This window comes from Garra rufa, chromosome 23 (assembly GCF_049309525.1).
Source record: "Garra rufa chromosome 23, GarRuf1.0, whole genome shotgun sequence".
Lineage (NCBI taxonomy): Eukaryota > Metazoa > Chordata > Actinopteri > Cypriniformes > Cyprinidae > Garra > Garra rufa.
In genome coordinates this window covers 37,569,589-37,641,677 of record NC_133383.1, presented here as the reverse complement: position 1 = coordinate 37,641,677, position 72,089 = coordinate 37,569,589, and the positions used below count along the sequence as shown (strand labels likewise).

Sequence of the window (72,089 nt, the reverse complement as noted above, 5' to 3'; positions counted from 1 at the left end):
CAAATAGACGCTGAAGCTGCAGATGAACAATCACACAATCTCACACAATCTACAGTCCAAAGACACGGTGGTACAGAGCTGGTCATATGCGCGAATCGGCACAGACCACAAAAGGTATCGGATACATTTGAATTCTTCACAGAATGCTATTTTATATATAGATAATGCGATATGGATGAGATTGTGGCTGTCACACTGTCAAATGCAGCTTTACCCAGCTTAACGGCTCTGGCCCAAGCTGTGTTATAAAAAAATGCTATTGGCTATTTAAAAAAGGGGACAGAACTACTGGATATGTCCACCCCGTCTTACTGTTTCGGTTGAACTTATGTCAACACACAGAATAACGCTTTGTGTTTCAAAGCACTTCAGTGGACGTTTAAAACTAATGACTGTTTTAGAAAGCTTGCCAAATATAAACATGTTATCTTTTACTGTCGAGAAAATGGATTAAATATACTGATGACTCATCCTGCACCACACAGATTTTTGTCTAATCAAGTGCTCTGAAATAAGAATGCCCCTCCTCATAAGTGTCACATCCATGTTCCGTGTTTTCCCCCCAGCCTTAGTTCCTGTGTTTCCTTATATGGTCAGTTTCCTGTTCTTGTTATGTTAATTGATTATTCCTCACACCTGTGTTCCTAATTATCCTTTGTATTTATATTCCTGCCTGTTTAGTTCTCTTTTGTCTAGTCTACTATGTGGTACATGTGTTTAAGCCTGCTCCTCATTTGTGTTTTCTTTGTTTTACTTTATTAAAGTCAATCAAGTTTATTCTCCTTATCCACTGCGTCCTGTTACAGAAGACTAGACCTAAAACATGACTGCAGAGGAACGGCTGTGGAGTTTGTGGCAGGACGGTCGAAAGTTGGAGTGGTATGTGGCGGATTTCATTGAGCTGTATAATTTTTTTTTGGGGGGGGGGGGGGGGGGGGGCTGGACGAAGATACTATTTGTTGCGATCTCCCTGTTCACGATTTCCCGTTTGTCGAATTGGTCAATATCATTCTTTATTTAAACGGCTCTAATTTCGAGATAGAACAAATAGAGAATATCAGTCCTATGCATCTCCAGCCCCCTCAGAAGCACGCCACTTCGCGCCAGCTCACCCGAAGCCAAGAACCTCCACATACCGATCCAACAGCTCAGACCACCTTCCACGCCCTGAACACCCCAACATCCTCCAAAGCTCCATAGTCTCCCTCAGCCCAGTACCGCAGATCGCGGCCCAGCACTTAGCACGCAAGAATGCTGCAATGCCAGAGCCTGCACGCAAGAATGCTGCAATGCCAAAGTCTGCACGCAAGATGGCTGCAACGGCCGAGTCTGTATGCAAGGTGGCTGCAATGCCTGAGTCTGCACGCAAGATGACTGCAATGCCCGAGACTGTATGCAAGATGGTCTCCGTTCCTGATTTCCTGGCCAAGATGGCCTCCGTTCCTGAGTTCCCGGCCAAGATGGCTGCTGTTCCTGATTTCCCGGCCAAGATGGCCGCTGTTCCTGATTTCCCGGCCAAGATGGCCTCTGTTCCTGAGTTCCCGGCCAAGATGGCCTCCGTTCCTGAGTTTCCTATCACAATGGCAGTTGCACCTGAATTCACGGCCAAGATGGATGTTATTGACATTATGGACATGGCACTCCCAAAGGAGTTTACGGCCCCAATCCTCTCTCCTGAATCTCCCAAGTCTCCGCTGGTTCTGCCCGGCCGTTCAGAGCCTCCGCTGGTTCCACCCAGCCGCCCAGAGCCTCCGCTGGTTCCGCCCAGCCGTCCAGAGCCTCCGCTGGTTCCGCCCAGCCGTCCAGAGCCTCCGCTGGTCCCGCCCAGTCTTCCTGAACTTCCGCTGGTTCCGCCCAGCCTTCCAGTGTCCGCGCCTCCAGAGCGCCCCCCAGTGTCCGCTTCTCCAGAGCGCCCTCCAGCGCCCGCTCCTCCAGAGCGCCCTCCAGCGTCCGCCCCTCCAGACCCCGTTCCTCCAGAGCTCCCTCCAGAGCCCGTTTCTCCATAGCTCCCTCCAGAGCCTGCTCTCCCAAGATCTTCGCTGGAGATGCCCAGCCCTCCGGAGTCTCCGCTGGGGTCATCCAGCCATCCAGGGCCCGCTCCTCAAGAGCGCCGTCCAGAGCCTGCTCGCCCTGAGCGCCCTTCAGAGCCCGCTCCTCAAGAGCGCCGTCCAGAGCCTGCTCGCCCTGAGCGCCCTTCAGAGCCCGCTCCTCAAGAGCCAGCGCACCCTCCAGAGCCGGCGCCTCCTCCAGCATGCTCTCCCGTGATCCCCTGGGCAGGTTACGCCCTGGATTTCCCCAAGAAAATTTTGGAAGGGGGGTATCCCTCTGATCTGCCATGGCCACCTGGACTGTTTACCCGGCCATGGCCACCGGAACTGTCTCCCCGGCCATGGCTTCCTGGACTCCCTGACCCGCCATGGCCTCCAGAACTGTCTCCCCGGCCATGGCTTCCTGATCTCCCTGACCCACCATGGCCTCATGAACTGCCTACCCGGCCATGCCCTCCTGAACCCCCTGATCCGCCATGGCCTCATGAACTGCCTACCCGGCCATGCTCTCCTGAACCCCCTGACCCGCCATGGCCTCACGAACTGTCTGCCTGGCCATGGCCTCCCGAACTCCCCAATCCGCCATGGCTCTCTGATCCGCCCTGGAGGCTTTCCCAGATCACCACGTCCCTGTCCCGTATCAGCCTCCAGGGCGCCCACCCTCCCTCCCCGGTAGCATTGTCACGGCGCGAGACGCGCCTACCGGGAGGGGGGGCGATCTGTCACATCCATGTTCCGTATTTTCCCCCCAGCCTTAGTTCCTGTGTTTCCTTATATGGTCAGTTTCCTGTTCTTGTTATGTTAATTGATTATTCCTCACACTTGTGTTCCTAATTATCCTTTGTATTTATATTCCTGCCTGTTTAGTTCTCTTTTGTCTAGTCTACTTGTGGTACATGTGTTTAAGCCTGCTCCTCATTTGTGTTTTCTTTGTTTTACTTTATTAAAGTCAATCAAGTTTATTCTCCTTATCCACTGCGTCCTTCCTACACAACGTACTGTTACAATAAGCATCTGAACCAAGCAATGTTCACAATGTTACTTACTCAGCTTACAATGCTAGTAACCTAAAGGTGACATATCATGAAAATAGTGCTATAATCGGGTCCCTGGTGCATCTACCAACCCAGAACAACCCACCTTCACAGAAATAACCGATTGTTTTTGTACACTTGTTTTAAACAAACTTGTGTGTTTTTGACAGTTTAAGCGCAATAAGACATGAAAGAGAACTTAGTTTAGTACTCACATGCTGTGTAGTAGCCACTTTCTGTATGTGTGCTTCGTATGTGTGCGCTAGTGTTGCTTTCGTCAACGAAAATTATGACTAAATATCGTAGTCAACGAACCTTTATAACGTGACGAAAACGAGACAAGACGAAACGAAAATGCTGGTCATGTGACAATGACTATAATTAAATGTTTAATGCAATATCGTTGACGAATAAAAACGAGACTAAATGCGGTTTACAAAATAAAAACTATGCTAAAATGTCTCTTCATTTTTGTTGACGAAAACGAGACGAAGCGAAATGTTATAACGTTAGATTGATGTGCGCATGCCCAGTAGCCAAAGCTGAATCCCTTCTAGCCTAAACCGCAGGTGACGTCACTTTCTCAAGCACCACTCGAGGCATTATCTAGAAGACGACTACAAATGAAGCTAAGTCTGACACAGATAAACGGACCGATGGCCGGCCAGCTGGGGTTCGTCTTTGGGAGAAAAAGAAGAAACGACATTTCTTCGAAGCGTTCCCCTCAACTCTATCGTAAAAAGGTTCATTATTCAAAGCTAATGACATCTTGTGGTCAAAGGTGGAAAAAGTTTCTTTTGCGTCCCAGATGCCCAAGCGATTTTTGGACAGTTGCATAAAATAGATCAATTTGTGCTACGAAAACCATAAGAAATATTTTACTTACACAAGGTATAAATTAATTAATCTGTAAATAAACTTATAAAAATATAAGCATGATTCGTGTTGGCATAGATGATCAAAGTAAATTAAGAATATTGTTAAGCTGACTAATATTATTATTAATTAGAAGTGCTTGTGAAGCGGGGATTACTACAAAATGAACATGCACAAAACTACACATGCACATATTTATTCGTTATGATTTATTCTTAAAAAGTGAATGACACTTGAAACCTGCGCAAGGGGTTCGTGTTATTTGATTTTGTTGTAAATTCAAATTAGAGCATCTTCCATGTCTGGAGCCTATAAGGTAACAATAATATAATAAGATAACCTTGTTTGAAATGGGTTTGGCTAAATGAAAACTTTGGTTTCGTCTATACTACTAGGTACTTATACTATATTGACTGGGTTAAATAAAATCGCATTACTAAAAAGAGACTAAAATGCAATTTTTATTGACTAAAACTAGACTAAATGTAATCAGTTTTCGTCGACTAAAACTAGACTAAAACAGTCATGGGTAATTCTGACTAAAATAAGACTAAAATGCTCAGACTTTTAGTTGACTAAAACTTGACTAGACTAAAAAGAGTATGAACGTGACTAAAACTAATAAAAACTAAAATGACAGCTTCACACAAAGACTAGACTAAAACTAAAATTAAAACCGGCCGCCAAAAACAACACTAGTGTGCGCTATCAGAAGTTTAAACTAATATGGCTTTAAAATGCATGATTTCAGTGCGATACACATGATAATCAAAACCAAACAGATGTTTTTTAAGCAGAGTATCTGAGGCACGAGCTGTAAAGGCACAGCTCTATTTATAGGCATTTTCAAAATGATATAATAAATGACCTTTAATTCTACTAAGTTCCACACATGACATGAATTCAATACTCACAACTTATTCAATTTATTAATTTGTGACCATGTTTTATTTTGTTATTAATTTGTTGACCAAATGATTAGTAAAATACGGCCACAAAAATATGGGCACATCTCATTGTCTTCCGCACACTTCTTTGGTAGAATGCAGTGGCTCGTATGGAAAAGTTATAGATGTGGACAGACATTTGCATGTGTATTTGCATTTCATCATGTTTGTAATTCATACTGCCGCCCACCACTGAGATGCATTCACCAACTCTTCCCTCGCGTCACTGTCAGTGACTGTAAAACACGCATCCGGCGCACACTCTCAGCGGCGGCTCAGTGAGGAGCTGAGGGGCCGAGAGATCACTGACAGGGAGAATGAGGTTCAGCTTGGGGAAAGATAATTCAAGGCATGTTACAAAACATCAATACTCCTCTAGTGGTCCAGCCAGCACAGCTGCATTCTGGGAAATGTTACTGCCTTAAATAATTCAGCACAGGAAGAAACACCTTCTTTTTTACTGGAAATTCAGTTTTAAAATCAGTTTTAACTGATCAAGACACATACACACTGTAATAAATAATGTATGCGTTATGAATTATAATACAATATCTTTAAGAAGTATTTACACCTTTTTTTATTCCAAACATTTGTGTGACTAGAGAAAGTCAACTTACTCATCTACTATTTAAGCTTCTTCTTCTTCTGAGATAAAATTTGGAGTGTATCTAACTGGTTCTAACTGGTTGCTATATTCTTTCTAACTGATTAAACTTATGATTTTTATTTAATGGACGATCAAAACTATGAAAACACCCATAGACTTTCATTAAAGGAACACTCCACTTTTTGTTGGAAATAGGCTCATTCTCCAACTCCCCCCGAGTTAATAAGTTGATTTTTACCGTTTTGAAATCCATTCAGCCGTTCTCCTTTTCTGGCGATATCACTTTTAGCATAGCTTAGCATAGATCATTGAATCCTATGAGACCAATAGCATCACGTTTAAAAATGACCAACGAGTTTCCATATTTGTTGTATTTAAAACTTGACTCTTCTGTAGTTATATCGTGTACTAAGACCAGTGGAAATGCAAAGCTGCGAGTTTCTAGGCTGATAAGATTAGGAACTACACTTCCATTCCGGCGTAATAGTCAAGGAAGTTTGCTGCCGTAACATGGCCGAAGCAGGCGGAGTATTATCAGAAATGAGTTCCCAGCTAGTTTAGCATTTGCACATGTGCTGCGTGATATTACTGCACCTGCTGCGTTCATATTACGGCAGCAAACTTCCTTGACTATTACGCCGGAATGGGAGTGTAGTTCCTAATCTTATCAGCCTAGAAACTCACAGCTTTGCATTCCCACTGGTCTTAGTACACGATATAACTACAGAAGAGTCAAGTTTTAAATAGGACAAATATCGAAACTCGTTGGTCATTTTTGAACGCGATGCTATTGGTCTAATAGGATTCAATGATCTATGCTAAGCTACGCTAAAAGTGATATCGCCAGAACAGGAGAACGACTGAATGAATTTCAAAACGGTTAAACTCAACTTATTAACTCGGGGGGAGTTGGAGAATGAGCCTATTTCCAAAAAAAAGTGGAGTGTTCCTTTAAGGGTGTCAAAACTTTTGTACAGTAAGGCTTACAGAGTGTTTAAGCTGTCTATCACTAGCAAATCTTAATGACTATTATAGGACAATATGCTAATCATACTAGAAACATGCTAGCAACATATTAATCATGTTAAAACATGTTAGCAACATCCTAATCATACTAAAAACATGTCAGCAACATGATAATATTACTATAAACATGCTAACAATATGTTAATAATGTTAAAACATGTTAGCAACATGTTAATAATACTAGAAACATGGTAGCAACATGCTAATATTACTATAAACATGCTAACAATATGTTAATAATGTTAAAACATGTTAGCAACATGCTAATCATACTAGAAACATGGTAGCAACATGCTAATATTACTATAAACATGCTAACAATATGTTAATAATGTTAAAACATGTTAGCAACATGCTAATCATACTAGAAACATGGTAGCAACATGCTAATATTACTATAAACATGCTAACAATATGTTAATAATGTTAAAACATGTTAGCAACATGCTAATCATACTAGAAACATGGTAGCAACATGCTAATATTACTATAAACATGCTAACAATATGCTAATAATGTCAAAGTCCCTTTAAGGCAAGTCATGTCACAGCTTACGATTAAATTTCATATTTGAAATCACCAATGAATTGCCTCTAAATATAGTTCCTTGTGCTCCAATAGCGTTAAAAATGCTTATTTTTCCGGCTAGATGAGCCAGTGCGCATGCGCAGTACTGAGTGCACGTCTTAGAGCGCCAATTGTTTCTATAGCAACGGGACTTCTAACGGTAGCTGCAGTGACGGGCTGACTTTACTAATCAACGATTGGCTCTTTCACTAAGAAGGCGGGGCTTCGCGGCCATAATGAGCGTTGCATTTTTCCCCATTCAAAACTATAGGAGTGACTAATTATGCTAACATGTAAATCATGCTAAAATATGCTAGCAAAATATGAATCATGTTGAAAAATGTTAGCAACATGCTAATCATGCTAGCAGCATGTTAATCATGCTAAAACATGCTAGCAACAATCGAAACGTTAACAAAATGCTATAAAAATGCTAACAGCATGTTAACATGTCAATCATGCTAACAACATGCCTATCTCACTGGAAACTTGCAAGCAACATTGCTAACAAAATGTTAGCAGCAAGGTAAAGCATGTTAATCATGCTAGAAACATGCTAACAAAATATTAATGATGTTAAAACATGCTAGGAACGTGCTTGATATGTTAACAATATGTTAAAACAATGCTAACATACAAGAAAAATGCTAACAACATGCTAACCATGGTAACAACATGTTTATCATGCTAGAATCATTCTTGCAACATACCTATCATGATAGAAACATGCAACATGCTAACAACATTGGTAACCATGCTAAAAACTTGTTAACAGCATATCAATGATGTTAAAAATGTCAGCAACATGTTAATCATGTTAAAAAATGATAGCAACATTTTAATCATGCTAGAAACATGTTAGCAACATGTTAATCATGTTAGAAACATGCTAACAACATGCTAAACATGATAACAGCATGCTAATCATGCTAACAACAGGCTAATCATGTTAAAACATGCTAGAAATGTTCAAGCAACATGATAACAGCATGCTAATCATGCTAACAACCTGCTTATCATGACAGAAATATGCTAGCAGCATGGAAACAACATGCTATTGGTCAGAGATGCACGGATGGGTGTTTTTAGGGAATATTTCAATCTATTAACATGTGATTGAATTAGCTATTCATGTGGTGGACTGTCATGATTTTGGAGAATGCAGGACACTACCGAATGATGCGCAGCAGAGAAGTGGGTACACGCAAAGCCGTCCACTGCATTACCGCGCTCAATAGCATTAGCACAGGCATAACTCCCTTCAAACTTTATAGGGAATGTCACCGTTTCTGTCACCAAAAACTACACACAAATCAAAATTGCCTGCCTGATGAAAACGTACATAAAACACATTCATGTTTTAGAACAGTGGTTGTCAATCCTGGTCTTGGGGGACCCCTGCTCTGCACATTTTGCATGTCTCCCTTATTTAACACACCTGATTGAGATCATCAGCTCATTAGGAGAGAGATCCATGAACTGAACTAACAAGTTGAAGATCTCAATCAGGTGTGTTAAATAAGAGAGACATGCAAAATGTGCAGAGCAGGGGTCCTCCAGAACAAGGATTGAGAACCACTGTTTTAGAAAATGTAGTTAATATTAGCATCATTATTGATTTATCTCATCCACCCGCGACCCACCCGCAAATAATCAGAATGCATTTTTTTATTACCCGACCCACCCGACCCGCGGATTATCCGCAGCACCCGCGGATATAACCGCCATCCGCGCATCACTACTATTGATGCTAGAAACATGTTAACAATATGATAATAATGCTTGAAAAATGCTAACAGCATATTAACAAAATGCTACAACATGTTAGTCTTACTACTAACATTCTAGTCATGTTAAAAACATGATAGCAACATGCTAATTATGTTAACAATGTATTAAATCATGCTAGCAGCATGGCAACAACATGCTAATAATGCTAGAAACATGCTAACAACATGCTAATCATGCTAGAAACATGCTAATCATGCTAGAAACATGCTAACGACATGTTAACGACATGTTAATCATGTTATCAACACTAATCATGTTAGAAACATGTTAACAACATGCTAATAATGCTAGAAACATGATAACATGCTAATCATGCTAGAAACATGTTAACAGCATGTTAATAATGCTAGAAACATGCTAACAACATGCTAATCATGCTAGAAACATGCTATCAACATGCTAATAATGCTAGAAACATGCTAACAGCATGTTAACGACATGTTAATCATGTTGTCAACACACTAATCATGCCAGAAACATGTTAACATGCTAATAATGCTAGAAACAGGCTAACAACATGCTAATCATACTAGAAACATGGTAACAACATGCTAATCATGCTAGAAACATGTTAACAGCATGTTAACGGCATGTTAATCATGTTGTCAAAACACTAATCATGCCAGAAACATATTAACATGCTAATAATGCTAGAAACATGCTAACAACATGCTAATCATGCTAGAAACATGCTAACAACATGCTAATCATACTAGAAACATGGTAACAACATGCTAATCATGCTAGAAACATGTTAACAGCATGTTAACGGCATGTTAATCATGTTGTCAAAACACTAATCATGCCAGAAACATATTAACATGCTAATAATGCTAGAAACATGCTAACAACATGCTAATCATGCTAGAAACATGGTAACAACATGCTAATCATGCTAGAAACATGTTAACAGCATGTTAACGGCATGTTAATCATGTTGTCAAAACACTAATCATGCCAGAAACATATTAACATGCTAATAATGCTAGAAACATGCTAACAACATGCTAATCATGCTAGAAACATGCTAACAACATGCTAATCATACTAGAAACATGGTAACAACATGCTAATCATGCTAGAAACATGTTAACAGCATGTTAACGGCATGTTAATCATGTTGTCAAAACACTAATCATGCCAGAAACATATTAACATGCTAATAATGCTAGAAACATGCTAACAACATGCTAATCATGCTAGAAACATGGTAACAACATGCTAATCATGCTAGAAACATGTTAACAGCATGTTAACGGCATGTTAATCAGGTTGTCAAAACACTAATCATGCCAGAAACATGTTAACATGCTAATAATGCTAGAAACATGCTAACAACATGCGAATCATGCTAGAAATATGGTAACAACATGCTAATCATGCTAGAAAACATGGTAACAACATGCTAATCATGCTAGAAACATGTTAACAGCATGTTAACGGCATGTTAATCATGCTGTCAACACACTAATCATGCCAGAAACATGTTAACATGCTAATAATGCTAGAAACATGTTAACATGCTAATAATGCTAGAAACATGCTAACAACATGCTAATCATGCCAGAAACATGTTAACATGCTAATAATGCTAGAAACATGCTAACAACATGCGAATCATGCTAGAAACATGGTAACATGCTAATAATGCTGGAAACATGTTAACAACATGCTAATAATGCTAGAAACATGCTAATTATGTTAGCAATGTGTTAAATCATGCTAGCATCATTTTAACATCTTTATAATCTACCTAAACTTTAAGCTTTTACAACTGCTTCAAACTTTGAGGCTAGCCAACTATTAATATAATATAATATAACACATATATTTATAAAAATGTATATTTATTTTATTAGTATTTATAAATATTAAACATTATATTATCTTTGCCATGTCATGAAGAATCTGAATACCAACACAAAAATGAATTTTATAATCATATAAATATTGCAATAATTATATTTATTTTAGTGTTAGTATTCAGACTCTTCACTGTGACACAGCAAAGTTTAGCTCCTCTGTACATCTCCATTATCACTCAGTTGTCTCTAGAATGTGATTGGAGTGCCAAATTTGCTTGATTAGACATGATTTAGAAACACATACATCTGTCTAAACTCCGTCCTGCAAGACAGATACTGCTGCAGTGACTTTGGCATATGAAAGCCTTTGAGTGCTCCAGCCAGCTCTGAACCACAGTGAACCCAGAAGACAGCGGATTGATGTTATCAGATACTTCCAATCCAATCTGACAGAGTGCTCATCCAAAACACGCTCAACCACAATTTCTACCCCGGACTGCTACGCCGCAAAATAAAAACAAGCATGCATCATAAATAACTGTTGCATGGATATTAAGCAATAAAATAAAATGAAGCTAAAAGCTTTCATAAGTGTCTGACACAGAGGTAGTTGATTGTTTTTTGTCATTTTATTGTCATATGTTAAGAGATCAATTTCTTCTGTAATATCTTACATTTCAGGTATTTTGTTTTTATTATGAATGCAAAACAAGATGTTAACTGATTGACTGGAGTGGTGTGGATTACTTGTCGATTATTATGATTTTTTGCTTTTTGAACTCTCATTCTAACGGCACCCATTCACTGCAGAGGATCCATTGGTGAGTAAGTGATGTAATGCTACATTCATGTTCTTGGACAGGTTGTCTTCAGCAAACTGTTTGTGGGCTTTCTTGTGAGCCAGCTTCAGATGTGGGGGGTGTATTTACTTTTGTGGGATACTTTATTTGATTATAATGTGATGAAAAGCATCTTCTGGTCCTCAGAGAAGGATTTGCTGCACTTGTAAACTGTCCCTATCAAATAAACTAAATCAGTTGTGTAATATCACATTAAAATACCAGTTTATACTTCAGAGATTTAACTTAAGTTCAGTGCCTTATGGTGGGGTAAATAAAGTGTTGGCTCAACGTACCCCACAGCATTTGACTCACTTTGCCCCATAGCTGGTATTTAAAAAAAATAAGCTAGCTTACCAATTCATACTAATATTTAGCTAAATTAGATTTGCATGGTTTTATATGTTGCTAAATTACCTATATGCATCATAAATATTTTTAGACCTGGATAAAGTAAATGGGTTCCTTCCACTCCTCCCATGTGTTTCTCCTTTTCTGGTAGAAATGACGTGTGATTCCAAAATACATGGTCACATGACAGTAAAAGTGTACAGTAGCCAAGATACAGGGGGTGGGTACACTTACCCATTGGCTCAACTTGTTACGGAAGCAGACCAAACAAGAGAGGTAAGTGATCAATATAACAATGTTTATTATCAGCAGAGCGTTGTGGATAAGATGACGTGCAGAACCGGGTAAGTATAACAGTCCAAGTATGATATTCGTTGACTAGAGATGAATACTGAATACAGATCCTTTTCCTTTCCAGGAACGACGGGAGGAGGACTCCGACCCACACACACTCACACACACCGTTGGTGATCGACGAACAGGCTTATGGCTGACCACAGCTGACTGGAACAGAGAACAGACTTCGTACTGGAATAGACGAGACAAGAGGTAAGTTTCAACAGGTAAATAGCGAGGTAAGTATGTCTTTGAGGTTTGTGAACTCGACAGAGAAACACAATGAGTCCGCTTCGTGCAAACGAGCCCGGACACTGAGTGAGGTGTGTGGTGTGCTTATATGTGGTGCTGGTGATTGGATTCAGGTGCGTATGATTAGTAATCAGGTGACTGTGATCGTTGAGTGAGTGAGGGAGTAGAACCTGGCCAATCCGTGACATTACCCCCCTCCCCAGGGCCCGCTCCTGAGGGCCGAGGCCTCCGACGTCGTGGTGGTCTACCTCGTCCTCGAGGGGCTGGACATTCAGGATGGTTACGATGGAATTCCTCCATGAGGGCTGGATCTAGAATGTCAACTCTGGGTACCCATGACCTCTCCTCTGGCCCGTAGCCTTCCCAGTCGACGAGATATTCCAGATTACCACCACGACGTCGGGACAGAAGGATTTCTCGGACCGAGTAGATGGATCCCTCTTCCAGGACCAAGGGGGGAGGGGGTTCCTCTTCCTGACCAGGTTCTGTGGAGGGAATCACAGGTGGGTGAAAGGGTTTGAGTAATGAGACGTGAAATGTGGGGTGGATACGGTACTGTGGTGGTAATTGGAGTCTGTAGGTGACGGGGTTGACCTGTTCCACGATGGTGAAGGGGCCAACAAACCTGGGACTCAATTTCTTCGAGGGCAGGCGCAGACGGATGTCTCTTGTGGAGAGCCAGACTTTTTGCCCAGGAGTGTATGTGGGACCAGGAATCCTCTTCTTATCGGCAGTGGACTTGGTTCTGCGCACTGCCCTTTGAAGATGATGGTGAGCCTCGTCCCAGACTCTCTCGCTCTCCCGGAACCAGTAATCCACTGCGGGCACCTGTGATGGTTCGCCATTCCAGGGGAAGAGAGGTGGTTGGAAGCCGAGCACACACTGGAATGGCGTGAGTCCTGTGGTGGGTTGCCGCAGTGAATTTTGGGCGTATTCTGCCCAACCCAGGAACTGGTTCCAGGAGTCCTGGTGACCATGACAGAATGTCCGGAGGAACCGCCCCACCTCCTGGATTTTCCTCTCCGTCTGCCCGTTGGTCTCAGGGTGGTATCCAGAGGAGAGGCTAACGGTCACACCTAGGAGTTTGAGAAAAGACTTCCACACCCGTGAAATAAACTGTGGACCCCTGTCTGAGACGATGTCTTCCGGAATGCCATAGTACCTAAAGACTTTGTTGAAGAGCAGTTCGGCAGACTCTAAGGCTGTGGGAAGACCTTTCAGAGGTATCAGTCGGCAGAATTTTGAAAATCGATCAACTATAACAAAGATGCAGGTGTTACCGTCAGATGAGGGGAGATCTGTCATGAAGTCAACTCCTAGGTGTGACCAGGGGCGGTTCGGCACAGGCAAGGGATGGAGTTTCCCAGCAGGCAGATGACGTGGACTCTTGGACATTGCGCACTCCTTACATCCTTGGACATACCTCCTCACATCCCTTGCCATGTGCGGCCACCAGAAGCGGTCCGTCAGCAGCGAGAGAGTGTTGTTGGCCCCTGGATGCCCAGTGCCCAGAGAGGTATGTGTTGAATGGATTAGATCTACCCGCTGGGTCCTAGGGATGAATCTGCGACCAGGTGGACAGCCCGGCGGAGATCTGGGTTCCGGAGTGGCGACAGCTGGCGGGTTGGTCCATTCAATGGGTTGAACGATGATGTTTTCGGGGATTATGGTCGTGGGTGTGTCAGGCAAGTCGTGAGAATCATGGATGCGAGACAGAGCATCAGCTCGGGTATTCTTGGATCCTGGCCGGTAGGTTATGGTGAAGTTGAATCGTGAAAAGAACAGGGACCATCTTGCCTGACGGGGACAGAGCCGTTTGGCGTCTCGGAGGTACTGTAAGTTCTTGTGATCTGTTATCACCTGGAACGTGTGGTTGGATCCCTCTAACCAATGTCGCCACTCCTCCAGAGCGAGCTTGATGGCAAGAAGCTCGCGGTTGCCGATGTCATAGTTCCTCTCCGCAGGGCTGAGCTTCCGGGAATAGTAGGCACAGGGATGAAGCAATGGAGGAGTACCGTGATACTGTGACAGAATCCCTCCCACGCCGGTAGTAGAAGCGTCTACCTCTACCACGAAAGGGAGATCAGGGTCAGGATGGGTTAGAAGAGGTGCCTGTGTAAATGCTTCCTTGAGGTTATGGAAGGCTGCGGCCGAGTCAGGGTTCCAGAGTAGGGTTCGTGGTTTTCCTTTGAGTAGACTGGTAAGCGGAGCGGTGATGATGCTGTAGTTCTTGATAAACCGGCGGTAGAAATTGGCGAAACCTAAGAATCGTTGAAGCTCTTTGATAGTGGTGGGTTCTGGCCAGGACACAACTGCAGATACCTTCCTCTCGTCCATACGGACCCCCTTCTGGTCGATGACGTATCCAAGGAAGTGCACTGCTGGTAGGTGAAATGAACATTTCTCCGCCTTGAGATATAGGTGATGATCCCGTAATCTTTGAAGGACCTCCGCAACGTGGAGGCGATGTTCGGCCTCACTCCGGGAGTAAATCAGGATATCGTCTATGTAGACAACGACAAAGTGGTGCAGAAACTCCCGGAGTACCTCGTGAATGAAGTTCTGAAATACGGAGGGGGCGTTGACCAAACCATAGGGCATGACCAAATACTCGTAGTGGCCAGTAGGGGTCACGAAGGCAGTCTTCCACTCGTCCCCCTCACGTATCCTCACGAGGTTGTACGCGCTGCGGAGGTCCAACTTCGTAAACACCCTGGCAGTGCGTAGTTGTTCGAGGGCCGCAGGGACGAGAGGAAGGGGATACCGGAACTTGATGGTGCCTTGATTGAGTATACGGTAATCGATGCATGGCCGCAGCCCTCCATCCTTCTTTGCCACGAAGAAAAAACTGGATGCTGCGGGTGATGTTGATGGTCGGATGTAACCCTGATCGAGAGCCTCCTGTATGTACTCCTCCATTGCCTTGGTCTCCGGAAGCGACAGCGGGTAGATCTTACCTCTGGGCATTGGAGCATCCGGAACTAGGTCAATGGCACAGTCCCATGGCCGATGTGGAGGTAGCTGGGAAGCTCTCTTGGGGCAGAAGACGTCTTGAAACGACGAGTAAATGGCAGGAATCTGGACTGACTGCTTCTCAACAGGACTTTCGACGGAGGTGACGTTGACAGGTAGTATCTTGTGTCTAGGACGTGGAAGATCTGGAAAACATTGGTTGGTACATTCTTTTCCCCATTTTATCACCTCTCCTGTGCCCCAAGAGAGGATGGGATCATGCTTCACCAGCCACGGGCGCCCCAAGATGATGTCCATAGTAGCTCCCTCCAGAACCAGAAACTGAATCTCCTCACGGTGCAAAACTCCAATCTGTAGGATGATGGGTTCACTTTTCCGGTGAATACGGGTCCGTGAGTTTATCCGGTTAGTTATCGGTTGAATCTGGTAGATGGTGGTTGATGCTTGGGTGCGTAGCTGGAGCTGGCGACAGAGGGTGTTGGAGATGAAGTTTCCCGCTGACCCGGAGTCGATGAGGGCTGCGACTGTAACACAGGAAGTGTGGGTGGTTAACTGAACATTGGTAGTCAGAGGATGCATGTTATCCAATTCAGAACGTATTACACTCACCAAAGATCGTATAGGACGCATAGGACAGTTGAGTCGTACGTGTCCCGCAGCCCCACAGTACATGCAAAGACCCCGGGTCAGTCTTCTCTGTCGCTCAGCTGCAGAGATTTTCCCTGATTCCAGGATCATTGGTTCTGGTTCTGGAGGGCTGGCGGATGTAACTGGTCGGAGGAGTGCAGTAGTGACGGACTGGTCTTGGTAGGATCTTAGACGATCTGAACAACGAAGTGACTGCTGAATGAACTTCTCCAATCCCATGGAGTCGTCCAAAGCAGCTAACTGCATCCGGAGATTGGGTTCTAGGCCGAGCCGGTACGTGGTCAGTAACGATCGTTCATTCCATCCGCTGGCAGCGGCCAAAGTTCGGAAACGCAGGGAGTAATCTTGTGTCGTCATACTTCCCTGCTTAAGATGATACAATTGCTCTCCTGCGGATACTTCTGCATCAGAACGTCCGAAAACCTCTTTAAAATGAGCGACGAAAGCCTGGATCGAATGGGTTGCCGGCCCGGCCTGCTGATAAAACGTGTCCGCCCATTTGAGAGCTGGTCCGGTAAGCAGAGACGTGATGAAGGCTATTTTCGAAGAATCTGTGGGATAGAGAGCAGGTTGCATTGTGAATATCAATGAACATTGTAACAGGAATCCGCTGCACTCCTCCGCCCCGCCAGAGTAGGGCGCTGGTCGGGCCATGGGACTGGAAGGGACGTTTACGGGAGCCGAAGAAGTGCTGGGTGCCGGTGGTGCGGTGGGATGAGCTGAAGTTGGTGTGGTGGCATGACTAGCCAACAAAACCTTCCTGAGCGAGTCCACCAGCTCTTGAAACGGGTCCCGATTGCTCATGCTGATACTGTGTTGGTCCGGGCTAACTGTTACGGAAGCAGACCAAACAAGAGAGGTAAGTGATCAATATAACAATGTTTATTATCAGCAGAGCGTTGTGGATAAGATGACGTGCAGAACCGGGTAAGTATAACAGTCCAAGTATGATATTCGTTGACTAGAGATGAATACTGAATACAGATCCTTTTCCTTTCCAGGAACGACGGGAGGAGGACTCCGACCCACACACACTCACACACACCGTTGGTGATCGACGAACAGGCTTATGGCTGACCACAGCTGACTGGAACAGAGAACAGACTTCGTACTGGAATAGACGAGACAAGAGGTAAGTTTCAACAGGTAAATAGCGAGGTAAGTATGTCTTTGAGGTTTGTGAACTCGACAGAGAAACACAATGAGTCCGCTTCGTGCAAACGAGCCCGGACACTGAGTGAGGTGTGTGGTGTGCTTATATGTGGTGCTGGTGATTGGATTCAGGTGCGTATGATTAGTAATCAGGTGACTGTGATCGTTGAGTGAGTGAGGGAGTAGAACCTGGCCAATCCGTGACACAACTTACCCCATTCTCCCCTTATGTAGGTTATATGAATGTCAATTTGTATTCAGCTTCAACACATGCCAAAAAGTTTTCAACCAATTTATTATCCACACTGTATTCTTAATTGTATTATCAATTACAGGACCATTTCGGCATCACTTTAGAACATGAAACAATATTATTTATCTATGGCTGAAACAAAAATACTGTGATAAAGCAGTGATGCAAAAACAATTCAGAAATAATTAATAATAATTAATAATAATAATAATAATACAGTTGGTATTAACAGGCACTGAAACGTGTATGTGCGTACATGACAGCGTGAAATTTAAACAGGCCCTGATGAGTGAAAAGAAGAGCTAGGAGAGAAATCTGAAATTACAACACAACCACATGGTGATCACAGAAAAGTCAAAGTCACCTGCAGGACTGTAGTGTGTGGCTACACACCCAGCGAGAGAAGAATATCACTGTCAAACAGGCTAGAAACAGAACAAATATTCTTGATAATCACTGTCATTAATAAAAAAGAATAAAGTTGGTGCAATGCCCCACTTGTTTTCACATCAACAACGCAGGAAGTAGGCTAACTGACGCCTCTGTAAGCATGAACAGCAAAGAGAGAGAGAGAGAGAGAGAGAGCAAGATAAAAAAACCTTCTGGCAGAAGATGTTCTGTTCATAGTCCAACAAGCAGCGTTTAGAAAGAGCAAATGTAGCCCTTGAAATCAAGAATTCACGGCCTTCGTATTCATCTCACATCCAGGTAAAATATAATCAATGGAAATCTTTGACGTTAATGCCGGAGAAACAAAAAACTGTACCCTTTTAGATAGGAGAAATGTGAATAAAGAAGAACAAATTATTTAAACATCCAAAACAGAACAAATAGTTCGCAAATTGTGAAAACATCTATTAATATTTAGAATTGCACATAGTAACTCAATACCTTTTTTAGTAAAAAATAATGCCTCTCATCCCATATGTTACCTCATATTCAAACGCTTACATCATGTTGTTGTCACATTTTGACCCAACAGCTTTATTGCAGCCCACTAGGGCTTTTCATAAGTTGTACTATATATGTTAGTTTGCTAAAACAAAGTCGGTGGCTATATCAGCTAAAATGTCTCGAGCTACATGAACAATAGAAAAGATTCCATTCAGACCGTATATTGAAAATTTCAAGAAGTCAGCATTTTCATGTATTGGTGTGTCTTTTGAGAAAAATGTTAGGAAAGCATAAAAATGCCAGCTTTATTTGCTGAATCCTCTTTCCAATTACTGAAAACACAAAACAAGGGATTCAGGAGTGAAGCAGATGCGCTGAGGAAAGGAGAGGATCTCCGAAAGTTTGCTCTCACCCCATTTTTGCCTTTATAGTTCCCAGTTACGAACAAACACACTGGGCTGTCTTCCTCAAAGCTCGGCACTCTGTGAGTTTCCAGAGGACATTGTTGATATTGTTTTCACGCAGGCAAGCGCTAAAGCTTGATAACCATGAAATGCTGACTTATGTCTTTCAATGAGTACTAAGTCTGTTGCCTGTGCTGACGCAGTATAAATCTGGGTGGCTACACGTCAGTGCTAATGCTGCAGCTTCGTGTGAACATCTCCCTCATGGTGACCGAGCGGCTGAGGTTTAGTTTGTGGTAGTTGGGTAACGGCGTCGGCAGCTGGGAGGGCAGCGGAGTGGGCAGTGGGGTGGGCAGCGGGGCAGGCAGTGCAGTGGGCAGCCCCAAATCCTGCTGATGCACACTGCGGTAGCTGATGCGCTCGCCACCATTTCGCAGGCCGTCTGGCTGCTGCAGGTAAAATGGTAGGTCGTAATGCGTACAGGATGGACAGTATGTCTGTGAGCGCGTCAGTTTTCGTGTCGGCGGGGGCGTGAAGAGAGCAGGCCCATTGGGGGTGGTTGCCGTTGGGACGGTGGCCGCCAGGATGTTGTGGTTTAAATGCACCGGCGGCATACGAGACGTGACTGCGAAGTCAGGCTCCTCCTCCTCTGACTCCGACTCCTCCTTCTTACAGCAATAGTACTAGAGGGGTGTAAAGAGAGAGTGTGTCAGCTTAGAATTTTAAACATACATAGTAACTGGTCACGCTTTAGTTTGAGAAGCAGTTCTAACTATTAACTATGAATTTTCTCTCAACAAACTCTAATTTTCTGCTTTTTAATAGCTGGTAAGGTACTTGTAAGACGTTTGTTCATTTTCGGAACACAAATTAAGATTAATTATTTCTTGTAGCTTCATAACATTACAGTTAAACTACGGATGTCACATAGACTATTTTAACGATGTTACTACCTTTCTGGGACTTGAATGTTTCCTTTGTTTTGCTGTCTATGGAGGATCAGAAAGCTCTCGGATTTAATGACAAAAATATCTTAATTTGTGTTCCGAAGATGAACAAATATCTTAGGGGTTTGGAATGACATGAGAGTGACTAATTAATGACAAAATTTTGGGGTTAACTATCTCAAAAAATTATCCCAATAAATATTAATATTTGCTATATACAGTGAGGGAAAAAAGTTATTTGATCCCCTGCTGATTTTGTACGTTTGCCCACTGACAAAGAAATGATCAGTCTATAATTTTAATGGTAGGTTTATTTGAACGGTGAGAGACAGAATAACAACAACAACAACAACAACAAAAAATGCATTTAAAAAATGTTATAAATTGGTTTGCATTTTCATGAGTGAAATAAGTATTTGACAAAACATGACTTAGTACTTGGTGGCATTCACAGAGGTCAGACGGTTTTTGTAGTTGGCCACCAGGTTTGCACACATCTTAGGAAAGATTTTGTCCCACCGCTCTCTGCAGATCCTCTCCAAGTCATTAAGTTTTCAAGGCTGACATTTGGCAACTCAAACCTTCAGCTCCCTCCACAGATTTTCTATTTTCTACGGATTAAGGTCTGGAGACTGGCTAGGACACTCCAGGACCTTAATGTGCTTCTTCTTGAGCCACTCCTTTGTTGCCTTGGCCATGTGTTTTGATTCATTGTCATGTTGGAATACCCATCTACGACCCATTTTCAATGCCCTGGCTGAGGAAAGGTGGTTCTTAACCAAGGTTCTCACCCCGTCCATCGTCCCTTAGATGCGGTGCAGTTGTCCTGTCCCTTTAGCAGAACAACACCTTCAAAGCATAATGTTTCCACCTCCATGTTTGACGGTGGGGATGGTGTTCTTGGGGTCATAGGCAGCATTCCTCCTCTTCCAAACACAGCGAGTTAAGTTAATGCCAAAGAGCTCGATTTTTGTTTCATCTGACCACAACACTTTCAACCAGTTGTCCTCTGAATCATTCAGATGTTCATTGTCAAACTTCAGACGGGGCTGTACATGTGCTTTCTTGAGCAGGGGAACCTTGCAGGCGCTGCAGGATTTCAGTCCTTCACGACGTAGTGTGTTACCAATTGTTTTCTTGGTGACTTTATTGACAAGATCCTCCCGCGTAGTTCTGGGCTGATTCCTCACCCATCTCATGATCATTGCGAGCTTGGAGCCCCAGGCTAGGGGAGATTAGCAGTTATTTTGTGTTTCTTCCATTTGCAAATAATCGCACCAACTGTTGTCACCTTCTCACCAAGCTGCTTGGCAATGGTCTTGTAGCCCATTCCAGCTTTGTGTAGGTCTACAATCCTCTCCCTTTATTTAATACTTATTTCACTCATTAAAATGCAAATCAATTTATAACTTTTTAGAAATGGGGTTTACTGGATTTTTTGTTATTGTTTTTCAATCTTTCACTGTTCAAATAAACCTACCATTAAAATTATAGACTGATAATTTCTTTCTCAATGGGCAAACGCACAAGATCAGGAGGGGATTAAAACATTTTCCCCCTCACTGTAAATACAAATAAACAGCCAATATGCTACAAGTATACATGCTAATAAGCACAGGGCTTGACAATAAGGACTGCCCGATGGCCTGGGGCCAGCGTGCAAGACGCTCGGGACAGTAGACAGGATCGTCACTGGCCCGATCGGGCCAGTGCTGCCTTGTCACTAAAGTTTAATTTGCCTGCGACTGTTTGTCAAATTTGTGCAAATACAGTCTTAGAATCGAGAAACAGCTTGTGTTTTTAAGCCTTTAAATGCTAAGTTCTCTGTGATGTCGTGAACACCATATTGCTTTTCGGTTCCTCTTATCTGATTGGATGTTGTAAGCACTGTTTTTTTTCCGTAACCTGGTAACAACCAGTACAGCGAAGAGACAGCAACATGGCGGCAACATCAAATTAAAAAGAAAACGTCTGTTTCTAACTCGCATTTGCGACTAAAAATTACTACGTGCGACTGTGAAAAAAAATATTTAGGAGCACCATGTGCGACTGACCCCATCAGCATATTTGTGTTTGCACTCAGGGGAGCTTCAAAGGTTTCTACACGTTTTTGCAACGTTGAGTAATGTATCACAGACATTTCTCACGAATCTATTCATAAACAAAGTGTAGAGAGAGTGTAAATAAGAGACTGATTGTGCAGTAAGTTATAGAGAGCGCCGTTGATTATAATAGGCTTTGTAATATCGCAAACTAAGATGAGTGACAACTTTTAATAAATGTTGTGGGAGTTTGTAAATGAGGTATTGATTTAATACAACAGTTAAACAAACAAGAAGTTATTATTAAGTTACTTACATTGTCTGACTATAACACTATGCCTGATTTTGCTCTGTTTCGTCAAAAGTAGTCTGAAACAAGGCACACCTGAGCCGCTGCGCATCTCCACTCAAACACAGCGGTGTTTCATTTATGAATGAACGTGCGTTTTTAAACGAATCTAGTGAAATGATTCAATTTCCCATTCATTAAGAGTCACTTGCTTTATTCCCGAATGAACCATCCGTTCAAACGAATCAAATGAATATGATTCAGTAATTAAATCAGTCTCTTGCCGCCACCTGCTGGCAGATCTCTGTATTCAAAATTTTACAACATGAATTTATGAATTTGATTGCACTCATGGCACCTCTGAGCCTAATTAAACATATGAAAAGGTAAAAACAAAGGTAAAAAAAAAATCATGGACAACCACCGTAAAAACAAAACTTTTAACATAAATTCTGCTTAATAACACTCTGTTTACTAATATTGTTTAATTTTCTTCTTTGCAACAGCATTCCTTTAATAAGAGTCCTCCATTTATGTATAGTTAACTGGTGATCTGGGACCATCAACCTGGACATACTGTTGTGCATAAATTTAGTTACATCACATTTATAATTTTTTAAAATTGTCAATTGTATTTAAGGAAATATACAGTTATATTTGGCTTTTGACACATTATTTAAAATGTGGCAAAGAAATAACTATTAACTTTTTATTTTTTTGGTTGGGCCAGTGAAAAGTTTGGCAGGGCAAGCAAAAATCTGAACCACTGGCCCAATTGGGCCAGTAGAAAAAATCCTTAGCGTTGAACCCTGAAGCAACTTGTTAATATTGTAAATTTGGTCACAATAAAGTGTTACCAAATAACTTAGTATATTTGTAAAACTAAAAAGGCATTATAGGGACAAAAATCTATTCCATCAAAGCTGTTTTAGACGCCATTGACTTCCATTTTATGGCCAAAATCAGTTTCTTCAAATTTCATATCTTCTTTTATGTTTGAGTAAATGATATACAAAATACATTTTCATATAATTGTAAACTCCTTTTCTTGATATCACTTCATTACTTTTCATGTTTTTTCTCTATTTCTCATGTTTGGACAGCCCATAGAATCACTTGCGGGAAAGTTATGAAATTCGGCACACAGATAGAGGAAGTCTCTAACTCAAACTCTCTAGCACCACCAAGAGGCCATATTTGTACTCGTTTCTGATAGTAACATTTTTCTGCTAGTAACTAAAACCAAAATTCTTGAGTCTCATTCAGACTCAAATTCATACCAAAATGTACATTTCTATGGTGAATATATATATATGTATTACAATTCTGAATTTTGCGGGGGAAAAAAAACTCATCCTAGAAGGTTTGTCCAATTTTCACCAAAACTGGCTCAGATCATCTTTAGAGCATTCTGGCAAAAAGTTATCAAAATATTCTTTTTTGATGAAATTCTTGCAAAAATGGACATGAGGCAATATCTTCGCTACACTTTAGCGGATTCAGACCAAACTTGGTATGTGTTATAACAAGCATGACCTGAGGGCACATGAGTAGTTTCTGCACAGTGCCACATACTGGTCAAAAGATATAAAACAATTACATTTTTGCTTATAATTTCTGACCAGTTTGGCTAAAAATCATAAGATTGTTCTCGTTAGATTTGTAACGGCAACAAACGATACCTAATGTTCCTATGTCGGCCTTTTTGGGCATTGGCCATTTTGAGTTTTCTAGTAAAATTCTGTATCAATAAATGTCATTAACAGGGGTCTCCAACCCTGCCCCTGAAGAGCTATTCAATGTTTAATGTCATCACATTTACTCACTTTATTTGATCAAAGATACAGTATAAACAGTAACCTGTGTTGCTAAGCTGAATTTTCAGCATCATTACTCCAGTCTTCAGTCTCAAATGACCCTTCAGAAATCATTCTAATATGCTGATTTGCTCCTCAAGAAACATTTCTTAATATTTCTTATCAATGCTGAAAACAGTTGAGTATTTGAATGAGTAGAATAGAAAGTTCAAAGGAACTGGATTTATTTGAAACCAAATACCATTCTTTCACTTTTGATCAGTTTAATATGTCCTTGCTGAATAAAACTACTATAAGATTATGTCTGAATATGCAACTTGGTCATCCGCCATAACTGTCAATTTTAGTGTCCACCAGTTGTTTCAGTATTAGATCAAACGTGCAAAATCTGACAAACCATCTGAAAAACATGATACACCCTGACTTTTCAATTCTGATGTGAGCTGTGTTTGTGACAAGCAGTCACTTCCTTTACAGAAAACATGAGATCTAACAGCAACTACAGAAAAAGAAGAGCATGTCACTACTTCCTAAGGGAAAAGGTACCAAAACACAGCAAGAGAGAAAAAACACAAACACACAAAAAAAGAGCTCACCTGCAGCCTACAGTAACACAGTACAGCGATAATGCACAGTAAGATTACTGTAGCTAGAATTCCACCTGTGATTACCACTGTCCCGGCTGTCATTCGAAAGGCTCTCCATCAACACCCTACGAAACAGAAACAAAGGCAGAAAGGCATTAGGTTAACAAGAAACGTCTATATTAAATTGTTTATGATCAAAGGTAACCCTCTATATGACCGCTGTGTGTGCGACTGAACTCCATTAGCTTCAATCAAATGTGCCGGAGGAATTTTATAGACATTTCAGCATGATAAATGTTTCCCTGCACCTACGATTTGAATGCCAAAATCATCACCGCACAGGGATGAATGCGAATAGGCAGAACAAATGCGAGGTAAAGAGAGACAAAACACACCCTAGGAGGAATAATGAAGGTCAGAAGAAGACAAAATGATGGAGAGATAACCTTGGACCAAGGTGACTGATAAAAAACGACAACAGTCAATATGGAAGGTCAATAAACAAAGATGTGGATGATAAAGAAGAACACTGGTCTTGACTTAATGCCATCACATTTACTTAATCTGACATTACGTTTTCGTTCTATTCAGTGTGATTTCTACAGAAAAATCAGGCTAACAGCAAATACACAAATCAGTTTGCACATTCTACTGTAGGGTGGAAAAATCCTTCAGGAGAAACTCTCGTTTAACATCTTGTTCAAAGAAGTAGTGATGCAAGAGCAGGATTGTGATCGCAATGGCACTCCTGCTACTTCAGATTCAATCTGTAACATCTGTTTTAGCAGCCTAGATCCCTAAATATTACTCTACCACCAACCAGGAGAGACAGATCTGAGCACAAAGACGCTGACATCCTCACTCAGAGCCAGCATGAGCACCATTCAGGATGAAAATGACAATTTCTTTTAAAACACCCACCAGGATCCACATGAGCCGTACTCCAGCAGGCATTTGCCTATAAAGCCTCAGACCAGCAGGGGGCTCTGAACACTTTACAAAAGGTTCCATTAGTTAATATTAAACTGGCTTTACATTTATATTTGGAGCTCCTTGGGATCATAAAGATGACCCCATGACTTGTCATTTTGGAGATGCTCTGACCCATCACTCTCGCCAAAGTTTCTCAGAGCCACTTTTTCTACTTCCAACACATGAAATTCAAGAACTGACTGTTGACTTGCTGCATAATATATCCAATCCCTTGAAAGCTGCCATTGTCACAATACAATCAATGCTATTCACTTCACCTGTTTGTGGTTCTAATGTTGTGGCTAATCAGTGTATGGGAAACTAGCTCTGTTTGACCTCAGGTCAACTGCCTAGTTTGTAAGACATGAAAGAGAATGAAAGGAAACCTTTAGGAGAGATTGCTCAATGAATGGCTGGAAACCGGTGAGGTTAGATGAGTATTAATAGGTGATGCCCTTTCTGTGGTGCTGGGCAAGGTCAATTGACCCAAAGGCCTTAGTCAAATGTCACTGTGCATTGAGAAATGAACATTTAGCCTTACTGAAGCGTGCAAAACAACACGTATGAATTCACATTTTAAGAGAGCAGTGGAAATGGCTTACTGCCTATAACGAAGTGCAGTTGTAATTGTTGCATTAACTGAAACTGCATGGGTTGTTTTTTAAGCTGTAGGAATGTATTGTAAGGGTTTATTTATTATTTTTGAGTTAAGCCAAAGTAGAAAGTATTTTCACTCAAAAATTGTAAATAAATTTCACAAGCAATTACAAATGGCACATGTAACACATTGAGTTAAACACAAAATAATATTTTAAAAAGGTATCAACACTATTACAATACTATAATTAAATACTAAAATAACATTTCTACACTCAAAAAAATGATTTGTTGGATTTACTCAAAAAAGGACTGTCAAGTAGTTCCACACAACTATATTGAGTAATCAGTACAAGTAACAATTAAGTTGTATGAACAAAAGAATTCAAATAAAGCTAACAATGTTATTTTTTTGTAGAAACCACTCAGTAATATTAAGTCCATGACGTTACATACGTTTTTTTAAGTAATGTGAACAAGGGTGTATAGAGTGAAACTAACAAATGTGAAAGTTCATTTTTTGGAGTATATATGAGTAAAATCAAAAGTATATAAGTGATTTTACTTAAAGGGATAGTTCACCCAAAAATGAAAATTACCCCATGATTTATTAATGCTCAAGCCATCCTAGGTGTATATGACTTTCTTCTTTCAGACAAATGCAGTCAGAGTTATATTAAAAATGCCCTGGGTCTTCCCAGGTTTATAATAGCAGTGAATGACTTTTGAGATTTTGAAGCCCAAAAAAGTGAAATCATCCATTATATAAAGTGCTCCACATGGCTACGGGGGGATAATAAAGGCCTTCTGAAGTGAATCGATGCATTTGTGTGAAATACTATCCGTATTTATAACTTTATAATACATAATCTCTAGCTTCCGTCGTTCCATCTTCTGTCATATGTTGGAAGTAGGCATAATGTAATCTCCGGTGAAAATATGCTAGTCTTGCAAGAACCAAGTTTTGTTTAGAGCAAATGAAAACCAGTCTCCTTTTGGATTATATCGAAATCCTACAACATTTATCTTTACAAAACCTTCTTTATGTACTTCTAATTCGTGACCGGCTTTTTTGGTTTGCTCTTTCCGCTGCGCTTCTGGAGTACTTTTTATGATGGATGGACACACTTTATTGGACTTCAAAATCTCAACACCCATTCACTGCCATTATAAAGCTTGGAAGAGCCAGTACATTTTTAAATATAACTCTGATTGTATTCGTCAGTTGGGTGAACTATCCCTTTAATTCTATGTGTGAATTTCACTTGAATAATTTGAGTGTAAATAACGGCAAAAGCAAAAAAAATTTTCTATGCATTGATTCAAACTGAAGGTTTGAAAAATGATGCCTAAGAAAACTCCTCTAACATTTGTAAAGTGTAACAGTTAAATAAGACTAGCTGTAATGGCGTGTAATTCAGGTGTGAAGCGACAAAAGCAAAGTAATCTTGTGTAATGGCAATAAACTGTAATGAGCTTCATCTATCTTCTTTCCTCCACTGGGTGCTCGTTAGACATGGACCTCCATCAAGCTCCTAGTTTAATTTAGCTCCAAGACTATTAAGAAAAGAACAGAACGGAAACATTACGTCCTGAATAATACTGAGGGGAGGAAACAAAATGTTAGTTCCTGTACTCTTCTCTAATAATAGGGTCCTGTCGGGATGAGAAAACACGCACTCACACACATCGTCTCATTTCCTCTTCAACTACCTTGATTTAAAGAATATGTGACTGATTCTAGTCGTTTTGTGTTTTATTTTGACAGGCATCTGTCTCAGCCAATCAGCTGAGCTGTCCTCGAGTAGTTCGTACCTGCTCTCAAAAATCAAATTAGGCCTTTGTAATCTGATTCGTCTAGCGGCCGAATGCAATCAATCGATCTGGGTTGGAAATGAAACAGGGCTGTTGGTTTTCATTTGATTGCGAAAAAGGCAGCTAGAAGAGAACATCAATAATGCGTCAGAGCTCATTGTTGATATTAGGCTGAGGAGAAGCTAGAAATCAGTCGGCTAACCCCTGGGTCAATGACATGATGCTTGTTTATTCTTTTTTTTTTTGGCCTGTATACAGACTCAGTACAATAAAATTGGAGTTTTTACATTGAATGACTGGAATTTACCTTAATATGATTAAAATGTTCCTCATTTTTTTATTAAAATTCATTTTGATATTTTTTGGGGCATAAAGTAAACATTTCAGAGTATGTGCAACTGTCAAGATATCATAATAAACAAAGCACACATTATCTCACAAAAGTGAGTACACCCCTCACATTTTAGCAACAATTTTAGTATATCTTCTCAAGGGACAATACTATAGAAATTAAACTTGGACACATTTTAGAGTAGTCAATGTGCAGTTTGTACTGTATAGCAGTATAGATTTACTGTCCTCTGAAAATAACTCAACATACAGCCATTATTGTCAAAATAGCTGGCAACAAAAGTGAGTACACCCTAAGTGATAACAGCAGTATGTTGTTTATACTTTATGTTGTATGTCCTTTTCATCATGTTCATGGTTTTATCTGCTTGACAGGACCATACAAAGTTGTGTATCTTGTTTTAGAGCAGTTCAAATTAGGTGCTTTAAGTACAATTCTCTCATACTGGCCACTGGATGTTCAACATGGCATCTCATGGCAAAGAACTCTCTGAGGATTTGAGAATTAGAATTGTTGCTCTCCACAAAGATGGCCAAGGCTGTTAGAGGTTCAGTAACACCCTGAAACCAAGTTACACTACAGTGGTCAGAGTCATACAGAGGTTTTCCAAGATGGGTTCCATTCGGAACAGGCCTTGCAAGGGTCGATCAACGAAGTTGAGCACTCGTTCTGTGCATCAGGTGCAGAACCTGGCTTCAAAAAACAGATGCATTAGTGCTGCCAGCATTGCTTTAAAGGTTGCAGAAGTAGAAGGTCAGCTTGTCAGTGCTTAGACCATATGCCGCACACTGCAACAAGTCAGTTTGCATAGGCGCCGTCCCAGAAGGAAGCCTCATCTGAAGCTGGCTCACAAGAAAGCCCACAAACAGTTTGCTGAAGACAACCTGTCCAAGAGCATGAATTACTGGAACCATGTCCTGTGGTCTGATGAGACTAAGATAAACTTGTTTGGCTCAGATGGTGTCCAGCATGTGTGGTGATGCCCTGGTGAGGAGTACCAAGAAAATTGTGTCTTGCCTACAGTCAAGCATGGTGGTGGTAGCATCATGGTCTGGGTCTGCATGAGTGCTGCTGGTACTGGGGAGCTGTAGTTCATTGAGGGAAACATGGATTACATTATGTACTGTACATTCTGAAGCAGAACATGATGCCTTCCCTCCAGAAACTAGGCCGAACAGCAGTTTTCCAACATGATAACAATCTTAAACACACCACCAAGATGACAACTGCCTGGCTAAGGAAGCTGAAGGTGATGGGGAGGCCAAGTATGTCTTCAGACCTGAACCCTATTAAGCACCTGTGGGGCATCCTCAAGCATAAGGTGGAGAAGCACCATGTGTCTAACGACCAGCAGCTCCGTTATACTAGTATACAAGCTGCACATTGACTACTCTAAAACATATCCAAGTTTCATTTCTATAGTATTGTTCCTTGAGATATACTTTTCTTGGTACTCCTCACCAGGGCATCGCTACACATGCTGGACACCATCTGAGCCAAACAAGTTAATCTTATAGTCTCATCAGACCACAGGACATGCTTCCAGTAATTCATGCTCTTGGACAGGTTGTCTTCAGCAAACTGTTTGCAGGCTTTCTTGTGAGCCAGCTTCAGATGAGGCTTCCTTCTGGGACGACGCTTATGCAAACTGACATGTTGCAGTGCGCGGCGTATGGTCTGAGCACTGACAAGCTGACCTTCTACTTCTGCAACCTTTAAAGCAATGCTGGCAGCATTCATGCGTCTGTTTTTTGAAGCCAGTTTCTGCACCTGACGCACAGAACAAGTGCTCAACTTTGTTGATCAACCCTTGCAAGGCCTGTTCCGAATGGAACCCATCTTGGAATACCTTGGAATACAAAAAAATGAACATGAGGACATGTGGCTTTGATGGTTAAACAACATACAGCTGTTATCTCTTAAGGCCTGTGCACACTGGGACGAATATCACGCACGGTTATCACCGACATTTAACGCCTCGTGACTAAACAAAGGGCGCCAATGTGAGTGTACACACCGACCCACAAAAATGGCAGGCGTAAAAGCGCAATTTTTTTAAGAACGCCTCGGGCTCGTTTTTTTGGTTTGACACGCCGCGTTAAAAACTGGTCGACCAACGAGATTGGTGCTTTTGTTCATGTGCCCGGAGCTGCTGAAGTTACAGTAAAACACGACTTGGTGGCGCTCAAGCACAAAACTGTGTTGCAGAGGAAGAGGAAAGTAGACGAATGTAGAGTTGCTGGTGTCATTGGTGTCTGAACACAAAGCTTTTTGACAAACGCGACAGAACAATAATTTCTTCATCGCTGGAGGAGGAAAATCCATGTTCTGTTTACCAGTTAACAAAAACATGTAAATGGTTTTGATAAGCGCGTAAATACTGGCTCTCTTCTTCTTCTGTGTGACAAGCAAGTGTCAGAAGCGTAAAGTTGCGCAGCGCCACCTTATGTACTGAGGTATTTCTGTTTTTCATTAAGCGGCATGCGAGTGAATTTGCCAGTGAAAATCGTTTGGGTATCCTGGCGAAAAACGTCTTGAAAAATGCTGGCAATAAGCATGCACGATATTCATCCCGGTGTGCACAGGCCTTTAGGGTGTACTCACTTTTGTTGCCAGCTATTTTGACAATAATAGCTGTATGTTGAGTAATTTTCAGAGGACAGTAAATCTATACTGCTATACAAGCTGCACATTGACTACTCTAAAATATATCCAAGTTTCATTTCTATAGTATTGTCCCTTGAGAAGATATACTAAAATGGTTGCTGAAATGTGAGGGGTGTACTCACTTTTGTGACTAGGGCTGGGCGATTCTTTCGATTTTTTCAATTAATTCGAATTTACATTTTAAGACAATTTAATTTTTTATTAAATCGAGGTATCGTGATTTTTTAATAAAAATATTAGATACATTGTAATTGCACCAATGGCAGAATAATTAAGAGGCAATATTGTCCGACCACATGATGGCGCGCCTAATTAACCACTGCATTCAGAACGGAAAACAAATAACGGGTTCTGGTAAAATAACGCGAGTCACTAAGGGGACATGATTAGCTGCTTGTTAGCAAGTTAGCCTGTTACATTACAGTACATACAATTTCACTTACCACATAAACAGAGTAGAGAGATGATTGAAGACAATGGCAAATTATTTGCATATCAGGGCTCTAGAGTGCGACCTAATTTCTCAATGGTGCGACTGGTGCGACCAGCCGTTCAAGGGCAAAAAGAAACTACTACGTGCGACTATGAAAAAATATTTAGGAGCACCATGTGTGACTGACCCGACCAGCATATGTATTTGCGCTGAGTGGAGTTTCAAAGGTTTCTGTGTGTTTTGCACGTTGACTAATGTATCTCAAGTGTAGAGAGAGTGTAAATAAGGGACTGAATGGGCAGTAGCTTCGTTTATTATAATAGAGCTTTGTGAGATTGCGAACTAAGATGAGTGACAGCTTTTAATCATTTTTAAGGGAGTTTGTAAACGAGATATTGATTTATTACAACAGTTAATTAAACAAGAAGTTATTATTAAGTGACTTACATTGTCTGACTATAACACTATTGCCTTATTTTGCTCTATTTCGTCGTCAAAAATAGTCTGAAACAAGTCACAGCTGAGCCGCTGCGCATCTCCATTCAAACACAGCGGTGTTTCGTTTATGAATGAACGTGTGTTTTTAAACGAATCTAGTGAAATGATTCAGTTTCCAATTCATAAAGAGTCACTTGCTTTATTCCTGAATGAACCATCCGTTCGAACGAATCAAATGGATGAAATGATTCAGTAATTAAATCAGTCTCTTACCACCACCTGCTGGCAGATCGTTGCAGTTTTTTAAATCATGTAATATTTCTGTGATCAAAATTGTATATTTTTGTATATGATGTAAGTGCAAGAGAAAAGCATGGAAATATATATTTTCCTCCCATCTCATATTTATTTGTCTTACAAACATTTACTGTGTCTGGTATGGTAAGAATGGGGCCTGGTGGAAAGCGATCACTGATGCAGTTGCAATGTATATTGCAAAATATATGGTGCCCATATACATTGTGGAAAAGCTGGGGTTTCTTTACATGCTAAAAGTAGTAGGGGGGAAAAAAACGATTTAAATCGTAAATCGGATTTTTGTGAAAAAATCAGGGATTTTATTTTTAGGCCATATCGCCCAGCCCTATTTGTGATATACAAAAAAAACAAAAATAAAAACACAGTATTTGATTATTTTCAACAAAAAAAAAAGTGTATCCTGCTATTGACTGCCATGTTTATGACCTTTGACCTATAAATATCAGTAATACTTGGTCCCAGTGATTAAAAAGACCAAGTAAACGGTTAATTTTTTACATGCACAAAGACTGAAGCGTGTAACCTATGCAAAACCCTGCATTTACGCACCACGCTCATGTGCACACGTAGCTGTAATTCAATGAAGTCAAACATCCATTAGTGTGCTGCAGTCTACCTCACAAACCTCCCATGGGGATCGCTAAATTAGATCACGGTATGAAGAATATGTTGCCATATCACAACATATTCATCACGTGTGGCTTTAATTACAGGATGTGTGCAAACACACACTCAGAACACAGATACACACAGCCCACCACAGACAAATCACTTTTCCGATCCTCGTAACGAAACAGGCAAAGTTCAAGCAATTTGAACTCAAAATGCAATTTTGAGATTTTAACGTATTAGAATCCCATGCATCAGAATCACACAGGTTTAATCTTATTTAATGTTCTGTAAACACATCCGCTCTGATATAATGAGATGAGATGCATCAATCTTGTTAAAGAAAAAAATTAAATGTCATTGCAAAATCAATGACACCAGTCAGTGGGTGACAAATCATATGCCTAAAAATATACTGCACATTTGTGAGTGGTACAAATATGTTTTTGGCTGATAATTACAGAACTTTCCTTGGGACACCTTACACCTGTATGTTATAATATTTTGTAACATTTTCACATTACCTTTTTAATTTATATTATTTGGAGGCAGAAGCAGGCCTCCATGATATTCTAAAGAAGTGTAAATTATTTTGGGGGGTTTGGCTCATTGGATGTAAAACATTCAGTTTCTGCCAATAATTTTCACTTTAATGCATTATTTACTAGTTTTGGCACCACGCCACGAGTGCCTGGTTTAAGCATGCTGTATCTGCAGGTTTTTATTATTGAATTCAATTATGTGCATATTGTCACAGGTGTGCACATGTGAATATATCTGCATTTTAACAACGCCTTCAATCATGTCCAGTCGTCGTTATAATGTATCACTCTTTTATGTATTACAGAATCCTTCATTTTAACTCTAGTGTTACATAACATGAAGATGGTTTTGTACAGATGCCAGACTAATCATTCCCTTGTTATGAATAATCATATCTCTTGGTTCTCATCCAAAGCATTAAGTTCCCTCCAAAAAATCTGAGGAAATGAATTCTCCTTTTTGAATCAATAGATTATGAAAAATAGACATTTTTACAGGATTATGTTGTATATAAAATGTTTGGAGGTAGATTTAGGTAACAAAAATAGCTATATCATCATGTATATCAGCATATTATGACATTCAATAATCTTTTATTTTGTCATCTTGATGAATAATAGCCGTCACAAAGGTTTTTTTTTTGTTTGTTTTAAAGGTCATTTTACTATGGAAGCCTGTTTCGACCACTGAATAAAAAATAAAAAAGGTTATTGCGACTTATTATCTTACAATTCTGACTCTTTTTCTTAAAACTGTGAGTTATAAACTCACTTGTGAGTTATAAAATCAGAATTGTGAGATATAAACTCGCAATTGCGCGTTATAAAGTCAGAATTGCAAGTTTATATCTTACAATTTCCGGTTTCTGACTTTATTTCTCGCAATTGTGAGGTTATATCCCGCAATTCCGACTTTATAACTCACAAGTGAGTTTATATCTCACAGTTTTAAGAAAAAAAGTCAGAATTGCAAGATATAAACCCACAATTGCAATAAATAGTCAGAAACTCACAATTCTGACTTTTTTTCTAAGAATTTTGAGATATAAACTTATTAAAAGCAAATTAAGAGTTATAAAGTTTGAATTGCACGATATAAACTGTCAATTCTGAGAAATAAAGTCAGAAATGGATGATATAAACTTGCAATTGCGAGAAAAAAGAATAGTGAAATAAAGATTCCCAACTGCAAGTTATAAAGTCAGAATTCTGAGATATAAACTCGCTATTGTGAGTTAAGTCAGAATTGTGAAATATTGTGAGATATAAACAAGTAAGTCTTTTTTGCTCCTCAGAAATGGACTTTATATCTCTTAATTGTGAGTTTATATCTAAATTCTGAGAAAAAAAATAGAATTGCGAGAAAAAAGTCTAAATTGTGAGTTTTTGACTTCATTTCTTGCAATTGTGAGTTTTAGCCCGCAATTTTTACTTTATATCTAGCAATTCTGACTTTATAACTAGAAAAATAAGAAAAAAAGTCAGAATTGAGATGTAAACTCGCAATTCTGTTGCAAGTTTACAGAATTGCGAGTTTCTGACTTTATTTCCAGCAATTGTGAGTTTTATCCCATAATTTTTACTTTATATCCCGCAATTTTTACTTTATATCTAGCAATTCTGACTCTATAACTCACAACTGTGATTTATATCTTACAGTTGTAAGAAAAAAAAGTCAGAATTGCGAGATGTAAACTCGCAATTGCGAGAAAAAAAGTCTGAATTGCAAGTTTCTGACTTTATTTCTCACAATTGTGAGTTTATATCCTGCAATTTTTACTTTATATCTAGCAATTCAATTTTATATCTCACAGTTCTAAGAAAAAAGTCCCAACTGCGAGTTATAAAGTTAGAATTGTATGATATATACTCGCAACTGCAAGTTATAAAGTCAGAATTGTGAGACATAAACTCGCAATTCTGTGACCATAATCTTTTTTTCTCCTCAGAAATGGACCTTATAACTCTTAATTGTGAGTTTATATCTCACAATTCTAAGAAAAAAAGTCAGAATTGCGAGAAAAAAAGTCCAAATGATGAGTTTCTGACTTTATTTCTTGCAATTGTGAGTTTATATCCAGCAATTTTTACTTTATATCTAGCAATTCTGACGTTATAACTCACAACTGTGAGTTTATATCTCACAGTTCTAAGAAAAAAGTCATAATTGCAAGTTTCTGACTTTATTTCTCGCAATTGTGAGTTTATATCCAGCAATTTTTACTTTATATCTACCAATTCTGACTTTATAACTCACAATTGTGAGTTTATATCTCACAGTTATAAGAAAAAAGTCAGAATTGCGAGATGTAAACTTGCAATTGCAAAGAAAAAAAGTAAAAATTGTGAGTTTCTGAGTTTATTTCTTACGATTGTGATTTTATATCCCACAATTTTTACTTTATATCTACCAATTCTGACTTTATAACTCACAATTGTGAGTTTATATCTCACAGTTATAAGAAAAAAGTCAGAACTGCGAGATGTAAACTTGCAGTTGCCAGAAAAAAAGTCAGAATTGCAAGTTTCTGACTTTATTTCTCACAATTGTGAGTTTATATCCAGCAATTTTTACTTTATATCTACCAATTCTGACTTTATAACTCACAATTGTGAGTTTATATCTCACAGTTATAAGAAAAAAGTCAGAATTGCGAGATGTAAACTTGCAATTGCAAAGAAAAAAAGTAAAAATTGTGAGTTTCTGAGTTTATTTCTTACGATTGTGATTTTATATCCCACAATTTTTACTTTATATCTACCAATTCTGACTTTATAACTCACAATTGTGAGTTTATATCTCACAGTTATAAGAAAAAAGTCAGAATTGCGAGATGTAAACTTGCAATTGCAAAGAAAAAAAGTAAAAATTGTGAGTTTCTGACTTTATTTCTCACAATTGTGAGTTTATATCTTGCAATTTTTACTTTATATCTAGCAATTCTGACTCTATAACTCACAACTGTGATTTATATCTTACAGTTGTAAGAAAAAAAAGTCCGAATTGCGAGATGTAAACTCGCAATTGCGAGAAAAAAAGTCCGAATTGCAAGTTTCTGACTTTATTTCTCGCAATTGTGAGTTTATATCCAGCAATTTTTACTTTATATCTAGCCATTCTGACTCTATAACTCACAACTGTGATTTATATCTCACAGTTCTAAGAAAAAAAGTCAGAATTGCGAAATGTAAACTTGCAATTGCAAAGAAAAAAAGTAAAAATTGTGAGTTTCTGAGTTTATTTCTTACAATTGTGATTTTATATCCCACAATTTTTACTTTATATCTACCAATTCTGACTTTATAACTCACAATTATGAGTTTATATCTCACAGTTATAAGAAAAAAGTCAGAACTGCAAGATGTAAACTTGCAGTTGCGAGAAAAAAAGTCAGAATTGCAAGTTTCTGACTTTATTTTTCGCAATTGTGAGTTTATATCTTGCAATTTTTACTTCATATCTAGCAATTCTGACTTTATAACTCACAATTGTGAGTTTATATCTCACAGGTGTAAGAAAAAAAGTCAGACTTGCAAGTTTCTGACTTTATTTCTCACAATTGACAGTTTATATTCCGCAATCTGGTTTTAGAGGGGTTTTGGCCACTTTTAGCTGGTCAGGCTAGGAAACCACCAGCTAAAACCAGCTACTTCCAGCTTAAACCAGCTAAGACTGGCCAACCAGCCTAGGCTGGTTTTCAGCAGGGATATATCCCATCCCACAATTTTTACTCTATATCTAGAAAATCTGACTTTATAACTCACAACTGTTAGTTTCTGTCTCACAGTTCTAAGAAAATTTTGAAACAGGCTTTCATATTTTACCTCTTTCATTCTCTTCTAAAAACTAAGTACTCATCAGTATACTTTTAAAAAGAGCACTTTGTGCTTTGAACATGTTTAACCCCTTAGTGTTCCAACGTTCCACCGGCGGAACGTTTTGCATTGAGTTAAGTTTGACAGGAACACTAAGGGGTTAAGTCACTTAACTGCATGTTAATTACAATTATTAATTATAACAATAATTTACTTATTGTAAAGTATTACAGATTTTTTTTAAAATATACAAGATTTAAAGTTCACATTCAATCAACTAAACAATTAACGAATTAACTTCAATTAAGTTTTTCACAAGGGTGTGCTTTTACTATTTTCCTTGTTTGCAACTTTATGAAATCACTTTCCTGTAACACTGTCTGCAGTATTTTAATGCAGAGTTCAAAGGTGCACTGAAGCCTTGCTGTGAATCATTTGAAAGGGACTTAACAACTCCTGACACAGAAGTTTGCATATTTCTCTGGTGTGCCATAGGAAGTAATGAGAAAGCATTTTCCTCTGAAGCATGGCAGGGCGCACAGGCGAGTCTATTCATGTGACAGCATAATAATACAACCTGACAGGGGACATGAATGTGGAAACATAAACCTGCAACAAAAGTTGTTCATTTCTGCACACGCAATAAGATTGTGACTCCATCCATTGTGACTCGATGCTGCATCAAGAACACTTCCAGGTGAATACATCTGGACTGCATGCACAAAGAGCTTTGAATATGGATGTGCCACCCTGCTGACAAGACCACCTTAGACCTGCATACATTTTCATGCTGGCTCAGGCTGGTTTATGCTAGTTAGTGCCTGTCTGGTGCTGAAACTTCTCATGCTGTGAAACAGTGAAAGCGTAGCTGGTGAAGCTAGTCAAGCAGAATGGTCGGTCTGGTGAAGCTGGGCATCCAAAATAAAAAATAAAAAGTCATGTAGGCCACATTATACTGTATAATACAACTACAAAACAATAAGGCAGATGATCACATAATTCTACTTCAGATGTGCATATTGTTCAAATGAGAAATTGCTGCTTATCAGTGAACCACCATAACTTTGAAATGGCTTTGATATGACCTTGTTTCAGAGGTTTTCTAAAAACCTTATTGTTGTATGTGACCTACATCTACATTATGGCCTCGTTTACACTGCAGGTCTTGATACCCAATTCTGATTTGTTGCCTGTATCCAATTTTTTTGGCTGTTTCACAGCTGTAATCACAGTAAACGGCACCATGAAAAAGAATCAATACATCAAAATTCTCAGCAACAACATCAGGCAGTCTGCAGAGAAACTTGGCCTTGGGCACCAGTGGACATTTCAGCACGACAACGACCCAAAACACACAGCAAAAGTGGTGAAGAAATGGTTAGCTGACAAAAACATTAACATTTTGCAGTGGCCCAGCCAGAGTCCTGACTTAAATCCAATTGAGAATCTGTGGAGGGAGCTAAAGATCAGGGTGATGGTAAGGAGACCCTCCAACCTGAAAGAGTTGAAGCTCATCACTAAAGATGAATGGGCAAAAATACCAGCGGAGACATGCAAAAAGCTGGTCAGCAATTACATGAAGCGTTTGATTGCTGTAATAGCCAATAAAGGCTTTTGTATTGATTATTGAGAAGGGTATGAATAATTTTAGACATGCCACTTTTTGTACAAATGGAAATAAAAGATGAGTAATATTTTTTTTTTTTTCACAATGATGCCTCTTGTACATCCTCTTATTATCTTCTGGGAGACGTCTGTGTCATTTCTAATAAAAAAAATTGCTGGTTGAATAAAAGTAATTTTAAGTCAGAATTTGCCAGGGGTATGAATAATTTCAGACTTGACTGTATGTGTATTTTTTGGGTTTGCGCGCCATCGGAAGCACGTTATGCGCACACTTTGGATGACAGTCAGCGCGAGAAGCGGGCAGAGAAAAGATAATCCTAAAGGTAAAACTACAAATGTTACTCTGTGATAGAACAGTTTCGATCTGTGTCACATATGAGGAAAAAATCGGAATTGGGACGCATTTAACTGACAGTGTAAACGGGGCCTATGTGGCTGTATGTTATTAGAAATGAATTTGTCTGTTGCTTTTTTCGCTATGTCTGTACTATACCTGTATATTGCATTATGTACTATGTTAACATATATTTTTGTATGTTATTATTGAAAGCATGTTGTTAGCATTATGTTAGCATGTTATGTTATGACAGTATGTGTATGTTAGAATCATACAGTCAAGCCCAATATTATTCATACCCCTGGCAAATTCTGGTCCTCAGTGAGCTCCTTTGTCTTATGGTGCGTTCACACCGCCCCAAACGTCAGCGTCAGTTGCGGCAAGATTACATGTAAAGTCTATGGTTGAGTCCGTCAGAGGTCCGTCAGAGGCTCTGCGGTGCGTTGTGTGCGTTGGATCCGTCAACTTTTCAAGCATTACCTGCGTTTCAAGCGTCAACGCAGCAAACGCAAGCAACGCAGAAGTTCAGCTAGCTGAACTTTTGACGGACTTGACGCACTTGACGCAGTGCGTCAACCAATCAGAGCGTCTCACTGTAGTGACGTCACCACACGTATCTTGAAAGAAGCGGGAGCAGAAAAAAAATAATTTTCAACAATGGAAAACAAAAGCTCATTGTAGCCGTCTGCAATCGCAGATAATTGTATGATCCATCCTCGTTGTTGTATAAAGTTAGGAATGAAAAGGAACTTGGATGAAGATCGCTGAAGAGATCGGGATGTAGGGTAAGTCATCAAATCTTTTCTCAACGTAATTATTTTGCATTTCGTTAGCTAGCGAAACATGGTCATGAGAACATTCCAAAATGTCCAGTCCCTACTAGTTTGGCATGGTTTATTCAGGGGAAGAGAGCAAAAATCGGTGGAGGAGTCTGAGGGACAGAGCGTTGCCTGACGTGTGCGGTGTGAACGCACCAAAAAGCAAGCGTTGCAAGCTTCAACGTACATGCGTCAAACTAGATGCGTTGGGAGCGTTGCCTGACGCAGACAAAGTGTGCGGTGTGAACGCACCATTAGCCATGACTGTCCACAAACCAACAGCAGAGAGCTTCTGTTTTTCACCTGTTGAGTTGATTAAAACAGCTGGTTCCAATGAATCAGGGTAATTAGGATGCTTTAGAACAGCTTGGACTATTTGGAATGGTATAGAACTTTGGATTTTCCCATAGACTGTGACAGTTTGCAAAGGGTATGAATAATTTTGGACATGCCACTTTTTGTTCAAATGTAAATAAAAGCTGAGAAATATTTTTTCCACAATGATGCCTCTTGTACATTGTCTTATTATCTTTTGGGAGAAGCCTGTGTCATTTCCGGTCAAAAAATTTGACTGTATATGTTAGCATGTTGTCACTGTATGCTTAGATTAGAAATATGTTAGCATGTTGTTACAGTAGGTTAGCAGTAGGTTTACGTTTTCCTGGAATATAATTATTCATTAAACTCTCTGTAACTTTACCAAACAATATATTCAACAGAACACATCAACAACACCAACAAAGGGTTTGCTAACAGATTAAACTCAATGATTAATTGGATTTTTTTATAGGTCACGTCAGCCTTAACAGGAAGACAAACTATTTTACTCTGACCAAGCCAATGTGTAAATAACTAATGGGCACAAGCTGCTTTAAAATGTGCTGTAAGTGCAATAACACTCTCTAAGTGTGAATACAATGTAACCTAGCTAAAAGTTTTGCACACCCTGCAGTCAAAACTAAATTTCTTTAACTTCAAAGAGATAAAAGGATGAAGTAACCATATAAGGTGATTAAATCCATGTTCAGACAAGCACAACACACTAGGCCTGAAGAGTAAAAAATATATAGAGCCTGGGCCAAAATAATTAAATAGCCTATAATGACTTAAAGTAATAAGTCGTCTCATGTTACAGTGCTAATAGAGTCTTGAAACCGTCATACATCAACAAACAAGCCGGAAAAAAAAAGCAGAATGCTGACAGTAAACAAACGCACTATAAAGGTTACAAGGCGTATCAATATCACTTCCCTTCGAGGGACGTTTGGTTTAAGACTAAATGTGGCAGATCATTAGTTCATACCGCATTAATTCCATGACTAAATCTTCATATGCCAAATATGATAAAATAAAAAGCCTATTCTTATTCTCAAGTCACATCAAACTTAGTAAAAGCACTTCAAGATGAATAACAAGAAACATGGCAGTGCCATATGCACCCTGCATAATCTTTCTATTTGTGGTTCGTGACAAATAAAGCGTTACCCTTGGCAACCCCACGGCTACTGCACAGGCTTATTTGAGTGATCCATAGTGTGTGTGTGTGTGTGTGTTGAGGGATGAAGCATGCAGGTATGCCATTAGATAATTCATTCCCACACTAATGACTTCCTCATAAGTCTATAGAGGACTGATGTTAAACCCGCACTGATCCAAATATACGATGGCAGGGAAATGTATTCCCTTACCAAAGAACACAAACACTGCTTTTTTTCTAATGTGCAGAATATCTCTGATTTCACAAACACATGCATACAGGAAGTAAACTGATTGCAGTGGACAGCTTGGATTTGAATTGCATTGAATATGCAGAAATGCATACCTCAGATAAACAAACCCAAAGCCGGTGCACTTGAATGCCAATGTGGACTGATTTAATGTTTCATATGCTCGAGCAGTCTGGATGATCTTTCATGACAAAGTTTGTAGTCGGGAAAGGAAGAGTGTAAACAGGAAGTGCCAGAAGACAAACTTGTCAACAAATAAGACATTTATTATGTAATGCGTTACTGAAATTTTCACAGAAGTTTGTGAACAAGAAACATGGATGCAACTGTTTAACCCAATAATTATTTTTAATCAAAACAATATTAACAACTAATGTTGCATTATTACTGCAGTATAATAAAGTGCTGTGTGGACCAGTTTAGATGTGTAATCTGCATAGGGATGTCACTGACGATTATTTTTGGTATTTGAATTATCAGACAATTTCTCTGGCGATTAATCGAGTAATTGGATAATTATAATGAATTTGAGTTAATAAAAATAGACATAAGCAAACAACAGCCTTTAAAATGTCTTAAAATACATATATGCAATGAAGCAATAATAATTAGTTCAAATAAAGTATCAAAAGCAAGTAATCATATAGTTTTATTAAACAATCTGTTAAAATAATAACGCATTATAAACAATAGAGCTAATGGACATCATGCAATATAACAAATGACTGCGGAGGGTGCCAACGGCCTGACGATTGTTTTTACACTTTATTGAGCGATCTGATCCTTGTTTAATATTGACTAAACAACATTTAAATCAAATGTCCATTTAATCTTGAATATTTGGCCACTTCTTTAAGTCAGAAATACTACTGTTATGGAGTGACAGAGGCATGAGGGGGCGGAACCATATGCATAGCTTTATTCAAAGACATGGTCAAACACAGGCAAGGGTCGACACCAGCAAACAGGTATATTGAGAACCAAAAGTAGTCCAATAAATGCCTCGGGTTTCGTATGAAACCCTAGTTCCTCGAAGGAACGAGACGCTGCGTCGGAAATGCTTGGGAACGCCCACTGTGTTTCCTATGCTCTGAATACATGTGAAATCAGTCCAAAGAGAAACGCGTGTGACGTCACGGGCGGGTGACGTCAGGAACCAGGAAGCTATAAAGCACGTGCGGTGAATGCAGCCGGCAGCTTCTGCCACCAGGCGCACTGCAGGGATGCCGGAATTGTGGAAGGCGACGCAGTGTCTCGTTCCCTCGAGGAACTAGGGTTTCATACAAAACCCGAGGCGTTCCCCTTCGGGAACGTCGAGCTGCGTCGGAAACGCTTTGGGAACGAAATACCCACGCCACCAGAATTCCAAAGCCCTGCTATGTGTGAAGCAGGTAGAGAAAAAGGGTGAAAGTAGCCCGAGTGAAACGAGCAGCCTCAGCTCACTCGTAAAAAGGGCGAAAGTGGCCCAGAGTAATTGCAGCCTCAGCCGACTTATAGAAAGGGTGAAAGTAGCCCAGGAGTAAAAACTGCTTATTAAGCAGGATAGAGAGGCCTCAGCCCACTTATAGGAAGGGCAAAATTAGCCCGGAGTAATTGCGGCATCAGCCGACTTATAGAAAGGGCAAAAGTAGCCAGAGTAAAGCGAGCGGCCTCAGCCCACTCGTAGATAGGGCGAAAGTAGCCCAGGAGTAGTGACTGCTGGTTAGGCAGGATAGAGAAGGGGCCGCAGCCCACTGGTAAAAAGGGCGTGGATCATTCCCAGCATTTGAAGTAACCTGCAGAGGTGTCTCTGTCAGGAAAGCTTAGAGCCTTGGGTTCCATCATCGAGGGAATACCAGAGAACTCAAAGAAAGCAAAAATGGCATCCAAAATCACAGCTTAGGCTTACCTAGAAGCTGGAAGACTTCTGTAAGGGGACCAAGCTTAGAAGAAACTGGTCCGTCTTCCTCCACAGGGCAGATCTGTGGTCGTATGCATCCAGTGCTCACACTGGACACATACACATAAACTTCTAGTGTTCCGGTTCCTGGAGAGAGGACAGAAGGCCTGGCGCACTACGGGCTGTGGTGCTGTAAAGGGCACCTAGGGTGTGTACCCTAATTATAGGTGCAAACGGCTTGATCAATCAAGGCAAAGAAAGGAAGGCCACAGAAGGGCCTGTAAGTATCCAACTCTCCTTAGAGAGGAACACCACAGCCAGGTAGGTGCATCGAAGACCCCAGCCTTAGCGCACTACAGAGGAAGCATAACACCAGGGGAAGTCTCCCGAGGGCTCAGCCCCTGTCTCGACAGGACGACTGCTCCTATATGAAATGTCCAGGATATGAACTGCTCTCTTTCCAGAGGAGTGTGACCTGGAACCACACAAGGGTCTGGTGTGCCGCTCGTACGAGGGGCACGACCGCAGAGCTCCTTGAGGGTAGGAAACCGCTCACTGTGATGTGGTGCGCAACAACACATGGCAGTCTATGGGGTCTGGGAGAGAGTGTTTCCAAAGCAGAAACACGGCCTAGAACTCCAGGTGACAGAAATACCAAGTAAGATAGTATGTGCTCCATAGACCCAGGGCCGCACAGTCACTCATGACCGGGCCCCAAACAGGGGGCGGGAACAGCGCCTTGAGACCCTGATCATGTGGAGCGGGTTCGCCCCTCGGGGAGAACCACTTAGTCCTGTTGTCTTCCTTTCGGGGGAAGGATGACACTGGGGGAAGTCTCCTGAGGGAGGTAGTACCGAAGGGAGCATGGAAAGCAGCGAAGGCCGCCACGTAGCCCTTCGGCATAAAGTGTGCCTTACCGGCCGTGAGGCGGGCTTGCAAAAACTCCATCACTGAACCTACTGGGCAGTGAACTGGGTGCAGTCTGCATTTAAAGAACAAACATGTTTCGCTTCCCGGTGTACGCTTTTCCTCGTAGAGGACCACTACTGCTGTACAGCAGGCCAAAAATATTTTGTTGGACGCAGCTGACAACAGACCCAATAGTGTTTCACCGTAAGTGGGCTTATCGGGTCTAGGGAAATGTTTCACAAGCAGAAACATGGCCTGGTGTCCAGGCAATAAAAATGCCAATAAGATGGCATGTGTCCCATAGACCCGGGGCCAAACAGTCACTCATGACCAGGCCCAGAACAGGAACCAAGGTTTTTCTCCACAAGTCTAGGGGGCGGAGCAGCGCCTTGAGACCCTGACCGTGTGAAGTGGGTTTGCCCCTCGGGGAGAACCCCTTGGTCCTGAGCCGACGGTGTTTTACTGCTAGCCTATTTGACTCTCGACTGAGGTGAGGAATGACTGAACCAAGCAGGAGACAGATGTGCCTGCATTGTAGTCAGATCCCCCCTAGGCTGGCATAAGGTACGCTTTTGTCCCAAAAGCGAACACTAGAAAAGGCGAACTCTCTGACAAACGGACGGATGTAATCAGAGAGGCTCGCGAGAGACTGCTGCGCTCCGAAGCACCGCGGTGGTGGGGTTAGTAGGTCAGTCTCTCGAGGGCACCGGGGTGATATTGAATTGCCCCGGGGGGCCTGCCCTCAGAGGCCCTAAACCTTGTCAGGTCCTCTTCGTCGAGGACTTCTCTGCCAGCGGAACGACCCTCAGGCCGACCTTAGGCTTGGAAGCCCCCGATTTCTTAAAGTTCCTGGATCACAGGTGCCAGGATACTAGTCGAAGTGGCCACTCATGACCACCCCTTATGCTGTGATGGAGGCACTCGTCGTTAGCTTATGCGACGACAAAGAGTCCTCAGCACAGCGTCTTGGACAGGAACCATCGTTTCTTCCACATGTCTAAGGTCCGAAAGGCTCGCCGCGTGACCTTGAGCATGTGAAATAGGTTGCCCCTCGGGGAAAAAACCATTGGTCCTGAGTCACCACTGGCAGAGTCTCATATACAGCAGGCCAAAGGGTATACGTTGGACGGAGCTGCCATCAGATCCAACAGTTTAATTAGAAACTGTATAACTGTGATTGACTGGCCTTATCTCACTCTCTCGACTACCATGGGGACCAATTCAAATCGAGCAGGAGACAAATGTGCCTGCATCGTGGTCAAATCCCACACTACACCTAGATAAGTGGTCCTCTTTTTTTCATTCTGTATTGGAGGAAGCACACTTTCCTAGGCATTTTTAGTCTTAACCCCAACTTTCCATGTGGGCAAAAACAACATCTCGATGCTGAATTGCCAAATGCTCAGAAAGAGCATAATAACATTATTATAATTAAGTATATGGATGCCCTGGAATCACAAAGGAGCCAGACAAGCATCCACAAACTTATAGGAAAGTGCAGGGTGAGAGTGCAATAAATGGCCAAAAGCAGAGGCTGCTCCACCCAGCAGCCTAAAATAGTTTTAATTCCTCAGAATTAAAACTATGGGAGCAGAGCTAAACATTCAACTTCACACATTTAGGTGAAAATAGTAAGTGACATATGAATGAACGTATTTATGAATGAACACAGCCACCCCCTCAAGAACGGCTGTGAGTGCTCAGCTCCCGAGCAAACTACACATCAATCACGTGAATCCCCGCCCCCTATTTTTAGAGGCGAGAGCAGGGAGAAACAAACGATCAATACATAGTCTGCTCATATGCATACAGCGTCAATCTCCTCGGAGAAAGACAGCTGCAGCAGCGCAAATTCTCGCTAGAGAGAGAGAGAGCGCGCTTGGGAGCGAAGCTGCACTTCTGCGGGCTTCGGAACCTCGAAAGAGAACGCGCTATACTGTATTTGGGGAGAAGGCAGAGAAAGTTAATCTCTAACCACATCCCAAATATACGTGTAACCCACACAAACACAGCGCCCGTCCTGCCTCGGCCAAAACAGGACCGAGCTGTGGGGAAAACACTACAGGCAGTCAGCTCCCTCGAGAACTGACTCCTGTGCTTCGCTCCCAGACAGACAAAACAGAGATCGTGTGAATCCCTGCTCGTAAAGAGACGAGAAAATGGGGAACACACGTTCTAAACTGCCTGCTTATTTAGATTTGGACATATTCCCTCAAAAGAAAGCCGTGCAAACTGGCACGAAAAACAGGGAATACAAGACACACACACAGAGCGCGACTGAAAGACAGAAGCTGCCGGCTGCATTCACCTCACGTGCTCTATAGCTTCCTGGTTCCTGACGTCACCCGCCCGTGGCGTCACGCGCGTTTCTCTTTGGACTGATTTCACATGTATTCAGAGCATAGGAAACACATTGAGCGTTCCCAAAGCGTTTCCGACGCAGCTCGACGTTCCCGAAGGGGAACAGGCGAGTGTCGAGCAATGGTGAATGTAATTCAAAGGGGCAAGGCAAATGTGTAAACCAAACAGGCAGGCGAAAGTCCAACCGAGGGGCGAACAGAGTCTGAAACGGCTAGACACAGGGATAATCTAAGACAGGTGGTAATTCCAGGGCAGGCAGAGAAACAGGCAAAATGAGGAAACCAGGCTAGGATCAAGAAAAGAATAACCAGACTAGAAACAAGACTTAACTAAATGGCTTCATAATGTAGCTAACACTAGGAGAGTGTTAATTGCTAGATCAGTGGTTCCCAAATACGTTCCCCTAACACTGCATCTTTTCCATGTCTCCTTAATCAAACACACCTGATACAGATCATCAGCTCATTAGTAGAGACTCCAAGACCTGAAATGGGTGTGTCAGACAAAAGAGAGATGTAAAATGTGCAGTGTTGAGGGGCTTCCAAGAACGTGGTTGGGAACCATTGCGCTAAACAATACTCTGCCCTGAATAATGGTTGGGGCCTCGTATTTATACTGTGTGTGATTGACTACAGCTGTGTGTGTAATCAGTGAAGTGGAGCATGGCAAATGTAGTCCAGGGTGACATGTAATAGTCAGTGTAGTGTGAGAGTTAATGTGATAGGAAGGCGACCTCTGGTGGCGATAGCCTTTGTGACAGCTACAGTCACTGTAATTTCCTGAATATCAATCAAACGTGTAAACTCAAAGTGAGGGTTTCAGAAATCATGATAAACAGTTAGCATATTGAGAAAGATGTTGATATATTATACTGTTTGCACAGGTTTATAAATGATTTTCCTTACAAATCCGATTAAATGGCATTCCCAGAAGAATGTTATAATAAACCCAAATTCACAGCAATATGCAGAGATGGAGTTTGTGGTTGCCTTTACATTAGTGTGTTTTCGCTTTAAAATGCATAACTTTTGCTACGGTCACGCCTGTTGTTTACAGAGACTTTTGAAAAAGCTGCAGATCCCATTTTAGTTTGAAAACCCTGGGCTTGTATTTCAGTGTAAGTGGACCAAAACGGAGACTTTTAAAAAACGGTGGTGTGGCTGCCCACATTTGCTCTGCGTATCCTTGACAACTGTGTAAACAATAACACCATGCTCATTTGCTGCGTCTCATTTCGGAGGCTCATTTAAAAAAAGTAACTGTTAAATCACAAAGTGAAAAAAGAAATTACATTTTTTTTGCACTCCAAGAAAGAACAGTCAATTTTATTATGGTTACTTCTCTTAAAAAAGACATAATTGATGATCATGGCCTGAATGGTCATGTGACATGCATTTTCGGTTGTGTAGTCTAGATGGAGATCATTTCTGAAACGCAGTGAAGTATAGACGAGGATCGTTTTCATTTTAAAACAATGTTTTAAAACGAAAATGCCATAGTGTAAACAGGGCCTCAGGCTCCACACAAAAAGTACTAGTGCTGTAGTAGTGTAAACGACAGGCATAACCATAGCAAAAGTTTTCATTTTAAAATGCACTAATGTAAATGTAGCCTCAGAAACAATCTCCATCCGCACTAGACAACAGAAAACACGTCACATGACCATTTATAATGAGAATGATGTTATTGATTGGTCATTAAAGGGATAGTTCACCCAAAAATGAAAATTTGATGTTTCTCTGCTTACCCCCAGGGCATCCGAGATGTAGATTGCTCTGTTTCTTCAGTAGAACACAAACAAAGATTTTTAACTGAAACCGTTGCAGTCTGTCAGTCATACAATGGCAGTCAATGGTTACCAAATCTTTGAGAGTAAAAAAAACATACATAGACAAAACCAAATTAAACCCTGTGGCTTGGGACGATACATTGAGGTCTTAAGACACAAAACGATCGGTCTGTGCAAAAAACTGATCAGTATTTATATCATTATTTACCTCTGATCCATTGCAATTCTACTCTCCTGAGCGCGTCGACAACAGCCTGCGAATGATGCGTCAACGTGATCTGCCATAGTAGACGCATGCACTGAAGCGTTCTGTCGTGCGTATACTTCACTCATTGTTTACATAGTGCATACTGGCCTCTCAAAATGGTAATTACTTGTGCTTATCATATTTCTGGCAACTGATTACAAACTAAAAGATTATGTTTACTTGTGCGAACTTATCTGGGAGTGTTGACTTTTCACCGACTACATTGCCAGAGCATGTTGACGAGTCACGCACTGGCTGTTGTGAACACGCTCCATTCAGCTGAATGTTCCGGTGGAGATAAATAATGACATAAATACTGTTGAGTTTCTTGCACAGACCGATTGTTATGTGTCTCAAGACCTCAATGTATCGTCACGAGCCGCAGGGTTTAATTTGGTTTTGTCTGTGCATGTTTTTTTTTTACTGTTAAAGATTTGGTAACCATTGACTGCCATTATATGACTGATAGACTGCAGCAGTCTGAGTTAAAAATATTAGTTTGTGTCCCTTTAAAAACGCCGGAGAAGTGTAAAAGTTATGCATTTTAAAACTTCATGAGTTCGCACTAACATATAATAAACAGTGTAAAAGTTATGTGTATTTGCCGTGCTGTCTGAGGGAAGAGCTCAGAGCTTGGGATTTCGAATGCTCGCTCGAATGCAGGCTTTCTTGTGGCCCTGAAAACGGGCGCCCACAGGATCCTGCAGGCGGTTGCCAAACACTCTTTTAGATGTTGCTCTTTTAGATAGGCAGCACGAGAGAGTATTAACTCGCAGGAACGCATGTAATATGAGGCTCGAGCAGAGAGGCTCCGAAGTGAAAATCTGAATGAGTGGTTGCGTGCCGCCATCTTATCTACCCGTATGTACGGGGGAGTGGCTTGGCATGCAAATACCACTCGCCAATGTTCATTGGCCTTTTGAATAAGGCTCAGAGATGATTGGTCTCTCAGGCGAGTTCCCATATGTAACGTCGTAGTGAAGCGACTGAAGGGGAACAGAAAATACATGTCACTTGACCACTTATAATGAGAATAATATCATTATTTACACGGTCATCAAGAATATGCAGAGCAAATGTCTCCATTTTGGTCTGTTTACACTGAAACGTTTTCAAACTAAAACAGGGTCTGCGGCATTTTTGAAAGTCTACGTTTTCGAGGTGTAGTGTAAACAACAGAAATAACAAACAAAAATTAAAACAAAAATGCACTAGTGTAAACGTAGCCTGAGATGCACGTACGCAACCTACATGCATGTAAATAATTAGAGCACATATATTAAAACTGCATCCCATATATTTAACTGAATCATACCATTTGTGAATTCACAATAGAATTATTATTTATTGTGATTTTAAAGGTGCCATAGAATGCATTGATACAACATTTTACATTTTTCTCTGATATCTACATAGAAGGTATATGGTATAGGAAAGGGCAAACATTCTCCAGAAACTGTTTTACAGGTCCATTTACAACCCTAGGGTTTGTCCCTAGAAAGAAATAGTCTGTTATTACCTTATTTGGAAGGTCCGTGAATATTAATGATGAGCTCTTCTCTGATTGGCTGTTTTACAGAGCGGCTCATTTCAGTAGCTCGCACATGGAGAAAAATATATGTTTAATTACGGAGCTCAAGCCACTGTCAATATGCTGTTTATTGAAATTGCCGTTTTGAATGCACAAGCATTTTACTTTCACTTTTGTGATCGCATTAGCTCTATGTAACGTTAAACTGCAGTGGCAGTACTTACCACATAAGTTTAGATGCTTGCTAGTGATGCTCAGGATCTGTAAATCATTAGCCATGGTCCGCGCAGTCATCTCTCCATTTATGTGGTAAGTGAAATCTTATGTACTACAACAGGCTACTGCTAGCAGTAAGCTAACCGTGTCCCTTCAGTGGCTCGCCTTATTTTATTAGATCGCCTTATTTGTTTTCCTTGCTTTTGTGAGTAAGCTACAGACACCAACCATCCCTGCACTTAACATCTCCTGCACAACCTGGAACATAACATTTATTCCCATGATCTGCCATTTTCTCTATTGTCCTCGCTTTGTTTTTTCACAGTAGCATACCTGCAGAACTTCTGATGATTGGGCTATGCAAATGTTGTACGAGTACTTGAATTAAATCAAGGAATCATGACAGCCCTAAATCTGCATAAAGAATCTGCATTAATAATCACAATTACAATATCAAGGGAATTAATCAGAAATTATGTTTTTTGTTATAATCATGGTAGGCCTATATAGCATCACTTCGGCACAAATAACAGCTACGCTAGTCAGTCCATCCAGGTTATGATGCCCTATACCATCTACAGACACGAAATCCTTCAAGGGCACTCAGAGTGGCATCTTGTCACCATGGAAATGGCAAACAGGTATTCTGCTTGAGCATGTCTCACCCACACAATACAGTGATTCATTCTCATACAAATTAATAGTTAAACTGGCTTCTGCTGTAAATTGCAGTTGTTCTGCATTGGGGTTCATCCATTTGTGACCTGCGTTCTTCAGGCATAATTGTTGTCTATACCAACTCAAGCTTAAAGTTACATTAATTAGATCCTGCAAAGTATAAATTCCCTGCATGGCATGAAAATAAATGTTTGCATTAGGTTTAATGTCAGAATGTCACTTCTATCATGCAGACACTGAGTTACACACTGATTTACATACATAACTTTTTATGGATTCTCTCTCTCTCTCTCAATCAAGTCTCTTACGATTTAAAGATCTTAGATTAAAAGTTTTATTTTCAAATTTTTTAATTTGCACTTTAATCAAACTGATATTATATTATGATACACACAAATATTTTATGCTACTTTCTTTAGAATTTCTTACCATGGCTGTGATTGTGTTATCAACCATAATGTTACCTAACAACAAAATAATTTGTGGATGCTTACTTTACAAATGAGAGATATAAACTAGGCATTATGAGATACAAGCAATATATACATGCAATTGTGAGAAAAATGTCAAAAGTGTGAAATAAAAAGTTAAAATGATCTTTTTTCACTTTGTATGAAACAAAATGGAATTGTGAGACGTAAACTCAGTATTCAGGGATGAAAAGTCAATAATGTGAATGTAAACTCAATTTATGGTAGTTTTTTTCTGTTGCATTTTAACTGAAGCAAAGATCAAATGAAAAGACCACAATATTATTTTAGACATGGCGCTATGTTTTCATGGGTAATGAGCACTCCCTGAAGAAAATATCAAAATCCAGTTCATTTCAAACCATCAAATTCTATTTCGTAAGAGCTAAATGTGAAACAAACGATTTATTCGCTGACACTGCACCTCAGGGTGCCTGAGTCATCTTCTATCTGAGGAGTAGTTAGCACCCCAATATTCTCATCAAATCTCTATTTATAACTATATTACTTGATAGTCTAGGCATTTGACAGAAATGGTGCGTATTTAGGGTACATCAATAATGAATCATGAATCCAAATGAATTCTTGCACATGCTAATTTTTTTAATTGTTGGTTTATATAAAAATGCAGATGAATGTCTTTGTCAGCCTCTCATGCCATGTGTGCTTTCTGATAATTTACTTATCCTCATATAATCCAACATTTTCGTGTCTTTCTTTCTTCAGTCGAATGAAAATGAAGGTATTTGAGGAAAACATTCCAGAATTTTTCATATAGTGGACTTCAATGGGGATCAGTTGGTTGAGGTTCCAAATTGCAGTTTCAACACAGCTTCAAAGGGCTCTACACGAACCCAGCCAAGGAATAAGAGTTGTATCTAGCGAAATGATTGGTCATTTTCTAAAAAAAACTTTTATCTTGCACTAGCTCTGCGATGGGCGTCGATGAATTCACGCATTACATAATTCAATTGGAAAGGTCACACATGTTTGTTCTTCATCTGTGTACTCTGGTTCAAAAAGTTAGGGTAGGGTGAAAAAGTCCATCTCATTTTCTCCTCTAACTTCAAAATCGTCCAACATCGTTGTTTTGCCTTTTTTTTTACAGATACTTTACTCACACCTTGTCATCCAAGATGTTCATGTCTTTCTTCAGCCGTAAAGAAATTAGGTTTTTTAAGGAGAACATTTCAGGATATCTCTCCATATAATGGACTTCTATGGTGATCTGAGTTTGAACTTCCACAATGCAGTTTAAATGCAGTTTGAAAGGGCTTTAAACAATCCCAGCCAAGGAAGAAGGGTCTTATCTAGCAAACCGATCGGACATTTTCTTAAAAAAATAATATTTATACACTTTTTAACCACAAATGCTCGTCTTGTCTAGCTCTGCGATGCACATGCATACTGTGTGTGCACTCCAGTTCAATAAAGTTAGGGTATGTTGAAAAACTCCCATCACTTCAAAATCGTCCAACATCGTTGTTTTGCCTTTTTTTGTAAAGGGTGTGACTTTTTTGCACGTTTGCTTTTAAACACTGGGTCTGTACTTCGACTTACATCACTCATGACCTTTACAACATGATTACATAATGTGTAAAGTCGTGGATGCAGAGCTAGTACAAGACGAGCATTTAAATATATAAATGTTTACTGTTTTTTTAGAAAATAGAAAATGACAGATCGTCTTGCTAGATAAGACCCTTATCATGTAGAGATCTTTGTAGCTGCATTGAAACTGCAATTTGGTCTTTCAACCTATTGGCTCCTATTTAAGTCCACTAGAGAAAATCCTGGAATGTTTTTCTCAAAAACCTTAATTTCTTTTTGACTAAAGAAAGAAAGACATGAACATTTTGGATGACATGATGGAAGTAAGTAAAGTATCAGTAAATTTTAATTCTGGAATCGACTAACTTCTGTGGGGCATGAAGGAAAAGTAATATAACTAGTTACTGTTGCCTAACATTACTAAATGAAATGTCAAGCCAGGAAGTGGTGTAGGACTGCAAAGCTTTGGGGTGTTGATGTAAGCAATCGATTCCATCTGTGTTTGGTCATTAATCTGAATCCAGTCCAAACATTCCTTTTTAATGAAACATACCCACACACCCAAAAAGAATGCATTATGTTTTTTCCCTTTAAAAGTAGAGGCTCTTTCTTTTGACGTGCATGTTCAGATATTCATGCAACAAAATATCCTGGGGGCCATACAAATTTTGTGAAGAGAATCACAAATGTTGGCAGTGGCTGGAAACTGTTTTTTTAAAACACTGGTGGGGAAAGGATTATTATTAATCATATTATTATTATTAAAGGATTAGTTCACTTCCAGAACCAAAATTTACAGATACTTTACTCACACCTTGTCATCCAAGATGTTCATGTCTTTCTTCAGCCGTAAAGAAATTAGTTTTTTTAAGGAGAACATTTCAGGATATCTCTCCATATAATGGACTTCTATGGTGCTCTGAGTCTGAACTTCCACAATGCAGTTTAAATGCAGTTTGAAAGGGCTTTAAACAATCCCAGCCAAGGAAGAAGGGTCTTATCTAGCAAACCGATCGGACATTTTCTTAAAAAAATTAATATTTATACACTTTTTAACCACAAATACTCGTCTTGTCTGGCTCTGCGATGCACATGCATACTGTGTGTGCACTCCAGTTCAAGAAAGTTAGGGTATGTTGAAAAACTCCCAATCTCTTCAAAATCTTCTTTACGCATTCACTTTGTAAAAACTGGGTCAGTACTTCTGCAGCAATGTAGGATGATTTTAAAGTTGGAGGAGAAAATGAGATTTTTTTCGACAAACCCTAACTGTCTTGAACTGGACGCATGCACATCGCAAAACTAGACAAGATGAGCATTTGTGCTTAAAAAGTATATAAATATTAATTTATTTAAGAAAGTAACCAATCGGTTCACTAGATATTTTTCATTTTGGAAATTCAAAACTCATGGGCACCATAGAAGTCCACTATATGGAGAACATTCCTGAAATGTTTTCCTCAAGAAACATAATTTCTTTACGACTGAAGAAAGAAAGACATGAACATCTTGGATGACAAGGGGGTGAGTGCATTATCTGCAAATGTTGGTTCTGGAAGTGAACTAATCCTTTAAATAAAGTAATTTATTTAGTTAAAATAACGTATGAAACATAAAGACAGACTTGTCCTCAGTTAACCCTCCTGTTATCCTTGGGGTCAATTTGACCCCATTCAATGTTTAACGTATGTACATATATAATTGACTTTTTTTTTTTTTTGCTTCAGATTGAATGACTTTTCCTAATTTAATGGGGAAAACTTGGTAAACATAAAACTAACATGATATTATTTGTTCAATGCCCTGTACACATTTTTGTTACATCGGTGTTCTTTGGGGTCAATTTGACCCCAGGTTCTTTTAGCTGTATAAAACATAAGAAATATAAAAAATTAACACACATTTGTTTTGGGTGATATTGAGGTCACTATAACATGCTATGATTTTATAATATGCACTATAATTTTATATGTTAAGTATAATAAAAATAAAAAATAAAACTAACACAACCATACCTGTAGTATTGCGAGAACCACTGTCAGTTGAATTGCTCTCTCAATCGAAAATGGCCTCTACGCAAAGGTTTTCTGTCAGTGAGATTTTGTCACAGGTTTTTGACAGTGAAAGTTGGGGGGTGTTTCAGAGTGTTGTTAAGTAGTCAACAAAGACATCAATTACCTGACACTAACCTTTTAGCAAAAAAATATCATATTCTAGAGGTTTTAAATTTGGGGTCAAATTGACCCCTGTGGGAAAAAGGTGTTAGCGGATTTTAGGGTAACAGGAGGGTTAAACCAGAACAACAGGCGGTTCAACCATCTCTATCCTCAGGGGCGACGACTGTGTATGCATTAGAGGGCCGGAGTGAGCATATGACTCATTTTTTGTAGCCGCTCTGCACACAACCTCCAGCCTTCTTCCATCACCACGAAGAGGATAAAAGTGTTTACAGGACTTACATAAAAACACTCTTTTGTGAGATAACATAGTGTGTGTGTTTGGAGTTATTCCTGTAGGGCGGCTGAGTACAGCTACAGCCTCTATTCCACTTTGCTTCCTGCCCTAATCTTTTTATATCTCTGCCTGTCCAGTTGGCAAGAGGCCACTCCGTATCCAGAACCATTCCACCATTCTGTGCTTCAAAACTTATTCTGCTGCTGTGTCTCACATCGAACATTCCTATATGTTCAAGGTCCCTCCTTGGAGAAGATCCTCCTGAGAAACCACCTCCACATCAAGAGATGTGAGAAATAATCCATTTTGTTATTGCTTTGGGACTTTTCCAATTCAGCTTAAGCAGGTTTGGGGGATGTGAGAGCAGCAGCTTCCATTTTATATTAAAAACAATCTTTGTAGCATCTAACATATTTGTATTCTGCAAGGTATCGGTTTGGCGTGTACTCCCTTGGGGCGGCAGGAGTGTTGTAAGCCAATGTTGGTGTCTGCGGTCGCGGGAAGTGACATGGCCTTGTGGCAGGAGACATAGCAACGGTGTGGGGGAGGGGATGGGGGAGGAGAGCAGGAACAGTGAAGGACATAAATGAAAGAGTAGCAAGGAGATGTGGTGTGAAAGGCAGCCTGGAGGTTCTGGCAGAAAAGAGTTACAAGAATGATGCTCCAAATATCCAAATCATTAAACGCCTCTGCACACAAAAACCTGGGCTGCGTTCTCCGAAACCACCTTAACGCTACGTCTTAAGAAGTACCTTATCGTTAATACGTGTTTTCCGAAACCTTCTTAGTTAAGTATTCCTTCTGTAAGTCATACGTTCGTAAGGTTGGTCTGGAGCGCTCTTAGCTATACCTTATCGCTGCTGACGGTTCATACCGCTAGTGGCCACCACTACGCAAAAAGCTTTTTTCCATCGCAGTTTAATTACACATAGAAAATTTCAGATGAACATTTAATATAAAATCTGATTCAGTATTAATATTACATTTTTACTTTACTTTAAAATTTTACACATAAAATACTTAATGGCCTACATCCAGTGGAAGTGTTTTCATTAATAAAGTTTCCAGACACTAATGGTTGTTAGCTTTTTTAATTACTATCTCAAGGCACATCAGCTGGCGAACCATTTGACAGAAAAGGCTTAGGAGTCTATATAAAGAAAGATTAGTTTACACAAACTTTATAGCTATGGCAGCGAGACAGCGAGTACTTGTTTTAAATCTTTAAAAAAGACGGCGCCGTCCGCGGAGCGCAATAGCGTGTAATGCATACGCTAAATAAGTCCAATTTTGAATTTTTCAGGTTTCTTTGATGACTAGAAGGTTCAGAAGTACAGCATTTATCTGAAATAGAAATCTTTTGCAACATTATAAATGTCTTTATGATCACTTTTGATCAATATAAACCACCCTTGCTAAATAAAAGTATTCATTTATTTTGTATTAAAGTATTAAAACTTTTATATAAGTGTAAATAATAAGTGTATAATGTTACAAAATCTTTTTATTTCAGATAAATGCTGATCTTTGGATCTTTCTATTCATCAGATAACCCTGAAAACTGTTTTAAATATTACTATCAATAATATTGATAATAATAAATGTTTCTTGAACAGCAAATCAACATTAGAATGATTTTTGAAGTATCATGTGACACTGAAGACTAGAGTAATGATGCTGAAAATTCAGCTTTGATCACAGGAATAAATTACATTTTAAAATAAATAATAATAATAATAATAAGCAGTTATTTTAAATATAGTAAAATATTTTGCAATATTTCTGCTTTTGTTTTATATATCATCAAAAAAGCGGGCTTGGTGAGCAAGATCATTCAAGAAAAAAAACATAAAAAAATCTTACTGTTCAAAAACTTTTGACTGGTAGTGTAAATAAATACGTTTTTTTTTAGCTTTTTAAATAAAACAAAGATTATTGCAGTAAGTTTTACAAGAAATTAAAAAAAAATTGTCTTTCTATTTTAAATTTTCATTTAATTCAATGTGTTCCTTGCTGTTTCTTCATAGTTATTTATTACATTTAAATCCTACACCAATTTTTAGAACAGCATGAAGACAACAAAATTCCTTTGACAGGTTTATGAATCAAGAGGTTTATGTGGAAATACGATTTAATATGACTTTAAAGGCTTAGTTCATCCAAAAATGAAAATTCTGTCTTTATTACTCACCCTCATGTCATTCCAAGATATTTTTGATGAAAGTGCTTTCTGACCCTGCATAGACAGCAACACAACTGACACATTTAAGGCCTTAAAAGGTGGTAAGAACATCAGTAAAATCAGTGGTTCAACTGTAATGTTATGAAGCTACAAAAATACTTTTTGTAACGACTGCATGCATGCATTGAGAAAAAAAGAAGAAATTGTAGAATAAGTTATTTTTGTTTTCTTTGTGCACAAAAAGTATTCTCATAGCTTTATATAATTGGAAACATGGACTACTTTATCAATGTCCTTACTACTTTTCTGAGCCTTGAACGTGATAGCTGTGTTGCTGTCTATGCAGGATTAGAAAGCTATCAGATTTCATCAAAAATATATAGGTTTGTGTTCCAAAGATGAAAGAAGGTCTTATGGGTTTGAAATAACATGAGGGTGAGTACAATCTCCTTGTGACAGAATTGTCATTTTTGAGTGAACTATCCCTTTAACAAACTTGACTACATTTGGTTAAACCAATGAAACATTTTTACATGTCAACTCTTTAAGGTAACAGCTGCACATGTTCACTGCTATAGCACAAAAAAAAGCTGTGTTTTGAAGATGGTTTGGTTAAAAAAAAAGTCTGGATATGTGACACTGGTTTATTCCTCCTTTGAAGATGACACTTCGGAACAGACATGCTGTGTCTCCATTATTCATCGGAATGGGGGCATCTTGCAATTAATATGTGTGTGACAGAGAGACAGAAATGTGACGGGGGAGGAGGGTCAAGGATGGAGAAACGTCATGGCTGGGGGTGGAAAGAATTCTTTAACATTATTACGCTGGAAATGCCCATCCCCCTTTTATGTCCCATCTCATAACTGTCGAAGGGGAAAAATCTCCCTGTACCTTTCAAGGGGTCATGGGTCATGGGAACTCACATCCACCAATCAGGAGGAGTGTAGATTGCCATAACTGCTTGACTGCAAGTGATATGAAGGTTTCAATGGCTCTTACTGGTCATATGATGGTCATCTCTTTGGATGCAAACAGTCTGTAAATGTGCTTCAATGGAAAATAAATGATTGTTTTCCAATGGGTTCAATGGTATTCAACCTTTTCTTAAGATTTTATAGGCCTATGAGTTGTATAGAAGCAATGTTTTATTAAAAAAAAAATAATAAGCAGTTATTTTAAATAGTATAAATATTTCACAATATTACCATTTTGCTGTATTTTGGATCAAATAAATGAAGCCTGGCGAGCAGAAGAGAATTCATTCAAAAAAACCATTTAAACTCCTACTGTTCAAAAACTTTTGACTGGTAGTGTAAATAAATATGATTTTTCAACATTTTAAATAAAGCAAAGATTACTGAAGTACGTTTTACACAAAAATACTATTTTAGTCTTTCTATTTAAAAATTACATTTTCTTTTAATTCAATGCATTCCATGATCACAATTATTTATGAAATCTCAATTCAATGGCTCTTAATGTTTGAGGAATCAGAAAGACAGTCTTACTGGTCATATGATACAATGTCTCTTTGGATGCAAACAGTCTGAAAATGTGCTTCAATGGAAAATAAATAAAAAAATTTCAACATTTTAAATAAAACAAAGATTATCGGAGTATGTTTCACACAAAAATACTATTTTAGTCTTTCTGCTTAAAAAGTAAATTTTCATTTAATTCAATGTGTTCCATGATATGGTTGTTTTGGCAATTATTTATTAAATGTATACATATGATATGATACATATGACCAGTAAGACTAAAATTGTATTTTTGTGTATGACATACTCCGATAATCTTTGTTTTATTTAAAATGTTGAAAATCATATTTATTTACACTACCAGTCAGAAGTTTTTGAACAGTAAGAGTTTAAATGTTTTTTGAATGAATTCTCTTCTGCTCACCAAGCCTGCATTTATTTGATCCAAAATACAGCAAAACGGTAATATTGTGAAATATTTTTACTATTTAAAATAACAGCTTATTATTATTATTATTAATTAATAAAACATTGCTTCTATACAACTCATTGGCCTATAAAATCCTGAGGAAAGGTTGAATACCATTGAAACCATTGGAAAACAATCATTTATTTTCCATTGAAGCACATTTTCAGACTGTTTGCATCCAAAGAGACATTGCATCATATGACCAGTAAGACTGCCTTTCTGATTCCTCAAACATTAAGAGCCACTGAATTGTTTTCCAAAGGTTCCAATGGTATTCAACCTTTCCTTAGGATTTTATAGACTTATGAGTTGTTGTTTTTTTTTGTTAAAAAATAATATCAATAACATCAGACATGCATTAAACTTCTCTAATAAATGAGAATAACCTATTTAGGATACACTCCGTGCATAAAACCTCAACATATCCGAGTTAAATCGAGTTCAGCAGGTCAACTTTCTATAACTTCAGCACCATGGACAGAGAACAACTTCCTACATGAAGAAAATCAGACCTAATTTCATTTAATTAAAAGTGCTATTAATGCAAATGTCCAACTGGAGGAGGTTGACCTTAAACGCGAATTATGAATGATGTTCACACGAGCTAATAAACAAACCATATCACATTTCTTCACAACAAAAGCAATATAAATCGAGATAAACGATAGCAAAGCCCGTAAGGAGGTAATCTTACCTACACGATGGTTAGAACTGAACCAGAGCACATCTGCAGAAGTGACGATGCTCGAACGAAACGGGCACGAGCTTTGCGAACGAGTTTCAACCGAACTGTCACGGAATCCGGTGTTTTTTCCTCGACTTTTGACGTCCTGAATGCGGCGTATTAGCAGTCTCAAACGATTTAGATGAATCGATTTCTTCGCGTATTCAAAGTGTTCCTTATTTCATATCCGTTTTTGTGGAGTTGTCAACATCCTGAGCGACTTTTCATAGACGGTTCCTGAAATGTGAGGGGGAAAAGCCCCGAGAGCACAACTGTAGTATTTTAGAAAAGAAAAAAAACTTGTTGAGGTAACCAAAAGTCCTATTCAAATCCGTCGTCGTTTGACGAAATGAGCGTAAACTAGTTCTGCATCGAAGAGTGCTCCGTGAAACGCTGTTCCTTCAAACGTCCTCAACCGGAACATGAAAACCTTCGCGGCTCCATCTCACAATGCACCTTCATGCAAGCTTCATGTGTACTGGAGATGGCAGAGCTTCCTTCTCTTTGTGCGAGAAATTACTGTGGACTATGAAACCTTCGTTTGTTTGTGTTTTCTCCGAGCTCTCGATGCTGATTTGCCGTATGTTTGGTGTCGCGCGTCCTTTCCCGCGATATAATTGCTGCTGTTTGTCTCGTGCAGTTGAAGTGCACTGTAAATCTGCCCGCGCGCGCGGAGTGGGATGAGACGGTTTTACAGTTCCGGCCACTGACTGACGATATGCGGCTATCAGGAACTGTGATGTGAGTTCAACGAATCCAGAGAAGCATCATAAATTCATCAGAGCCCCTGGAAGGCGTTAGGAAACCGCCCAACTATTTTAATTAAGTCGTTAAAACGTATGTTAAACTTTCTGGGGACACAATTAGTGTTAGTGCTGTTGCTTATTTAATCAACATAAGCATTGTTGCATAGTTTAAATAATATGTGGCTTGCGTTGTAATTAAACATTTTGTTTGTTATTATGTTATGAACAGACAGGGCTAGGTAGTAACTAATTACTGGATTACATATTCAGAAAAAATGTGCTTTTCGCTGTGATCAACATGTCTGATTACAGAAAAAGATATAAACGTTTGTATTGAACATTTATGGAGCAATGGGTTTTGTCTGAAAGTAAATCATACAAGTCATTTATTTTGTTTAAAAATCTTATAAATGTATGAAGTGGCAAGGTGGTAGAGGGCTCACCAGCATGGGGCAAAAGGCACACAGTATTGATACAAATAATTTAGCTAAAGTAGTTTTAAAAAATACTTGTTCAAAACAGTCACATCAGCAAACTTTGTACTATTTTCTGCTTATTTTGATAAATAAAATAATATTTTTTGTTCAATAAATATACTGTCATTAAAACATGTTAAAGGGGTCATCGGGTGCAAAACTTTTCCATGTTGTGTGAACATCAATGTGTGTTGGTAGTTTGTGTACACAACCACCCTACAATGATATAAATCCACCCAGTGGTATTTTTTAATCTTTAAAAGTAATATCCCCTTTTAAAATCAGATCATTCTCAGCTTCTTGCTGTTGTGATGAAACACATTTGATTGACATGAGTGTTTTACCTTAGCCCCGCCCTCACCGAGCTGAAACAGTCCGACTCTGACCGCCATTGTGTGACTCAGGTGCAGAGGAAGACTCTAATTGAGCGATTGAGGTGTTCTGTTGTTGGATGTAATAATGAACATAGCAGTCGTCATTTACTCCCGACATCTGAGCTGCTGAAGACGCAGAGGTTTAACGTTACTTTCGTTTTTAATTGGAAAGCGCCAATCCTGATCTACATAAGAGCTGATTTTGACAAGGTAAAAGGGTGTTTTTTACACTACTATTGGGAATTTTTAACCAAAGTATATTAGAGACTTTTCATTAAGACCCTAAAGAATCATATTCTTTGGAACTTGTGGAAAATGGGCATCCGATGACCCCTTTAATATAAAAATATATTGTAACACCCCCATCATTCTGTGTGTTTTCATTTGTTCCATTTGCCCTTATAATCAGATTATCACATTCACCTGTCTTTTGTAATTAGCACCCCTTTATTCGTTTGCCTGCTCCCTTGTCCCTCCGGCTCCGCCTTGGTCGGTCATCGTCCCGCCATCGCCTTATGGCTCTCAGCTCCCTCGTCTCCACCATCACCTGTTGCCCCACCAGCCTCACTGGGCTCCCTCGTCCCTCCGGCTCCGCCTTGGTCGGTCGTTGTCCCGCCATCGCCTTAGGACTCTATTCCTCTGGCTGCGCCTCGTCGCTCTGTCCCACCGGCTCCATTGTCTCCGCCTTGGCCCTCAGGATCCAACCTGTGGATTTATTAAAGAGTTTGTTTTGACTTCATCTACGTGTAGCACATTTAATACGTACACTGTCACAGAAAGCCGGAACGAAAACAACAGTATATTAACGACGTTTTCCCTGTGTTTATTTTCCCGTTTTTTACAGTTGTTTTTTTGTTTATTTGAATGAATGAATGAATGAATGATGGATTTATATAGCGCTTTCATTGTGTATTGCCGTACACCCAAAGCGCTTTACAATCATATGGGGGAACTCTCCTCAACCACCACCAGTGTGCAGCATCCACTTGGATGATGCGTCGGCAGCCACAGTACAACGGCGCCGGTGCACTCACCACACACCAGCTACAGGTGGAGAGGAGAGAGTGATGGAGCCAATTCAATGAATGGGGATTATTAGGAGGCCATGATTGACTAGGGCCAGTGGAGGGAATTTGGCCAGGACACCGGGGTTACACCCCTACTCTTTACGAGAAGTGCCATGGGATTTTTTGTGACCACAGAGAGTCAGGACCTCGGTTTAACGTCTCATCCGAAGGACGGTGCCTTTTTACAGTATAGTGTCCCCATCACTATACTGGGGCATTAGGACCCACATAGACCACAGGGTGAGCACCCCCTGCTGGCCTCACTAACACCTCTTCCAACAGCAACCTAGTTTTCCCAGGAGGTCTCCCATCCAGGTACTGACTTCAGTGAGCAACCGGTCTTGGGCTGCAGGGTGATATGGCTGTGATATTTCACCATGAATGACCCGTCTGTCCTCGTCCTTCTCCTGGAGCAAGGGGAATCGCTCTCTCAAGGACCACACCAGAGACTTTGTATTCTTCGCCCCCAAGACTCACTACTCGGACAGCTACCTTTGCACATTCTATCGTGCAGGACTTAACACTGCCACAAATAAGCAGCTGTCTGGCGATGGTCCTCGGGAGAGCCTAGCCGACTACATCGAGTGGGTGCTCGAGTGAGGATGACACCAGCCCCACTCCAGACCCAGTGCCCAGCCCTCCAACGCCTCGGAGAGCAGAACCACAGCCCGAACCCGACGCGACCGACGAGCCATTGCGGATACAAGCAACAGAGCCTGCCATTCTCAATTGGCGTCATGGCTGGAGGATCCCTCGTCTTCACCTCCGCCTCGGCCCTCTGACCCTGTGGCTCCACCACGGCTTTCAGCTCCCTCATCTCCACCATCACCCGTCGGCCCACCAGCTCCACTGGGCTCCCTCGTCCCTCCGGCTCCGCCTTGGTCGGTCGTCGTCCCACCATCACCTTAGGATTCTACTCCTCCGGCTGCGTCTCATCGCTCTGTTCCACTGGCTCCGCCTTAGCCCTCTGGATCCTCTGTGTCACCCAGGATCTTTGTCTCTCCGTCTCCACCTCGGGCTCCACCGCCACATGCTCCGCCTCTGTCGGTCGCCCCCCTGGAGACGTCAGCCCTTCCTCCACCACGACTCCTGCCTCCGTCGGCTCCACTGTGGGTCACCATTATGGCTGCGGCCTGGGTCTCACCTGGCTCCTCCTGCTGCGGATCCTTCTTGTTTCCTCCTTGGCTCCTCCCACCGTCATCACCACCCTGGACTCTGTTAATCGTCCTCCTCCCGGGAGTCTGTCCTCCACCGAAACCTCCTCCCATTATCTGTCTCCATGTCTCCTTCCTTCATGTCTCCCATCATCTACATCGCAGGGTCGCGCCCTCCGGGAGGGGGGAGTAATGTAACACCCCCCTCATTCTGTGTGTTTTGGTTTTTTCCGTTTGCCCATATTTGGTCATGTAATCAGTTTATCACATTCACCTGTCTTTTGTAATTAGCACCCCTTTATAAGTTTGTCTGTGTTCTCAGTTTGGCATCCGGCTGATGATTTATTATTACATGATATGAACAGCTTGTTTTAAATATGGTTTCATGTGGGTACAACAGGGCTAAAGGAACACCTTAAGAAAAAATTTGCTTTTCACTGTGCCCAAAATGTATGATTACAGAAAAAATATATACGTTTGTATTGAACATTTATGGAGCAATATGTTTTGTCTGAAAATAAATCATACAAGTCATTTTTTTTTTTTTTTTAAATCGTATAAATGTATGAGGTGGCCTATTACCCCACACAGGTAAAAAATATTGGGTAAAAAATTTAGTGCCAGAAACAGGCTTCTATATTATGCTGCTTGATATTACAAACTGTATTTGTTATCATTTTAATGCATTATCCTATTCACAAACACCAGTTAGTACCTCAAATAGTTTTACCATTTACAGCACTTTGTTATTCTTCTAGTTAATTACCCAGAGCTGCTAATGAAGTCTCACACATTCACAGAAAATAGCTTAAATATGTGTTGCAAAATAAGGTGGATAAAAGCCTTTGTAAAATACAGAGTACATCAGAAAAGCCAAAGCTTCACATGATTTCAGGAACTGATGTGAGTTCGGCGAATCCAGTGAAGAATCATAAATTCATCCAGAGCCTCTGGAAGGCTTTAGGATACCACCTCACTGATTTATTAAGTCTTTAAAATGTATGTTAAACTTTCTAGGGACACACTTAGTGTTAGTGCTGTTGCTATTTAATCAACATAAGTATTGTTGCATAACGTCTAGGTTACGAAGGTAACCCACGTTCCCTGAAGGAGGGAACGGAGACGTTACATGGGATCTCGCCCGAGAGACCGATCATCTCTGAGCCTTATATAAAAAGGCCAATTGCAAATTGGCGAGTGGACGTGCGCGCCGGCCACGCCCCGTACATACGGGTATATAAGATGGCCGCGCGCATCACTCAGTTAGGCTTTTGCTGAAGAGCTGGTCGAGCCGGCGTCAGCGCGACGTCAGGACGTGGCAGGGGAATGTAACGTCTCCGTTCCCTCCTTCAGGGAACGTGGGTTACCTTCGTAACCTAGACGTTCCCCTTCAGTCGAATCACTTCGACGTTACATGGGAACTAGCCCTATGGAAAAGGCCACGACCCTGACGCCGCGTTACGCAACAACTTCACGTGCTGACAAGTATACGTGCCGGGAGGCGAAGTGTAACGTAACCTTCCCAACGCCCTGAGGCCCAATAAGGGGGCCCTTCCAGGGATGCCAGTTGTACTGAAGCATGGGTTGGGGGGGCGGAGCACATGAAATCTTTACATGTGGAAATGAGAATAATTCAATATATCCATAAAGGTTTTTAGGGACTGCCGTGAGAGCTGATCCGCTGCACGGTTGAGTTCCCCTGGAATGTGAATGGCACGCAGCGATTTCAGCCACGTTTGACTCCAAAGGAGCAGACGGCGGGCGAGTTGTGACATGCGAGGTGAGCGAAGGCCGCCCTGGTGATTGATATACGCCACAGTCGCGGTGCTGTCGGTATAAACAAGCACGTGCCTCTGACGCAGCGTCGATCGGAAGCGACGAAGGGCCAGAAGCACGGTCAACAACTCGAGGCAATTGATATGCCACTGCAGCTGAGGTCCTGTCCAGGAGCCCGAGGCTGCTCGCCCGTTGCATATAGCACCCCAACCCGTGGTGGAGGCATCGGTGTGCACCACGACATGCCTGGAAACCTGTCCCAAGGGAACTCCGGCCCGAAGGAAGACCGGGTCTGACCACGGACTGAAAAGGCGGCGACACTGCGGGGAAACGCCAATCCGAAGTGTGCCACGGTGCCATGCCCGTCTTGGGACTCGATCGTGTAACCAGCGCTGAAGCGGTCTCATATGAAGCAAGCCCAGCGGCGTGACCGCGGCCGCGGGTGCCATATGCCCCAGGAGCCTCTGAAAGGTTTTGAGAGGGACCGCTGACTTGTGTCTGAATAAGTCCAGACATCTCAGCACCGACTGCGCGCGCTCATTTGTGAGGCGGGCTGTCATATTGATCGAGTCCAGCTCCACACCGAGAAAAGAGATCCTCTGCACTGGGGAGAGTTTGCTCTTTTCTCGGTTGACCTGAAGGCCCAGATGGCTGAGGTGCCGGAGCACCAGGTCCCTCTGCTCGCACAGCAGATCTCGCGAGTGAGCTACCAGGAGCCAGTCGTCGAGATAGTTGAGAATGCGAAGCCCCGACTGCCAAAGAGGGGTCAGGGCGGCTTCCACAACCTTGGTGAAGACGCGGGGAGAGAGGGACAGGCCAAATGGGAGAACCTTGTACTGATACGCTCGACCTTCGAAGGCAAACCGAAGAAAGGGTCTGTGACGAGGAAGGATCGAGACGTGAAAGTACGCGTCCTTCAGGTCGATGGCTGCAAACCAATCTTGGGGACGAATGCAGGTTAGCATGCGTCTCGTCGTGAGCATCTTGAACGGCAGCCTGAGAAGGGACCGATTCAGAGCTCTGAGGTCCAGGATGGGTCTTAACCCACCGCTCTTTTTGGGCACGATGAAGTAGGGACTGTAGAACCCTGACTTCATCTCGGCTGGAGGGACTGGCTCGATTGCGTCCTTCGCCAGTAGGACTGCAACCTCCGCACGCAGGACAGTGGCATGCGTGTCCGAATGGACAGTAGTAAAGTGGACACCTCTGTACCTGGGCGGACGCCTGGCGAATTGAATCGCATAGCCGAGACGTACCGTCCGTATCAACCACAGCGAGGGGTTGGGGAGCTGAAGCCACGCGCTCAACCGGCTCGCTAGCGGTATCAAGGGAACGTTGACCGACGTGACCGCGGTGGGGCAGCCTAAGGGGGCGGGGGGAAGGGGACTGACCCCAGAGAACGCTGAGTTCTGGGGGAGAGTCTGGCCGCGAGAGGCAGCGCTTACCTTCTTCCCTGGATCCCGCGCTGGCGATGCCGGGCTCCGAGTCCGATGTCGAGGAGTGTAAGTTCTGCTCGAAAGGGGAACTCGGGGCCGAGGCCCCAGAGGTGAGGAAATTTGCTCTTTCTGTGAAAATGTGGGTACCGCCGACCCGTAGGCCGGCGGCGATGTTAAATTCTGTGTGCACAGAAGCTCCCGGCCCTCCACCAGGAGTGGGGAAGTTGATGTCACTGTCCCCCGAAGAGCAATCTCCACCACCTCTGGGTTGCCCGCATCAGGGACGCCTCGCAGATTTCTTGCGGGGGGTTTTCTTGGCCGGTCCCTGAGAGGCGGGCGGCGCCGCTCTCCTGCGGCCGGCTCTGCGCCGGGTAGCCATCCCGGCTTCGTGACCCTGGGCGGGAGCTGGAGTTGACCTACTGGCCGCAGGGGGGCGCCCTCGGCGACGGGCAGGCGGAGGCGGGGCCACCGGCGGCGGGATGTTGACTTCGCGGCGGGGCAGGATATGTTTGATGGCCTCCGTCTGCTTCTGGACTGCCGAGAATTGCTGGGCGAAATCCTCGACAGTGTCGCCGAACAGGCCGCTCTGGGAGATGGGGGCGTCGAGAAAGCGAGCTTTGTCGGCGTCCGCCATCTGAGCCAGATTGAGCCACAAGTGTCGCTCCTGGACCACGGCCGTGGACATCACCTGACCAAGAGACCGCGCCGTGACCTTCGTCGCTCGAAGGGCGAAGTCGGTGGCGGCGCGGAGTTCCTGCATCACTTCTTGATCAGGACCACCCTCGTCCAGCTGTTTCAGCGCCTGCGCCTGGTAGACCTGTAAGGTGGCCATGGCGTGGAGGGCAGAGGCAGCCTGTCCAGCAGCGCGGTAGACGCGGCCCGCAAGGGCGGACGAGCGCTCACACGCTTTGGAGGGTAGATGCGGTCGGTCCCGCCAGGTGGTGGCGCCACATGGGCACAGATGCACCGCTACAGCGCGCTCCACCTGGGGAACCGACTCGTATCCCCGGGCTGCCCCGCCATCGAGGGTGGCGAGGGGGGAGGAGCTGGGGCGGAGACGCGATGAAAACGGCGCCCGCCAGGTTTCCTCATGCACCTCCGGAAAGAATGGAACGGAGGGAGGGCGCGGCGGAACCGCAGGCGCCCCCCTCAGGAACCAGTCGCCAAGCCTAGAGGGATCGGCAGGAGGTAGATCTGACACCTCGAGGCCGATCCCCCTGGCGGCACGGAGGAGCATAGCCGACAGCTCAGCGTCCATGTCAGCCGGAGCAGCAACCACGGGAGGGCGCTGGCCCGGCGAGATATCCGCCTCGCCGTCAGACTCACCCTCTGACGCAGCGACAGACATCTCTTCCTCTGGTGGAGCGCCAAAGGAGATGCTCGGCCCGGATACCGGGGAAGCATACTGCTCTGGCCACTCAACGGGGCCACGCTGGGGTGCAGACGGCCGCGGGGCTTTGGAAGCCGGCGGCGCGTTCTGCACCGTAACCTTTAAATCCCCCCTTTGCCTCGCCACGGCGACCGAAAAGCACTGACGGCTTAACGACGGGCCGCGGGGCGCAGAGGGGAGCCGTCTCGCAAAAGAGCGGCGGTTTTTCAGCGTGACCATGGTCATGCACTCACAATGCTCGCATGAACCATCCATGAACGCTGCCTCAGCATGTTCTAAGCCCAGACATGTAAGGCAGCGTTCATGTCCATCCTCAGAGGTGAGGAAACTGCCACATCCAGTAGCGCACGGCCGGAATACCATCCTGAAAAGGACGCTTCACGGCCGTGAGAAATTGCTCTTTTAGATCCTGGTCTGCCCAGGGAGGAACCGCGGCACTCTGTGCACTGCTGGGGCTGCTCGCTGGAGCGCAGGAGGCTTTTAATGGCCGTTAAAACGGCCGCCCGCAGGATACCGCTGACGGCTGCCAAACACTCTTTTAGAAGTCTCTTATAGATGGCAGCACGTCAGCAGAGAAGAGCTTCAGCAGGAACGTGAAGTTTTCTTGAAGTTTTTTTTTTTCTCTTAGAAGGCTCGATCAGAAAGGCTCTGAAAGCAAAAGTCTAACTGAGTGATGCGCGCGGCCATCTTATATACCCGTATGTACGGGGCGTGGCCGGCGCGCACGTCCACTCGCCAATTTGTAATTGGCCTTTTTATATAAGGCTCAGAGATGATCGGTCTCTCGGGCGAGATCCCATGTAACGTCGAAGTGATTCGACTGAAGGGGAACTGAAATATTATGTGGTGAACCTTATATTTAAACATTATGTTAATCATAAGATTATGTTTATAAAAAGCTAAATGCTGATAAATACCGGTGTTTAGTGCACATGGAAATAATCAACATCATATGGTTAGAATGATGAACTACATACTTGGCGGATAAAATGTTTATTTTGATTACTAAATTTAGCTATTTATTGAATGTTGGTGGCTTTTATTGCTGTTTCTGCTGTTTTATCCACCTTAAGATTGGGCTTAGCCATTTGTAAATGGAATGTACAGTACAATGCTTCTGGTGTCACCCACTTCCAGTTATTTTTTGTTGTACAAACTGTTTGTTATGCTAGAGAAGTTCATTTCCGCCACTGAATTAAATAACATTGCAGCTTTTTATCTCACAATTCTGTCTTTTTTCTCAGAATTGCAGGATATAAACTCGCAATTCTGACTTTAAAGTCAAAATTGTAATATAAAGTCACCGTTGATTGTTAGAAAGTCAGAAGTATGAAATACAAACTTGCAGTTCTGATTTTTGTTCTTTTTCTCACAATTGCATGTTTATATCTCGCACTTCTGACTTTATAACAAGCAATTGTATTGTAAGACTTTTTTCTCAGAATTGGACTTCAAAACTAGCAATTGTGAGTTTATATCACAATTCTGAGAAAAGAAGTCAGATTTACACAGATTTAAACTCTCATTTAAAAAAAAAAGCCTGAATTGCTAGATAAAAAGTAAAAAAAATAAAATAAATTGTGGCAGAAATAGGCTTTATTTAAAATTAAAAGCCTTATTTAAAACATTATTGTTAGATTAAAGTTGAATTTCTGCACTCCCTCTGTCATTGGTCAACCAAACAGATACGCCATTTGTCAAACTGAGTAATTTTTTTGATAATGCCACACTTTTCAGTATACAGTACTTACAGTAGTTGTCTTTGCATATCAAATGCTTATCTTTAAAAATCCAACATCCAATAGCTAAGTTGTATTTATAGTCATAAGCATCTTAATTTACATGTATATTTGATTCTCTATAAGCATTTACTGTATTGGCAGCTACATTTACAAATCCATTGTTTCTGGTGTCCTCATTTCCAGTTATTATTTGTTGTACAAACGGCTTGTAAAAGCCCATTACAACCTCTAAAAAAAGGAGTAAGTGCAACTTATTATTACACAATTCTGACTTTTTTCAAAATTGTCTGATATAAACTCACATTTCGAACTTTTTCTGTGCTATAAACTCAGAATTGTGATATAAAATCACAATTGATTGTTATAAAGTCAGAAATATGAAATACTAAAACAATTCAGTTTTTTCTTTTCAATTCAGACTTTCTTTTTCATAATTGCACATTTATAAAAAGCAATTGTGTCAAAAGTCAGTCTTTTTTTTATATCTCACACTCTGAGAATAAAAAAGTCAGATTACAAGATGTAAATGCTCAATTGTAAGAAATCATAATTGTGAGATAAGAAGTCAATATTACTGAATTTTTATTCAGTAGCAGAAACGGGCGTCTTTGTTTTGCTGCTTGATACTGCAAACTGTATTTGTCATCATTTTAATGTATTATCCTATTCATAAACACCAGTTATTAGCACAAATCCTGTCATTTTTACATTTACTGCACTGTTTTATTCTTTTAGTTTATTACCCAGAGCAGTTGTTTATTACTCAGACAGCTGTGTGGTGAATATGTCAGTAAAAATGTCTGAATTGCAAGTTTTTATTTCACAGTTCTGACTTTATAACTATTAGTATAAGAAATGAACTATAGCAATTGTGAGTTTATACCACAATTCTGAGAAAAAAGTCAGAATTGTACGTTTAAATCTCACAATTCTTACTTTATAAGAAATGTGAGATACAAACTCACACAAAAAGACTCAGAATTACAAGATATAAACTTGAAATTGAGAGTTTTTATCACAATTCTGAGAAAAAAGTCAGGATTGCAAATTTTTATTTCACAATTCTGACTTTATAACTATTAGTATAAAAAATTAACTATAGCAATTGCGAGTTTATATTACAATTCTGAGAAAAAAGTCAGAATTGTAAGAAAAAGAGTACAAAACGTAAACTCGCATTTGTAAGAAAAAAATTCTCAATTGCAAGTTTTTATTTCACAATTCTGACTTCATAACTAATTACTATAAGAAATGAACTATACAGTGCCTTGCATTTTTTTCACATTTTGTTTTGTTGCAGCATTATGTTAAACTGCTTTAAATTAGTTTTTCCCCACATCAATTTACACTCCATACACCAGAATAATGACAAAGCAAAAACCAGATTTGCACATTTTACAAATTTATTACAAATAAAACACTGAAATAAATA

General features: G+C 41.0%; 1 protein-coding gene across 2 annotated transcripts; it reads right to left on the bottom strand.

Moving 5' to 3' along the window:
- Positions 1–17,549: 17,549 nt before the first annotated feature.
- fam163ba (family with sequence similarity 163 member B, genome duplicate a) lies at positions 17,550–61,213 on the bottom strand. 2 transcript variants are annotated; one of them, XM_073829880.1, is made up of 3 exons: positions 60,471–61,213; positions 24,495–24,610; positions 17,550–19,486 (listed from the first exon to the last, which is right to left on the bottom strand). In XM_073829880.1, the coding sequence occupies exons 2-3, from the start codon at positions 24,585–24,587 to the stop codon at positions 19,022–19,024; spliced, it is 558 nt and encodes a 185-aa protein (XP_073685981.1). In that variant the 5' UTR covers positions 24,588–24,610; positions 60,471–61,213; the 3' UTR covers positions 17,550–19,021. The 2 variants fall into 2 exon arrangements, with proteins under 2 accessions (XP_073685981.1, XP_073685980.1); XM_073829879.1 differs by having other exon boundaries at positions 60,467–61,212.
- Positions 61,214–72,089: the final 10,876 nt, after the last annotated feature.

Excerpts from the sequence above, each read along its gene's own strand:
- fam163ba (XM_073829880.1), bottom strand. The coding sequence starts at position 24,587 with ATGACAGCCGGGACAGTGGTAATCACAGGTGGAATTCTAGCTACAGTA. Across the intron at positions 19,487-24,494 it reads TGTGTTACTGTAGGCTGCAG|TACTATTGCTGTAAGAAGGA; the intron begins GTGAGCTCTTTT and ends ACACCCCTCTAG.